Genomic DNA, 72,089 nt, shown 5'->3' on the forward strand with positions numbered 1-72,089 from the left:
TCAGACGGATCCGTCCTGACTTTACATTGAAAGTCAATGGGGGACGGATCCGTTTGAAGTTGAGCCATATTGTGTCAACTTCAAACGGATCCGTCCCCATTGACTTATTATTTATATGTAGATTGAGTGTTGCTAAATATTCGTGTATGCAAATATATATTTTTTTCTCCCCCCCCCCCCTTTAAATCTAATATTTCCTCTTTAACCCCTTCAAGACCAGGCCTATTTTCATTTTTGTTTTTTCTTCCGTCATGTTCCAAAAGCTATAACTTTATTTTTCCGTTCACATAGCTATAGGAGGGCTTTTTTTTTTTTGCAGGACAAGATGCATTTTTTAATGCCACCATTTAATTTACCATGTTTTGTATTTGAAAAAAATGTTTTATATGTGAAATTATGAAAAGGGTGGGGATTCAAACTTTTAATATAGTGGTGTTTATTTAAACTTTATTTAACTTTTCTTTTTACAGCATTTAGCCCCCAGCAATTAGGCTCGTACATGGGATCTTTTGATCCCGTCTCCTATTCACGATTATAGAGATCTATTACGGTGAATAGGATTTTTACACACTCAATTCTGCGCTGTGCCTTGTGCATAGCTCAGTATGGAGAAAGCCATGGCCGGCCTGAATAGCTTCAGCAGCGTCCATGCTGCCATGGCAACTGATCGGAGCCCCGCGATTTCACTGCAGGGGCTCCGATTGGAAGGAAGATGGAGGCGCATCACGTCACAGGTGCCGCAATGAGCCTTGATTGCGGTACCTGAGGGGTTGAATGGCAGGGACGGCACGATCGCTGCTTCCTGTTAGTGCGGCCGGATGTCGGCTGTATCATATAGCGGGCAGATCGTGTGTATGGAGCGGGCTCACTGCAGATGCCCGCTCCATACATCCCGTGTCACGCAATGACATACCTTTACGTGATAATGTGTGAAGGGGTTAAAGATGTAACTACTTTTTGATTACTTTTTTTGTGGATATTTCTTTGAATATTTGTATAATAAAAAAAAAAATTGTGATGATATGCTTTCATCTTTATCCTTCAGCGCTTTCTGGAGCGGGGAAACCCTTGGACCAGCAAGAGGGTAGAAAAACTGGCCATCGTACGGTCTGTCCGGACCGAATTAAAATTAAAAAGTGGCATATGGCACGACCACAAGGCCATTCAAAAAAAGTATTGTGACCTGAAACGCTTACACCCAGATCAGGTCGATGAGTATAGTCGGCGATTATGCCCAGGTACAATGCTTCACTCAGTAATGTATATATTCAGTTATGCTGCTAATCCGTACAGATGTAGTAGGGTTAACACACAACCTCTTAACTCAAATTTCTAAACTCATCACGTAATCTTGAAACACAAGGTATTTTTAAAATATCTTAAAGGGAGTCTGTCACCTCCATATGGCCATATACAGTGCTTACATAGCTCTGTAGCACACCTATACAGGATTGTAACGGTACCTTTGTCTTTAGACTTGCACCAGCAGGAAAAACGAAGTTTAACTCATATGCAAATGAGCACTCGCAAGTGCCCAGGGGCGGCGTTCAGTGTGTAGGTGCCCAGGGGCGGCGTTCAGTGTGTAGGTGCCCAGGCTGCTCTGCCTTCTTTTCACTTTACTCCTCCCCAGTCTCTGCCTTTGCCTGCCCTCCAAGTCCGGACCTATCGATGAGACTCCCTTTAACACATTTAATTGCATTAAGTTTACATAACACGTCTGATAAAGCATGTGTGTTAACGCTACTACATCCGTGTTTCATCCCTTTTCAAATGATTACTTAATACCTGGCGTGACATGTACAAAATCTTCTGGTTTCAGCATATATCCCTGCCTCGCTGAGATTGTATATATATTGTTATACACACAGCGCGGTACTGATGTATGATGTCACCGGATGATTTCATACGTTTCACACGTTTATATCTACATAAACTGCAAACATCATTCAGCATTCCGGTCAACTTCCCCGACCATTACATACATCCCCCACTTAATTTGCATGGGATTCAAGATATAGATAGATAGATATCTATCTATCTTCCGCAAAAACTATGAAACTCAACCATCGATTTAAACGAAACTTGGTATACACATCCCTTGCTACCTGGAAATAAATCTTGCAGGGTCTCTGCTCTCTACGACGTACACGAGATATTCCCAAAAAATGACCTGTATTATCCAATACAAGCATGCCAGCCTTTCACTTAAATCCTAACTGCCAATTGACGGGAGCTGTGGAGTTCACAGTTAAAGGGACGTTCACTGTGAAAGCCATTGTGTATTAGGTCTGGTCATCATCAAAGTCACAAAGTGACAGTTAAAGGGGAGACTTTAAGCCGCCTTCTAATTATAAAGTTACTGTGACAACTAAATCAACAGATCTTCAAAATGCGGCTTAGCAGACAGTATAATGCTGGCAGCCACAAAAAATGATATACCTAACAACACCATCCAATAACCCCTCATCTAATTTCCGAACTGTTGTTTGCTTTACCTAAACATCCAATACCCAGCCACAATACCCTATAGGGCACCTTCCTAACAATTCCCATGTTACCTCATGCTACCTTGTAACTTAGACTAGTTTTTTTTTTAGTTTTTTTTAAAAACAAAAGGTAAATCCACAATTGGTATAATTCATAATCCCATGCAGATTCCACCATATAGGAATGTCTTGATCTTTACCTTGGTTATGGTTTATGAGTGGTTTGTGTAAATTCTTAACATTGTGTCATTATTACAAGTCAACCCGTTCCCTCGGTCCGCCACCACAAAAAAAAAAAAAAAAAAAAAAAAGAACGAGAAGGAGGGAGAAAATGTGGAGGCGCCCATGGAGGAGGAGAGAGAAAATGTGGAGGCCCCCATAGAGGAGGAGGGAGAAAATGTGAAGGCCCCTTCACCCCCAGATGTTGGCGAGACAGAGGCCACTGAGGAGGAGGCCGGACCTTCCCAGCCACCTGATTCCGCCCCCCCAGCTCCAGAAGAGGAGGAAGAGGTGGTCTACACCCCCCACCGGGAGGGTAAATACAGGTCCTTCTAAAAAAGATTAGCATATTGTGATAAAGTTCATTATTTTCTGTAATGTACTGATAAACATTAGACTTTCATATATTTTAGATTCATTACACACAACTGAAGTAGTTCAAGCCTTTTATTGTTTTAATATTGATGATTTTGGCATACAGCTCATGAAAACCCAAAATTCCTATCTAAAAAAATTAGCATATTTCATCCGACCAATAAAAGAAAAGTGTTTTTAATACAAAAAAAGTCAACCTTCAAATAATTATGTTCAGTTATGCACTCAATACTTGGTCGGGAATCCTTTTGCAGAAATGACTGCTTCAATGCGGCGTGGCAGGGAGGCAATCAGCCTGTGGTACTGCTGAGGTGTTATGGAGGCCCAGGATGCTTCGATAGCGGCCTTAAGCTCATCCAGAGTGTTGGGTCTTGCGTCTCTCAACTTTCTCTTCCCAATATCCCACAGATTCTCTATGGGGTTCAGGTCAGGAGAGTTGGCAGGCCAATTGAGCACAGTAATACCATGGTCAGTAAACCATTTACCAGTGGTTTTGGCACTGTGAGTAGGTGCCAGGTCGTGCTGAAAAATGAAATCTCCATCTCCATAAAGCTTTTCAGCAGATGGAAGCATGAAGTGCTCCAAAATCTCCTGATAGCTTGCTGCATTGACCCTGCCCTTGATAAAACACAGTGGACCAACACCAGCAGCTAACATGGCACCCCAGACCATCACTGACTGTGGGTACTTGACACTGGACTTCAGGCATTTTGGCATTTCCCTCTCCCCAGTCTTCCTCCAGACTCTGGCACCTTGATTTCCGAAAGACATGCAAAATCTGCTTTCATCCGAAAAAAGTACTTTGGACCACTGAGCAACAGTCCAGTGCTGCTTCTCTGTAGCCCAGGTCAGGCGCTTCTGCCGCTGTTTCTGGTTCAAAAGTGGCTTGACCTGGGGAATGCGGCACCTGTAGCCCATTTCCTGCACACGCCTGTACACGGTGGCTCTGGATGTTTCTACTCCAGACTCAGTCCACTGCTTCCGCAGGTCCCCCAAGGTCTGGAATCGGTCCTTCTCCACAATCTTCCTCAGGGTCCGGTCACCTCTACTCGTTGTGCAGCGTTTTCTGCCACACTTTTTCCTTCCCACAGACTTCCCACTGAGGTGCCTTGATACAGCACTCTGGGAACAGCCTATTCGTTCAGAAATTTCTTTCTGTGTCTTACCCTCTTGCTTGAGGGTGTCAATGATGGCCTTCTGGACAGCAGTCAGGTCGGCAGTCTTACCCATGATTGCGGTTTTGAGTAATGAACCAGGCTGGGAGTTTTTAAAAGCCTCAGGAATCTTTTGCAGGTGTTTAGAATAATTAGTTGATTCAGATGATTAGGTTAATAGCTCATTTAGAGAACCTTTTCATGATATGCTAATTTTTAGAAATAGGAATTTGGGGTTTTCATGAGCTGTATGTCAAAATCATCAATATTAAAACAATAAAAGGCTTGAACTACTTCAGTTGGTGTGTAATGAATCTAAAATATATGAAAGTCTAATGTTTATCAGTACATTACAGAAAATAATTAACTTTATATACAATATGCTTATTTTTTTTTTTAAAGGGATTCTGTCACCTCCCCTAAGGCAAAAAACGATTTAAAACCAGCCATGCAGCACAGCTTACCTGGATTAGGCTGTGCTGTTCAATCTTGAAATCCGTCCAGCAGTTAGTTCAAAAAACGAGTTTGATCAATGAGGAAATGCGTCCTGAAGGTGCCCAGAGGGGCGTTTTTTTCTTCTGAGAGAGCCCAGTCCCGCCCCTTTTTCAGTGCCCAGCCCGCCTTCCTTTTACTTCCTAACCGCCGCCCCCAGCCTGCCACAGCCTCTCCTGCCTCTCCTCCCCCTCCCTCTTGCCGAACGAAGTCTCGCACAGGCGCAGTACCCACTGAGGGCTGCGCCTGTGCGATCATCAGGAGACTGAGGGCGGCAGCTTCATCTTCGTCACTGGGCATGCGCCGAGCCCAGTGACGTCCGATGCTCGCTCTTCCCTCAGTCAGCAGGGAAGAGCGAGCATCGGACGTCACTGGGCTCGGCGCATGCCCAGTGACGAAGATGAAGCTGCCGCCCTCAGTCTCCTGATGATCGCACAGGCGCAGCCCTCAGTGGGTACTGCGCCTGTGCGAGACTTCGTTCGGCAAGAGGGAGGGGGAGGAGAGGCAGGAGAGGCTGTGGCAGGCTGGGGGCGGCGGTTAGGAAGTAAAAGGAAGGCGGGCTGGGCACTGAAAAAGGGGCGGGACTGGGCTCTCAGAAGAAAAAAACGCCCCTCTGGGCACCTTCAGGACGCATTTCCTCATTGATCAAACTCGTTTTTTGAACTAACTGCTGGACGGATTTCAAGATTGAACAGCACAGCCTAATCCAGGTAAGCTGTGCTGCATGGCTGGTTTTAAATCGTTTTTTGCCTTAGGGGAGGTGACAGAATCCCTTTAAGTACCTGTATGTGCACACATTACTATAATTTGATATACATAACATTCACAAGCATCCCACGATCCCCACAACATCCTGCATCTCTGGAGCTGTAATGCACATGTGTAATGAATCTGACAAATAGCAGCCCTTAGTTAAAGGGGTTGTCCGGGATCAAACTTATTTTTTTAAAACATCTTACTCACCTTTAGTAGCCAAGTCTATGTTCCCAAGGTGGTTTGAGGTATCTTTTACACTGGAGCATGGCTCCTACAGCCCTGAACACATTGTTTACATATCTGTTTATCTGTTTCTTCACTTCCTGCCGCACTGCATTGTGGGTCTCAGTGCAGGGCAGCGTCTGCTGATTTCTCCTGTCTAACATAGTGTCCCTGCACCCACCCCCCTCATACATATTCATGAATCCTGCACAGCCTCCACTCCTCCTTCGATCCGCCCCCCTCATACATATTCATCCTCTTGCCTCATATTCCTCTGGCATATGTACAACCATAAACTTCTCCTTACTCGATCTCTGGCATCTGTCATGTGCTCAGTGTTTGCAGCGCTTAGAGACAATCGGACACCGTCACACTGTAAGGGGCACGCTCCCACGTGCATCCATAAACACAAACATACCAGACACCGTCACTGTAAGGGGCACCCTTCCACATGCATCCATAAACATACCGAACACAGTCACTGTAAGGGGCACACTTCCACATGCATCCATAAATATACCGGAACACAGTCACTGTAAGGGGCACGCTCCCACATGCATCTATAAACATACCAGACACCGTCACACTGTAAGGGGCACGCTCCCATCTTTATCTATCTATCTATATATATCAAGGTAAACCTTATATACTGACCAGTTGAAACCGATGTATAACCACAGGAAAGTGAAATGCACACACACTGCAGCTCCAAAAGGAGAATGTGCAAAAAAGATTCATTCCAAAACACAAGTACGGGGCTAAAAAAATTATTTTAAACTAGACAAAAGCAGCCCCATTACATAAATAGGATTATCCGTTTATTTCAAAACAAAAAAAAAACAAAAAAAAAAAAAAAAAGCAGACTGATTACACTAATATTACCTTTTCCTTCAACTGAGCCATTGTTTTATCTTTTTTTTTTTTTTTTTTTTTTTTACACACTCAACATGCCATTGTCTAAATGCAATATATGCAATTAGCACGGCCATGTCATCCTGTGGTGAAAGGAATTCCTCCTTTCTAAAGCCTTCTGCCCCATTAGCTAGTAATTCTGATGGGAGGAGTTTTCTATGCTAACAAGGGCCGGTGCTGAAGGGCCGGTGATGTCACCGACTGGGGGGCGGGGCTTAGCGCGATGTCGGCCGGACAAGTAAACGCCCCTCCAACCTCTCTGCATCATCATCTAGACTGCCAGTGACGTCACCGGGCTCCGTGAGCAGAGGAAGCTTTGCTCACCTGCCAAGGACCCGGTACGTCACTGAAGATAAGAAAATACTCACTTCCAGCCATGAATTGAAAGCAGGAAAACAGGGCTTCAGCAATATGCTCTAAACATACCACATGCATGTTTGTAATGTTTATGTTATTAGATTACTAATAGACAAATGTCCCCAATCCCAGACAACCCCTTTAACATGGCTGCCTGTTTAGCCGAGTTGCATTTGCACCCCGATTCACAAACGATTATGCCTGGGGGCAGGTTGTTTGTTGGTCCGTAATAGATTGTCCCTCTGCATCAAGTCACGTTCCGCTGAGGCCTACGCTTAATGGCCGGTCGTGAAGTGGTAATGAGGGGACAACAGAAACTAGTGTTATATTAAAATAAAATATGCACTATTTGTCTTATAAGTAACCCTAATTTTAATTATATATTTTTCCCAGTAGTGAACATGGCCATAAGAGAAATGGAGGCCACCAAAAAGGAATTTATTAAAAATGTTGCAGAGCTCCAGAAAATGCAGCATCGTTTTAATAAGATGCGGCAAATGGAGGAAAAAAACCTCCACCGGCTCCGAAAACTCAACAAAATATTATTGGAGCTGAAAAAGTTGCCATAGCTGCTTGCTTTATTATTTTTGTTATAATAAATACATTTTTTACAGTTTGATAAGGCCTCTTTCACACTTGCGTTGTCCGGATCCGGTGTGTACTCCACTTGCCGGAATTACACACCGGATCCGGAAAAACGCAAGTGAACTGAAAGCATTTGAAGACAGATCAGTCTTCAAAATGCGTTCAGTGTTACTATGGCAACCAGGACTTTAAGGCCTCTTTCACACGGGCGTCAGTTTTTTTGCCCGGATAAGAGCCAGGTGCGTTGCGGGAAAATGCGCGATTTTTCCGCGCAAGTGCAAAACATTGTCATGCGTTGCACTCGCGTGAGAAAAATCACGCATGTTTGGTACCCAAACCCGAACTTCTGGGCTTGGGATTGATGTTCTGAAGATTGTATTATTTTCCCTTATAACATGGTTATAAGGGAAAATAATAGCATTCTGAATACAGAATGCACAGTAAAACAGCGCTAGAGGGGTTAAAAAAATAAAATAAAAATTTAACTCACCTTAGTCCACTTGATCGCGAAGCCGGCATCTCCTTGTGTCTCCTCTGCGCTGAACAGGACCTGGGGTGAGCTGCGGCATTAAATACCGGTTAAGGACCTTTGATGACGTCACTCCGGTCGTCACATGATCTTTTACCATGGTGAATCACCATGGTAAAAGACCATGTGATGACCGTAGTGACGTCATCAAAGGTCCTTAACCGGTATTTAATACCGCAGCTCACCCCAGGTCCTGTTCAGCGCAGAGGAGACACAAGGAGATGCCGGCTTCGCGATCAAGTGGACTAAGGTGAGTTAAATTTTTATTTTATTTTTTTAACCCCTCTAGCGCTGTTTTACTATGCATTCTGTATTCAGAATGCTATTATTTTCCCTTATAACCATGTTATAAGGGAAAATAATAATGATCGGGTCTCCATCCCGATAGTCTCCTAGCAACAGTGCGCGAAAATCGCACCGCATCCGTACTTTCTTGCGGATGCTATGCGATTTTCACGCTTCCCATTCACTTCTATGGGACCTGCGTCGCGTGAAAATCGGACAATATAGAGCATGCTGCGATTTTCACTCAACGCACAAGTGATGCGTGAAAATCACCGCTCATGTGCACAGCCCCATAGAAATGAATGGGTCAGGATTCAGTGCGGGTGCAATACGTTCACCGCACGCATCGCACCCGCATGGAAAACTCGCCCGTGTGAAAGGGGCCTAATAGCGTCCTGGCTGCCATAGTAACACTGAACGCATTTTGAAGTACTGGTTGCCATAGTAGTAGTGGGGAGCAGTATACTTACCGTCCGTGCGGCTCCCGGGGCGCTCCAGAATGACGTCAGAGCGCCCCATGCGCATGGATGACGTGCCATGCGTTCACGTCATCCATGCGCGTGGGGCGTCCTGACGTTACTCTGGAGCGCCCCGGGAGCCGCACGGACGGTAAGTATACTGCTCCCCACTACACTTTACCATGGCTGCCAGGACTTTAGCGTCCCGGCAGCCATGGTAACCATTCAGAAAAAGCTAAAACGTCTGATCCGGCAATGCGCCGAAACGATTAGCTTAAGGCCGGATCCGGATCAATGCCTTTCAATGGACATTAATTCCGGATCCGGCCTTGCGGCAAGTGTTCAGGATTTTTGGCCGGAGCAAAAAGCGCAGCATGCTGCGGTATTTTCTCCGGCCAAAAAACATTCCGGTCCTGAACTGAAGACATCCTGATGCATCCTGAACGGATTTCTCTCCATTCAGAATGCATTAGGATAAAACTGATCAGGATTCTTCCGGCATAGAGCCCCGACGACGGAACTCTATGCCGGAAGAAAAGAACGCAGGTGTGAAAGAGCCCTTACGAGTGTTTTTTTATTTTTATGTAATGTTATGGTGTAATTTTAGACATTTGTTGTAAGGCTTCTTTATTCCAGGGTCAGGACAGACAGCATTAGGTACATGGTAACATTGTAGTATACGCCCCACACAACTCAGCAGTGTCAGGACCTACCACAGCAAGTATCGGTAACGGTGGAGTAAAAGGCCCACACATAGGTAAGCAGGATCAGGACAGACTTCAGCATCAGCAGCAGGCATATGCTAAGGGTCCAGTATAAAAGACCTACACATAGCTCGGCCTAACTCAGCAAGACTGTCAGCAGTCTAAATATTCGCAAAATCTCGAAGTGCCGATATTCGCGATTAAAATTCGCAATTTGAATATTCGTGATCAACACTAACGATGAATGCTTTATAGACACTGGTCACAGTCACTGGGCGGTTCTAGTACTGTAAATGACGTCATACACTTTCACGCACGTTTACATTAGGCTACTTTCACACTAGCGTTCGGGGCTCCGCTTGAGAGTTCCATTTGAAGGCTCACAAGCGGCCCCGAACGCATCCGTACTGACCTAATGCATTCTGAGTGGATGCGGATCCGCTCAGAATGCATGAGACTGACACCGGGTGTCCGCGAGCGGAGGACAAACGAACGCTGCTCGCAGCATTCTGGTGTCCTCCTGACCGTGCGGAGGCAAATGTAAGTCAATGGGGTATGGATCCATTTGAAGTTGACACAATATGGCTCAATTTCAAACGGATCCGTCCCCCATTGACTTTCAACGTAAAGTCTGGACGGATCCGTCTGAGCAACTTTCACTTAGAATTTTTTCTAAACTATAATTCAGACGGATCCGTTCTGAACGGATCTCAGTCTGCATTATAGGAGCGGATCCATCTGTGCAGACACCAGACGGATCCGCTCTGAACACAAGTGTGAAAGTAGCCTTAATTAAATTAGGGACAGTGATGGCAAATAAAAAAAATTCACGAATATTCAAAAAAACGAATACATAGCAATATAGTGAATATATTAGTTATTCAACTTCAGCATACACCTCCCCGACAAGCGTCCCGTCACCATGGGAACGCCTGTGGGTTAGAAAATACCATCGGATCTGAGTTTTCCCTGAGAGCGTGAAAACTCAAATCCGATGATATATTCTAACCTACAGGTGTTGCCATGGTTACGGGGACGCTTATCGTGGAGCAGTATGCCAAAGTGGAATAAAAAAAAAAAAAAATTATATAATAAATAAATAAATATATATTCTAAATAACTAATGTATTCTTAATATTGCTCTAACTTAGTATTTTAGAATATTCGGAATATTCTAAAAGACGAAGCTAGAGCAATATTAAGAATATTCGTAAAATACACATATTAGCCTAGCCAGTCAATTAGTCATAGGAACGTTGCTTTATACTGTCAAAAGATCGCAATACGCGATTTATTAAATCGCATATTATTCGCAATAAATGGAATAACGACGAATATTAGTTTGACGAATATTCAATCGAATATTCGCAAAATAGAATATGGCACCTCCCGCTCATCACTAATATAGAGCAAGACGTGAGATCACATGACCAGGTTCCCACAATGAAAAGGTCCAAAATGTATGAATACAACCAAGTCAGGGTGTAGCAAATAATGCTGCTAGAATATTGGTGATAAGTTAGTAATATATGTTCTTATGTAAGAGATCAACATTCCACATAGAAATGCAAGCAGATGGCTCACACATCAGCGATTTCAAGCTAAAACCAGGTGCAACTCTAAACACAGAACAGGTGCAGATCTTCACCTTAGGGATGTCCCGATACTTTTATTTAAGTACTCACCGATACCAATTATAATTAAATAACACATTTATTTTGTGACCACTGACCAACCAAAAGTCCAAAAAACAGCCCCCAGCCTCTCCCTCTTAGCAGCCGCCCCTCCCCAGTATTAGTGGCCACAGGGTCCCCCTCCTCCCCTCCATCATTGGTGGCAGTGGGCAGTGCACCCCCCCCCCCCCAGTATTAATCATTGGTGGCAGTGGGCAGTTCCGATCGGAGTCCCAGCAGTGTAATGCTGGGGCTTCGATCGGTTACCATGGCAGCCAGGACGCTACAGAAGTCCTAGCTGCCATGGTACGTCAGTGAGCAGCATTATACTTACGTGCACGGTGGCCGCCAGGCGCTCCTGTCTGTGCGGCGCATTGCTAATGCTTATAGAATCAGCAATGCACCGCACATACCTATGAGAAGGAGCGTCTGGCGGCCACGGCGCACGCGAGTATAATGCTGCTCACTAACATACAATGATTAATACTGGGGAGGGGGGTGCACTGCCCACTGCAGAGACTGAAGAACATTACCGGCACCCGACCTCTGAGAGGACGCTGTGATCCGCGCAATTAACCCCTCAGGTGTGGCACCTGAGGAGTTAATTGCACGGAACACCGCGTCCTCTCAGAGGTCGGGTGCCGGTAATGCGAGTCACAGAATTCCTTCCCCCACGCCGAACTGCTGAGCGCCGCCGCAAGCGGCCAGCAGGTATCGGCAGTGGTATCGGGGACATTTGCACGAGTACAAGTACTCTACAAATGTCCAGTATCGGTCCCGATACCGGTATCGGGACATCCCTACTTCACCTTAAAACTTCTCTGTGTAGGCTCACAATCAGTGATGGAAATCACGGACCAAACACTGATGTGTGAATGAGGCATTACAGCAATCCCTGCCCTTGGTCCCCACAACCACTTTCTCTCCCACTCCTATTTCATCTGTCTCAGCCTTTTCAACTTGCTCATTCTACACCAGCCAATATCATTTCAACCCATTTACCCACTGAGATAGAGCTGTGCAGTGCAGAGAGGTGATGAAGGACCTGTGTGATGTCATGTGTGTCAAGCTCATGTGCTGTGTGTGAGAAGTAAAGCGTTTCCCCTCTATAAGTTGTTAGTTACCAGGAAACGTTGATCTTTCCTTATACTAACTCTAATGTCCTAACAGCCAACATCATAGAAATGTGCGTTTTAGTTCCTTCCTCTTATACCCCTCTCCATGTACTGTCCACTAATGCCCCATAACAGCCATAGGGTACTTTCACACTAGCAGGTTTTCTTTTCCGGCATTGAGTTCCATCCTAGGGGCTCTATAACAGAAAAGAACTGTTCAGTTTTATCCCCACGCATTCTGAATGGAGAGAAATCCGTTCAGGATTTCTTCAGTTCAGTCTTTTTGACTGTTCAGGACAGAGATAATACCGCAACATGCTGCAGTATTATCTCCAGCCCAAAAAAAAAAAATCGGAACACTTGCCTGAATGCCGAATCAGTTTGCATGCAGATTGCTGGATCTGGCAGGCAGATCCAGCGATGGAACTGCTTGCCGGATCACTCTGCCACAAGTGTGAAAGTAGCCTTACATGCATGAGTAGCAATGACTGGCACTAGAGAGGAAGATCTAATAGATTTCAGGCAGATTGGGAAGGTTTCTAACAAAACAGGCATTTTCTCTCACTGACTATCACAAACTGTTGTCTGGGAAACATCTGTATATATTTGAGTAGGGGAGCGGCGCCCTGGAATAATAGTAAGTCCAGTAAGATCCCAGTGCGCCACTCTACACAGCCCGATAATTATCTTACAATGTTTGGACCGATGAAAGGTCCTCTTTAAGAGGTATTTTCCTCTTAATAAATTTAGGCGCATCTCACGCCAGTGCAGGGAGATCAAGACTGGCATATGGAGGAGCCAGTTTTGATAAACGTCGCCCATTGTGTGATTCGGCAGCAATCCTTTACGTATTGTTCCCTTGATTTTAAGAAGTTAATGAAAACGTTAAACCACAAAATGTATTTTGTAAAGACTTTTATTATAGTATTTGATCATTTGTCATGCTGTTACAAAGTTCTATATTTTGTGACAAATCTCTTTGGATCTACATTGGCAGTTTCTCATAAAAACCATTAGGTTAATGCAAGGCCTTTGAGCGCTAGAAAATATTTGGGCAAATACAGTTTCATTACTGGGGCAGAGGGATCTAACATTGATGGAATAGTAAGACTAACAGCCACTATCTGCTACTTTTTGCAATACAAGACTGCTCAGTGCAAAAAGACAAAATCCATTAAAATGGTAAATGGCAATATAAAAGTTTGACTGTTAAAAACAATTATTATCACATGGGCAAGATGAACCAAATACAGACAGAATGCTTTAAAAATAAAAAATAAAGTGTTTAGCGCAAGTGACTATTTACAGGAGGATATCCCCATGATAAAAAAAAGAAAAAGATAATATTTCAGCAGCAATAGGTCAAAGGAGGCCAGCAGAGATTAATGTGCAAATAAGTCACTGAAAGACTCCCCCTGAAACACTCTACCCAGGGCCTTTCCCACTTTCTTAACCAGGGCACTGGTTTAAGGCTTTTGCAGTATAAAAAAGCTAATTATATATCACATGCAGTCCCACTTGATACAGATTCTCTTTGTCACAGATATTAAATACACAATGACCTGATGAAATTAAAGTTAACCGCTAACTGAACCCAATCTATGACTGCCAAAGTAATTTAACAGTTGAAGTCTAAAGTTTGCTGTTACGTACCCCCCAAAGGCTCCAATAATGAAAGAGAACCCAATGTAACTCAAAACCACTGACTATGGTAATACTATTAAAGGTCTGCAAGATCTTTTTCGATGGTCATCTTTCAGGTCTACACCAGTGGTGTAGGGCATACAAAACTAAAAGTTATGGACGGAAGCATTCAGAAGTAGGATCCTCTATGATGAGTGAGGAGGAAAACAAATGAAGTCTTGTGGTTATATGTAAACTTATAGGATATCTTTCTGATATGGAGGGTTAAAAGACTATCCAACAGACTTCCTTATCTATGTGAAGGTCAGACCAGCCTCATTGTACACCTTGAATACTTTCTCAATGGCATTCACGTAGGCAGCAGTTCTGAGGTCCAAACCCAGGTTGTACTTCATTGCAGTGCGCATGATTTGCTAAAAGAAAGTTGAAGAAATTATGCAAAGAATAAGCAGTCATCGAACTGTTACATGGCAAATCACAACTTAGCATGAAAACTTTTAGCTTCCCCACACACGCTCATGTTTTGGCCAGGTTTTATTCTAATTTTCTGATGCAGCTTTGAAGCTGAACCAAGGTGTGTATTAAAAGAAAGAGAAAGAATCTCCCCTCTCTCTCCCCCCCTTAAAACGGCATCTAAAAACCTGAACCACAGGAGCCTTAAGCAGCTTCAGGTATCCTGATCATTAAAGGGGTTGGCCACCTACTAGCTGCACATGATTTGGGAACAGCACACGCATGCAGCTAATAAGCATTGTTAAACCATCAGCGCCAATGTTTAATAGTTTAATACGACTAATGTAGGTTTCCCTGCTCCCTGTAAATGGCTGCTTAGAGAGTGTCCCATCCATCAGTGGCCTCTATGCACACAGTCAGTCTCTTAAGTGAATTAAGACCACTGATGGACAGGACCACTGATCAGGAAGCTAGTCCTATTAAAATTACTGGACATTCGCACCCAAGTCTTTAAGGAAGACAGCCTCAGAGCCAAATAATCCTACAATCATATGCTCTTCCACCTATCCTAGATTCGTACACACCCTACTATTTGTCCACCACTTACTACTGTACAATTGGCATGTAAGCAAGAAGTATGGGGCAAAAAATAAAAATTATTGACACATGATCTACATACGTGAAGACGCCAGGAATGGTGGCCCACGTAGCCAGGCAAAAAAGCAGGTTTGCTAATGAAATAAATGCTCACTGGATGCGGTTTGTTAATGGCTTTACGGCCTAAAGAAACTAGTCAGTACTTAATGCATTAGAAAACAGACTGCATTCAGTCTTAATGCTGAATTCCCTGCTTCACAAACAAAATTGAGCTGCCCCCCCCCACATTTCTGAATTATCTGGTCAACTTACTCTTGCAGATCTTTCCATGGTATATGCCAAGCCAGAATGCACAATATCCTTTTCAGAAGCACCCTGTAGGGGAAGAAAAGTTGTTAAATTTAAGGTTCACGTTTTAGATTAGTCTTACAGTTATAGTCCAAATAAAAAACCAGTGCCTTTGCTATTTTTATACTACTGGTATGATAGCTTTAAGTCAACTAGAGCATTTCTGTGGCGTTTTTCTTCCAGTTTGGTTTATTTTTGGGTTATTGAGTGGCATTTCTGTTATAGGGGTGGCTTGCTTTTCCAGAGGATTCTTTATAGGACCTCTACTCATGTAAAAGCATATAATTAAAGTCATCCCAGAAAGTTCTATTAACATTGGCTGCAAACTTGATGTCATTTTCTGTTACCAGATAAGTTAGTAAGGTTGTTAGCCATTTTCCTATATGCTCCTGTAAAAATATAAGCTAACCAGTGCAAATAGATTCTTTAGACTGAAAACAGAAAAAATAGTTAACTACCTTATAACCCTACCAAATATATATCACCTTAATCCACTTGATCGTGCAGCCCAGCTTCTCTTCTGTCTTCATTTTTGCTGTGCACAGGAAAAGGACCTTTGATGACGTCACTGCACTCATCACAGGGTCCGTCACATGATCCATTACCATGGTAAACGATCATGTGATAAGCGCAGTGACGTCAAAGGTCCTATTCCTGTGCACAGCAAAGAAGACAGACAGAAGAGATGCTGGCTGCACGAGTGGATTAAAGGAGAGTTATATATTAAAAAAATTTAACCCCTCCAACCCTATTGTACTAAGCATTCTGTATTAAGAATGCTATTTTCCCTTATAACCATGTTATAAGGGAAAATAAAAAACCTACACAACACCTAACCCAAACTTCTGTGAAGTCCAGGTACTAAACATGCAGATTTTTCTCACACGCGTGCACAACGCATTACAATGTTTTGCACCCGCGTAGAAAAAGATGCAAACATGGAACACAAGCGCAGTGAAAACTGACTTGGTTTTAGTGTCAAAATCACACCATTTTCCCTAAATGCACCTGTCCCCAATCTGCAACACCCACGTGAAAGGGGTCTTAAGGTGGAGTTATCAGATATGCTGGAGCTACTGTATGGACATTCTATGTACTGACAATAACGTCCAGTTTTGACACATGAAGATAACAGCTCATAGAAGCACTCACAGATATTCTAGCCTGGAACTCAGCAGTTGGCACCACAGGAATGGATCCACCATGTTTGCCAAACTTTCTTTCCAAGCTTTCCTGGACAGACACTGAAAATTAAAACAGAAAATGTGTTGGTGGTTGTTGGTTTTTGTTTCCCTCTTGTAGTTAGGACATGAGGATTACAAGTAGTGAATACATACTCAGTAAGTGGTAGTTGGAATCTCGTTCATATTTGAAGGTCAGTCTTCCATAGCTTACATGGTTAAGATTCTTCAGCCACTCAAAGTAAGACACTGTAACACCACCAGCATTCAAATATAAGTCCTAAACAAAAACAAATGAAATATGTATTGTAAGAAGATACCTTTAGAAGTCTAATAACAGTTTCTTATTGAGAGAACACAATGGGGGAGATTTATCAAGACTGGCCAGTCTCCCTGCACTGGAGCGAGATGCACCCAATTTATTAAGAGGCAGATGCCTCTTAATTAGGTGCATCTCTGTCCTGCGCCAGAAACTTCATTCTACTCCAGCTAGAACTTTCATCAGCCAATCGCCAAGCCTGGGCCCTTTTCCAAAGTGGCAAGACTAAAAAGTCGCAAATTATGGTGCACACCATAATGTGAAACTTTTACACCAAGGAGTTAAATTAATTTTTTGTTACAGAAGATCTACCCTCTGGACAGATCAGCAGCATCTGATCGGCGGGGGTCTGACACCTGGGATCCCCGCCGATCAGCTGTTTGAGAAGGCAGCGGCACTGGTAGGAGCACCGTGGCAATCTTGCCGTTTACCTCAGGCCCAGTGACATGACTAGCATCACTGGCCTGGGTGCCATTGAAGTGGATGGGGGTTCAACTGCACCTAGGCCAGTGATACTAGTCTTGACGTCACCGAGCCTGCAGGAAACAGGGAAAAGGCCGTGGCACAACTGCCAGTGCTGCCGCCTTCTCAAACAGCTGATTGACCTGGGGTCCGGATGCCGGACCCCAGCCGATCAGATGCTGATTATCCATCCAAAAATAAATAAAGGCAGTTCTATGAACCCTCCAACCAGAAGGAAAATTAAAATGATCTTAAAATTTATCAGCTCATGAATTACTATTCCTGGAATAAGAACTTCAAGTTCAAATATTCAGAACTAATGACCACTAATCAGAGGATCATCCATTAGCATCTGGTCAGTGACATCATAAACATTGATCATGTAGCGTAAGTGCAGCTTAGCCCCATTCAAGCTAGTTAAGTTCACCCATATTTTGGCTTAAACTGTACCAGAACGTAGCACCATTTGGTGCAACTAGCTTTAGAGCACATATCTGACTACCTCAAAATAATGCATGGCTTCGCAGGTAGGTTACAAGGGCGTGGTCCAAGATGCAATGTTTTGTGCACACCAAAGCAAGCCAACCAACAGCTGGTACAGAACTATACAATTGTCCTTCCCTGCACCATCTGTCATCCTGCCTGAGCCACTGCGATAAACCTGGTGCAGGTCTAAACAGCCATTCCATGTTTACGCCATCTACAGGATTTGTAAATCTGCCCCAGTATCTTACTGTATATACTCTATTCGTAATGAAGAACAACATTGAATACTTACTGGAATCACCATGATATTTCTCTCCAGAAATATTTTATCAGCTTCAGGAGTTGTTGGTCCATTAGCCCCCTCTGCAATAATCTAATAAAAAATAAATAAAAAACACACACCTTAGGTAAAGGCAAGATCTCCACTAGCCATTACATGTCAAATGCATTAACTCTACTCTACCTTGGCTTTAATTTTGTACGCATTAGATCTAGTCAGCTGCTTCTCACTGGCTGCTGGGATAAGGATATCACAGTCTGCTTCTAGGATGTTTCCATCATACGGCTGGGCCTTAGGGAACCCAACAATTGTTCCATGTTGCTGTTGGACAAAAATAAATATATATTTTAGAGTGTAAAAAAGCAGTAATTTATTCATCTGGGTCCTGCAGTGGAAGACCGGATTCAGACATCCCCCAATTGGAACATGGTATATAATATGCTACTACATACAATACTACAGTTTTGCACCTATCTCTGATGACCGTGCACTTCAGCAACCTGACTCCCAACTGATCATTTTAACTGCATTCTTAGAGAGGGTTGTCGAGTAAACATTTAGAACACATTACGCTTTTTTCAGCACTAGTCCAAATACTAAATAACACTGCCACCTTGTGGTAACACTTTGTTTAAACTTTTTACAGTAAGGTTTTATGCCTGTAGGAATGACTATGCTTCTTCCCTTGACCTGGTAAATACAAGTCTAAGTGTGTGGTAATGTAGATCAAGCCTCATAACATAATTTATTTAAAACACAACATTAAAGTGGTTATCCAATTTCTCAAACAGCAGGGAGCGGGGTAAGTATATTACCTGTGAGGGTCCGGCACATGGGGCTGTTTGAGAAATTGGATAACCCCATTAATATAACTGTTTGAAAGTAATGTGGCATCGTAATTCTTACTTTACTCTCACACATCTGTTTTAGCATGACTTTGGCAAAATGCGAGTTAGGCCTCATGCACACGACCGTATGTTTTTTTGCGGCCCGCAAAAAAATACAGATGACTTCAATGTGCATCCTGTATTTTGCAGAACATGTCATATTATCCGCATTACAGACAAGGATAGTACTGTTTTTTGCGGAATGGAAATAAACAGAATGCACATGGAGCAACTTCGATTTTTTTTTTTAAACAAACACACACACACACACACACACACACAGGTATTCTGGTTGGTACAAATTATCACTTATCCACATAATAGGGGATAATTAAGATCAGGGGCAAGTTCCTACCACTGACCCCCATCGACCACAAGAATGGGTCCTTTACCCCCTTAAATGATTGGAGCGGCCTGTTGCACATTCATGCTACTACTCCATTTCTATGGGAATTCCGGAGATAAGCGAGCAATGTACTCATCTATCTCCATAGCTTCCATAGAAATGAATGGAGCGCATGCACCAATGCGAGACTGCCCGCTCCGATCTTTTCAGGGGAGGCCCATTCTCTTGATTGGTGTGGGTCACAGCTGATCAGCTGTATGAGGATAGGTCAAATATTAAAAACCCCGGACAACCCCTTTACAGTTATAACTTGTACCAACCAGAATACCCCTTTAAGTGCTCTTAAAAAATTCCTATACAGAGATTTTTAAAGAGGACTTTTCATGGTTTTTATTAATTGATTAATACCTGATGCTGCCACCCTGCCTGATTTTAATATCGCTCCTGTGCCCCGCTGTGTTCCCCCGTAGTTTTCCCACTCGGTATATAAATACTGAGCATTGGTACAGGGAGGAGGAGACGCCAGGGTTTCTCAATGGGCGTATCATTTTCCCTGGCTGTAACGCGATCCAATCACAGCGGAGAGCATCACAGCCAGGGAGAAGATTAGCTTTTTTCTTCTCCCTGGCAGGGTGGCAGCATCAGCTGTGGCGGGGGGAGGAGAGATGAGGATAACTCCACAAGTAAAAAAAGATAGATAGAGATTAATTATATATATATATATATATATATATATATATATATATATATATATATATATATATATCATATATATATATATATCCTCTTTAAATGTGGGCATAACATGGAGACTTGGAGCTAGGGATAAAGAGGACCTGTCACCTAGTAATGGGCAATATATTGGCATGTGGGAAATGGAGTTGCCATTTCTTAATTACCATGGTATTTTAGCAAGTTCATGCACACTTATGGGGATTGGCAGTATATATATAGGAGCATTATTAATATATATCGTAATCACAATACATTTCTTAATATAGTTACCATGGGAATATATTTTATAGTCACCTAACCCTACTGTCACCTATCCTGACTTACAGTATTTGTTTTTGAAACTGTTGCATTCCCCACACTAACAATTCAGAAAAATAATTTCACAGAACTAGGTTTTGCTATTTCTCCATTATTCTTACTAGAAGTTTATGAACAAATTGCCAACATTGGGTGGAAGTCCATGCACAGTCTAACACTATCCAATCAGTGAAGGACAAACTGCCAACTGGTAACTCTCAGTTGAGCTTATTAGTCTTGCCAATCCATTCATAATCTGCTAGTAGGAATAAAAGAGGAATGGCACAACACAGATAAGAAGTTATAATCCCCAATTGCTACTTTATAATAAATGCATCTTCTAGAAATAGGGCCTGTCAGCCCTGGCCTTCACATCCAGGCTTTGAGAGATTCTTTAACTCCAATTCATTTCCTGGTAATAGGTCAGAACACCCTTTTAACTTATTAGTTTAAAGAATTGGCCAATTTCCTAAAGCCCGCACCTAGTATATTTAGGGCATGGGTTTTAGCTGCAGACTACACAAGCGGCAGCTGAATAAGAGGCCCCCCACTGTCACAGAATGCCAGCGTTCCTGAAAAAAGGTGCAATGCATAATTTGTGACTGGGAGCTGATCACCCCATGTTACCTCTGGGCGATTAGGTCTGCCACACTAGAATGTAAAGCTAGACTGTTGACTAGGGGTTCATACACAAAACTACACAAACAGGGTTTACCATTTGACAAGAGGACACTAACCAGTTTGTAGTCTTCAAGCTCTTTGGGGTCAATGCCATCTGGATTCCAGATCGTTCCATCAATTTCCCCAATGCCAACGCATTTGGCACCAAAACGATGAAGATACCGCATAGAATGTAGACCTACATTACCAAACCCCTGCAAAATATTAAAATCGGCATTACATACTGCATTTGGCGATCGGAAAAACCAAATCATTTAGAAAGTCAGTTGATTGTGCATCAAACCTCAAAATACAAATATTAAATCCATGCTTATCACTCCATAAAAGCACAATTCTATTTAATATCATGCATTGACAAGTTACCTACTAGTTCAAATATTCACCTGAATAACAAAGGTTTTATCACCAAAACCTGGGGTCATTCCCAGCTGGCTCATGTATGATGCCTCATTGATGAAGTTCTCAATGCCATGGAAGACACCTCGACCTGTGGCAGACACACGCCCATGAATGCCTCCTTGGCTGATGGGTTTTCCAGTGACACAAGCATGTGCATTGATATCCTGAAAGAATGAAGAGAATAAATGAGTGAATCCGTCACTGTAAGGAAGAGCTACTAACAGATAATCATCAACATATCTGTGTTACACAGGGCCACGTTCTTCATCCACAGCATACAATCAGTTTATCCTAGATTAGTGACAAATGATGTACACAGCGTAGCTCCGATCTCCTCATGCTGAAAGTTACACTTCAGGAGATTGGAGCTGTGCTGCCCTGGTCAGAGTGCCCACAAGCAATTAAAACACCCCACAGTGCCCCAAACACACTGTTCCCCTGACAACCCATCCTCCAACCACCCTTCCTGCCCACAGAACCTAAGTGGTTTTTGTTTTAACAAAAGTAGTGTAGCATACAGATGAAGGTCAATAGGTAGCTTAAAATAGTTGAGGTTAGTGTTAGAGTTAGGAGTTCGTAATAAAAAAAAGGAGGCGACTAAAATATTCTTATCAGAAGAAATGCTAAATTTGATGGTTGAGCAGATCAATTCATCGCTAGTCACCCCACCTCATTACGAACACACCACTATGAGATCTTATTGGTCATCTGATGTGTTGTACGATACCCCCATGTCAAGGGAAGTAATGACTAGACAGCGATTTGAGACAATCCTGCGATTTCTTCATTTCGCTGACACAGTGCCCCCTACATGATGACCCCAACCATATTGGGCTCCATCTGTTCTAAGCTCTGCCATGTGCCCATCTAGCAGTCGACAACCACATATGGGGTGTCACTGTAAACTACAGAATCAGGGTAATAGATAGTTTAGTTTGGCTGTTAATGCTTGCTGTGCTACAGGGAACATTTTTTGAGACTTAACCTGTTCAGGACACAGGGCGTAGCCGTAGGTCCTGAGAATTTCCGATCACCGCCACCCGGTGATTGAGCAGGCACCTCGGCTAAATGTGCGGTCAATTCAGACCTGCGGTTTGCGGCTTTTTATTGTGCGGGCGGCGGCCCCCCATGGGGCTGTAGGGGGAAACTCGATTGCATGGAAGGCAGCGCAATGCCTTCCTGTGACATACCTGTGAGATCCAGCCCCCTGGATCTCACAAGCCGGAAGCTGTAGGAGTAATACAGAGTATTACTCATACTGCCAATGCATTCCAATACAGAAGTATTAGAATGCATTGTAAAGGATTAGGCATACGCCCACCAAAATAGTACCAGACTAACAGTCACCTAATCCCGCAAAAATGAGCCCCTAACCTGACACAATTCGGGGGGGTGGGACGCGACACCCCACACTATGGCTCAGAATACGGAGACCCTAAAACATGTTTTTTGTTTTAAAAAAAAGCTGTTATTGTACATGTTATTTTTATATGTAAATTTTACACAAGAACAGCTTTTTTAACCCCTTAGGGACAGGCCATTTTTTGCAAATCTGACTAGTGTCACTTTAAGTGCTGATCATTTTAAAACGCTTTGACTTATCCAGGCCGTTCTGAGTTGGGTTTTTTGTCACATACGTACTTCGTGACAGTGGGTAAAATGAAGTAAAAAAAAAAAAAAAAAAATTATAATAATGTTACTTAAAAAAAAAAACACCAACTTTACCAAAAATTTGAAAAAAAATTGCTAGTTTCAAGTTCTCTACGTCTATAATACATAGTAATACCTCCAAACATAGTTATTACTCTACATTCCCCATATGTCTACTTCATGTTTGCATCATTTTGGGAATGATATTTTATATTTTGGGGATGTTACAAGGCTTAGAAGTTTGGAAGCAAATCTTGAAATTGAAACTGAACTTTTCAAAAACCCAATTTTTAGGGACCAGTTCAGGTCTGAAGTCACTTTGTGAGGCTTATACAATAGAAACCACCCAAAAATGACCCATTCTAGAAACTACACTCCTCAAGGTATTCAAAACTGATTTTACAAAACTTTGTTAACCCTTTAGGTATTCCACAAGAATTAATGGAAAATAGAGATACAATTTCAAAATTTAACTTTTTGGCAGATTTTCCATTTTAATATTTTTTTTCAGTTACAAAGCAAGGGTTAACAGCCAAACAAAAGTCAATATTTATGGCCCCGATTCTGTAGTTTACCCCCGCTGTACGGGCACACAGGGTGCAGACGGAAAGCAATGCCATACGGTTTCTGGAAGGCAGGTTTTGCTGTTTTTTTTTGTTTTTTGTTTTTTTACACCATGTCCCATTTGAAGCCCCCCTGATGCACCCCTAGAGTAGAAACCCCAAAAAAGTGACCCCATTTTAGAAACTACGGGATAGGGTGGAAGTTTTTTTGGTACTAGTTTAGGGTACAATGATTTTTGGTTGCTCTAAGAAAAAAAATAGCTGTTTTGGCACCGTTTTTTTTTTGTTATTTACAACATTCATCTGACAGGTTAGATTATGTGGTATTTTTATAGACCAGGTTGTCAGGGACGCGGCGATACATAAATAAAAAATAAAAAAAAGTATACATAGTAGGCAAGTTTTACACAAATTTTTTTTTTTAGAAAAAATATATATGTTTTAGTGTCTCCATAGTCTGAGCCATAATTTTTTCAGTTTTTGGGCGATTACCTTGGGTAGGGTATGATTTTTGCGGGATGAGATGACGGTTTTATTGGCACTATTTTGGGGTGCGTGTGACTTTTTGATCGCTTGCTATTACACTTTTTGCGATGTAAGGTGACAAAAAAAAAATATAAAAAATTATTTAGCACAGTTTATATTTTACATTTTTTTTATGGTGTTCATCTGAGGGGTTAGGTCATGTGATATATTTATAGAGCCGGTCGATACGGACGCGGCGATACCCAATATGTATACTCTTTATTTATGCAAGTATTACACAATATCATTTTTGGGAAAAAAATAAATTATGTTTTAGTGTCTACATAATCTGAGCCATAGTTTTTTTTTAATTTTTTCGGCAATTGTCTCCGGTAGGGGCTTATTTTTTGCGGGATGAGGCGACGGTTAGAGTAGCACTATTTTGGTGGGCAAATTGTTTTGATAACTTGCTGTTGTACTTTTTGTGATGTAAGGTGACAAAAAAAAAAAAATATTTCTTTAGCACAGTTTATTTTTTATGGTGTTCATCTGAGGCGTTAGGTCATGTGATATGTTTATAGAGCCGGTTGATACGAACGCGGCTAGACCTAATATGTATACTCCCCCACCCCCCTATTCTTTACCAATATTTTTAACTTTATTGGGGGAAAATGACGTTTTTGTTTATTTTTACTTGAAACAAATTTTTTTTGGGGGGGGGGGGGAACTTTTTTCCATTTTTTTTGTCCCACTTTGGGACTTGGACTTTTGGGCGTCTAATCCTTTGCAATGCATTCCAATACTTCTGTATTGAAATGCATTGGCTGTATGAGTAATACGCCATGTGTCCTTAAGTACCAGGACATACCTGTATGCCCTATGTCCTGAAGAGGTTAAAACAAAAAAAAAAAAAGTGTAATAGCAAGCGATCAAAAAGTCATATGCACCCCAAAATAGTGTCAATCATCTCATCCCGCAAAAAAAATAATCATATCCTACCTAAGATAATCGCCCAAAAACTGAAAAAAAAAAAAAAAAAAAAAAAAAAAACCACACACTATGGCTCTCAGACTATGGAGACACTAAAAACATGTTTTTTTTGTTTCAAAAATAAAATCAGTGTAAAACTTACATAAATAAAAACATTGTATACATATTAGGCATCGCCACATCCGTGACAACCTGCTCTATAAAAATACTACATGATCTAACCTGTCAGATTATTTATTTTTTTTTGTTATTTACAAAAAAGTCCCAAAAAACAGCTATTTCTTGTTACCTTGCCTCACAAAAAGTGTAATATAGAGCAACCAAAAATCATATGTACCCTAAACTAGTACCAACAATACTGCCACCCTAAAAAAATGGCCTGGTCCTTAAGGTGAAATAAGGCTGTGTCCTGAAGGGGTTAATCTCCATTTTCCTTCAATTCTTTGGGAGCACCTAAAGGGTTAACAAAGTTTGTAACATCAGTTTTGATTAACTTGAGGGGTGCAATTTCTAAAATGGCGCCTTTTTTTTGTGGTTTCTACTATGTTAGAGTACTTTCACACTTACGGCAGACAGTTCCGGCGCCGGAACTACCTGCTGGATCCGGCAATCCGGACGCCAATGGATGGCATTTGTAAGACAGATCTGGATGCTTCTGACAAATGCATTGAAGTAGCGGATCCAGTATTTGTTTTTTTTTTTCACAGATTTAAAAGGTCTGCGCATGCGCGGACAGGAAGAAAGGGTCCGTTAATTTTAATGCCGGATCCGACACTAATACATTTCAATGGAAATTAATACTGCATCCGGCATGTGTTCAGGATTTTTGGCCTTGCTGCGGCAAGTGGTGTGTTTTAGAAGTTTTTTGTTTTTTTTTACTAAAAGTGAAACATTGAGTCAAATTTACACTAACATGATGTGTCACAAGAAATCAATCTCAGATATGCTTATATAAGTAAAAGCGTTCCAAACTTATTACCCCATAAAGTGAAACCTGTCAGATTCGCAAAAATCAGTCTGGTAATGAAGGTGCAAAATGGCCCAGTCATTAAGCGGGTGAAACCGTTTACCACAGGAAATTTTAGCCTTTAAGACCTGGCAATCGTTCCACCTTTGGAAACCCATTATTTTATTTTTCTGTTATCTGAGCCATACAAGAGCTTGTTTTGTGGGATAAAGTTACAAAGTTTTCAGTCACTAATGCTGGTCAATGGTTATCACAAGACCAATAAGATTGATTTTTCTAATGGAGCTGTGAAAAAAGTTTTGTTTTTTTTCAGAATGAACAGCATTTTACACTAGTACCTTTTTTGGTGTTCACGACTTTGATAACTTTTTTTTTAAAGCAAGTTAAGCAAAAATACCAACTTTGGCCTAAATACAGTTAAATGTAGTTTCGGTAGGATTGCAGCAAAACTAAGTGAGGTTCTCTTTTATTAAAAAGGAGCAAAATAGATTTTAAGCTTATTCTTATTTTATCTTTTCAATTATGTTTTAACATGTAATTGTTTGATTGCTTGTATAACGCTGTAATAAGCATGCTGCAGAGGTGGACCATAACATCCATCACCACTCAGACCATGTCTTGCAGGGGACAATGGGGTACAGAGGAAGAACCGGTCCTCAATATTCCACATGGATGCCTGTGCTGCAGACTGTCAGCTGAAATATATCGCAGACACCAGCTACTGATGGCACGCACTCAACTAACGAGCCTGTGCCACTGTTGTGCTATATGTACTGTAGTGAGCGGGAACTGCCCACATGCAAGATGCACATAACAAGCAAGGAAGGGCTTACAGTGGAATTAGGGAGGTAAGCACCACATCTAAATGGAAGTCACTTGGCACTGGCATTGTTGTGGCAGCCATTTCAATGCGAAGTGCAAAATCTATGGTTGTAGTATTTGAATTTGCTCCTTAGAAACAGATGTTAAAAATTGCTGTTGGTATATAGGAAACAAACACCATCCCTTCCAACATAGCAGATAAACTGTACTGCAACGGCATTTGAGAGTGCCAGCCAGAATGAAATATGATCACATTATTCATCCACAGAACAGCAGGATTTTTGTTACTTGCTGTAAAATCTCTTTCTCTTCCAGACGACGAACACAGGATAGACCATTGGTGTAGCTGCTACCCGTAGAAGGCAGACGCCAAGCATTAAAAAAAAAAGGTTCAATCCTTGCACCACCTATACCCTTCCAATGGGGTGAGAACAGGAATGGAAGCCTCCAGAGCAGGTCAGAATCAGATAAACCACAAAACAAAAAACTGGCTGGGAGCTGTGTCCTCCAATGAACAGAAGAGAAAGATATTACAGCAAGTCACAGAAAATACAACACATCCATATTATTGGGAGACCCAGGATAGACCATGGGACGTTCCACTGCAGTCTTTATGGTGGAAAGACATCAAGACGTGATCAGCGGACAGCAGCCTCCAAGACCCTACATCCCACTGCTGCATCATTTCGTAAAATGTGCCTAGGGACAACCAGATGGAATGCATGGTAACATGGAAAGATGTTTCCCTGTCTGAACAGAATGACCAGTGTGTTCACCATCGGAGTAACATATTTGACTAAGGCAGGATACAACAAGATCCACGTCCAGCATATCTCCTGAAAGACTTGATGTTTTAGTGCCCAATCTGCAATCCAGAGGTACAAGCCTCCGAATGGGCTGGTATGGGAATTTCTGCCCATTTTAATATCAGAAGGTTCAGTCATGGCTGCCAGTCTTCATGTTCCAATGGCATTCGGATAAATTTGGCCAGTGAAGTCAAACTTTTTCAATTTGGACAGGAACACAAGATGAAGAGTGCAACTGAGCATATTGACTGTTTCCATAGCAGCCACCATGAGCCAGAGGACTTGCATGCAATAGGAGAATTGCTAACATGAGGACTGTTGTGCAGGTGGGAAATCTTTTCCAGTGGAAGGATGACTGATCAGATGGATGGCAAAGCACATCCCGAGGAAGATTCATTGGTAGAAAAAAAACAGGTTGGATTTCTGGATATTCCTTGGGAATGGAAGGAGGAGTGAAGGAGAATTCTATTTTGTATCCATCCTATATGAGCTTAAGCTTTTGTACCCAAGCATCTGAAACATGGGAAAGCCAGACCTCCTGAAACTAATGTACCCCCCCCCCCCCCCCTTAGATGGGGGCCTTTATTAATGCAAAGGAAGAGGTCTTTCACAGGAGATTTTTTTTTGGTCCCGAGGGGCCTTAGAATAAGCCACTCATGCTTGGACAGCACCAAAAGCAACAAAAGTAACATCTGGATCTCTTGAAGCTGTTAGTGTGAGCTGATCTGTTTTCTGGCAGGTGTGTGCTCTCAAGATTATTTTGTCTTGTTTCTTAAAGAGGCAGGCACCAGAGAATGGGAGGGCTGTGACGACTCTTAGAAACATTGCCTGCCACCAACACAAAAAGCCACAGGGTTCTACAGATAGGCAAGAGCAGTGCTGAGGAATGTGCATGGAGGCTTCACAGGTATAGGAGATGGCATAGAACAGGGATGCTCAACCTGCAGCGGTTGTAAAACTACAACTCCCATCATGCCCTGCTGTAGAATGATAGCTGTAGGCTGTCTGGGCATGCTCGGGAGTTGTAGTTTTGCAACAGCTGGAGGGCCATAGGTTGGGCATCTCTGGCATAGAAAATTCCCAGGGAGATAGCTGCTAGCTCCTCCAGAGATTTTTCTGTCGGCTACCCTGAGGATTTGGAGACAGACTACCCAATCTTTTGGTTGGAGGAGGGTGGTACAGCCAGGTCCATAAATATTGGGACAGTGACACAATTCTAACATTTTTGGCTCTATACACCACCACAATGGATTTGAAATGAAACAATCAAGATGTACTTTAACTGCAGACTGTCAGCTTTAGTTTGGGGGTATTTACATCCAAATCAAGTGAACGGTGTAGGAATTACAACAGTTTGCATATGTGCCTCCCACTTGTTAAGGGACCAAAAGTAATGGGACAGAATACTGCAACGGTCTTCAGTTCCTGATTGTTCTTGGGGTATTTTCCCTTCAGTTTTGTCTTCAACAAGTGAAATGCATGCTCAAATCGGATTCAGGTCAGGTGATTGACTTGGCCATTGCATGACATTCCACTTCTTTCCCTTAAACCTTGGTTGCTTTTGCAGTATGCTTTGGGTCATTGTCCATCTGCACTGTGAAGCGCCGTCCAATGAGTTCTGAAGCATTTGGCTGAATATGAGCAGATAATATGGCCCCAAACACTTCAGAATTCATCCTGCTGCTTTTGTCAGCAGTCACATCATCAATAAATACAAGAGAACCAGTTCCATTGGCAGTCATACATGCTCATGCCATGACACTATCACCATGCTTCACTGATGAGGTGGTATGCTTAGGATCATGAGCAGTTCCTTTCCTTATCCATACTCTTCTCTTCCAATTACTCTGGTACAAGTTGATCTTGGTCTCATCTGTCCATAGGATGTTGTTCGAGAACTGAAGTTTTTTTCAGATGTCGTTTGGCAAACTCTAATCTGGCCTTCCTGTTTTTTGAGGCTCACCAATGGTTTACATCTTGTGGTGAACCCTCTGTATTCACTCTGGTGAAGTCTTCACTTGATTGTTGACTTCGATACACATACACCTACCTCCTGTGTGTTGATCTGGCTAACTGTTGTGAAGGGTATTTTCTTCACCAGGGAAAGAATTATTCGGTCATCCACCACAGTTGTTTTCCGTGGTCTTCCGGTGTTGCTGAGCTCACTGATGCGTTCCTTTTTAAGACTGGTTTCAAACAGTAGTTTTGGCCACGCCTAATGTTTTTGCCATCTCTGATAGGTTTGTTTTCTTTTATTTATTTTTTTCAGCCTAATGATGGCTTGCTTCACTGATAGTAACAGCTCTTTGGGTGTCAACTTGAGCATTGACAGCAACAGATTCCAAATGCAAATATCAGACTTGAAATGAACTCTGGACCTTTTATTTGCTCATTGTAATTGGGATAACACCTGGCCATGGAACAGCTGAGAAGCCAATTGTCCCATTACTTTTGGTCCCTTAACAAGTGGGAGACACACATGCAAACTGTTGTAATTCCTCAAATTAAAGTTGACAGTCTGCAGTTAAAGCACATCTTGTTTGTTTCAAATCCATTGTGGTGGTGTATAGAGCCAAAAATGTTAGAATAGTGTTGGTGTCCCAATATTTTTGGACCCGACCATGTCTGGCCAGGTGGATCCACAATGGGGTGGAAGGAATAAAAAAGAGGGTTCAAGTGTTTAGGCTTAGCAGAACTCTGGTCTGGGAAGATACACTTCTTGGAAAGAACCTTTCTTGGGTGGAAGTGGTTTTGGTAACCTGTAAAGTCAACTACAGTTGAAATGTGATGGTCCATCATAGATGAAATTTTGGATTACTGCTACTCATCTTTAGTTTCACCCTATCTGAGCAATCTCTTTCTGGAGAGGATGCCTCAGACTAATGCCCTCTAGGTGGTGAAGAGGGCCATAAGGGAGAATCTGTTACTTCTTAGGGTGTACCTACTGGGACACAGACAAAGGGTAGTGAGGTAGAAGTCTTGCATCATTTCGGAAACAAGTGCGTTCAGTCCAAGTCAACGGAAATCTGGGTCAGTGGCTGGTGAATGCAGGTAGAGGGAGATATGTTCTGACTGATTGCACTTTAGTTTGGCAAGAAGAGCATGCAAAATAAGCGACCAAGGTCAATGCCTTTTTGAGGTGCTGCGTTTTGGGGTGTGACGGGGCGAAGCCAGGAAGAGAAGATCTTACCCAGTCTGTGTTGGTGTCCACAAAGACTATGACCAATTCCAGAAGAGCATGTCCACTGACCGGAAAAAAAAAAAAAAAAAAAAAAAAGCTCCGTAGGAGCGTTATTGCCCGTTATGGACACTGCGCCTGTGACATGAGCACATCATTATGACATCTAAAGCTGTGCGACTCTGCCCAACCACCACTGTAATTATTTGTACTCCCATAATGCAGTAGTTACAAGTTACAACGAGGTTGGGCAGAAACACATAGCATAAAATTATAATGTGAGCCGCTCATGTCACAGGAGCAGTGTTCATAACAGGAAGTCATGGAGCACATTTCCCCACAGTGGACACACTCGTCTGAAATTAGTCTAAGAGATAGGGCTCTATCAGAAGCACTGAATGGGGTCAGCTGATGGAGGAGGAAGGGTAACCTCCTGGTAGCCAAAGAGTATTGTAAACCACGAGGAGTCAGAGGCTATAAGCACAGAAGGTGGGTGATCCAGAGTCTGCTCTGAATTAAAACGCCCTAGCCCAGAAAGTGCAACCTAGTTACAGCTCAAGCCAGGGCCTAAATTAGCTGTATGAAATGTCTGGGGGGACATAATGGATGCCACTGTGAGGCCAAGTTGACCGCAAGGACCATCAAAGGGTGCCAACAAAGAACTCTCCCCCCTTTGGGCCAGGAAAGGAGGGGGTCAGGACACAGCACATGGTTGCACTAGTTAAAGAGCCAGTTTGGGACACAGTGACCAATGAACACAAATAGAGAAGAGGCTCAGCGAGATGGGACCTGGTGGCACGATACCTAACTATCTGTCACTGGGAGGGTCCTCCTAGAGGTCCAGATCCAGCAGGGTATAATTATCTCAGGGAAGGGCAGTAGCATTTGAAAGATTGGAATGTCTGCACCCCAAGGTAACTTTCAGGTTGATTAGGGTTGCTGCCGTACCTCTTATGCCAGAGGCAGGAAAAGCAGTGGGCTTGGTAACTCGCTGATCTACACCGTCTCAAACAGAGAGGAAAGGAGTTGAAGACCTGCAAAACAATAAGCTAAAACTGATTTAGCTTAGTCCCTGTGGGAAGGGTGTATGGCAGGAGGATCAAGCACTTATGCTTAATCGCCAACTCCCAGTGGCAGCAGCTATACCCATTATCCATCATGTGTCCCCAATGACAAGGATGAGAAAATATAATTAGGAGCAAAATAAACTCACTGTGTGCCCAATTGTGTTGGCATAGGTGTCTGCAATCCATGACATTTCCCTCTCCCCAGTACTCATATCAGGGGCAGGAACATCAATACCAGGCCCTATAGAGAGAAAAAACAAAAACACACACGTTACAGAACAGTCAATGTACACAAAGTACAACCAATGTCCAAAAAAGAAAAAGTTCAGAGGGCTGGTAATTATACCAAATTTTTACAATTTCCAAATACCTTGGCACAGTAAAACACTTAAAAAATTAAAATGCTGCTACGTTACTAGAGTACAGAGTAGGGACAGTTGCATGAGGACAAATTGTAGCTTTCATTGGCACCATTATGGGTTGCACACTGCACCTTATATTTGATGGATTCCACAATCCCTTCTCCCTCTGCAGTGCTGGTCGGGCATTTGTTATAGCAGCCACAATAAACGTTTGGGCTGTTGCTGCATCACTTGCTGTAGATTGCATGAGAAGCAAACGAACACTGACAATGACCCATAGGATTTCTTCGCTGAGCAGAGACATTTTCAGTGGTAGCCTCTTGTATAGGAAAGGGTCATCTGCCGCAATTATCTTTACAGTTGAGAAAAAGGTACCTCACCGCCACTTCTGTTGGCCTTACAGCTTCAAATAAACCAAATATGGCTATTTTTTTTTCTTTCTTGGTGGAGGTGTGAGAAGCATGCCACTGTAAGCAGCTCAGGCAGACGGGTTTAGCAGTATTCAATCTCACCGGGTCAAATGATTTCAATCTTCTTAATAGTGCCACGCAGAACTGATTACCGCTGAAGGGCACTGCACCTGCCTCAATTCCACACAGATCCCCACTAATTTATTAGGCCTCTTTCACACGACCGTTCCCCCCCCCCCCCTCCCAGTTTACGGGCCGCGTTTTTGCGTTCCGTATTAGGTCCACATACAGAACCATTCATTTCAATGGTTCAGGGAAAAACAAAACCTGAACACATAAGGAAATGCATCCATATGTCTTCCGTATCCGTTCCGTTTTTGCGGAACCATCTATTGAAAATGTTATGCCCATCCCAATTTTTTCTATGTAATTACTGTATATAGTATACGGAAAAACTAAACAACGGATCAGTGAAAAACAGACCGCAAAACACTGAAAAAGCCAGACTGTCATGTGCAAGAGTCCTTAACAGGGGGTTACCATACAATAAATGTCTGTATTGGAAAACATTAGGGTCCAGATTATCTGATGATCTATCCTGAGGATAGTTGAGTAGTATTTTGTTAATATAACATTTAAATCAAGTCTTTTGTGTGATTATAATATTTTTTACCATCTAACCTCATCTGTATTGGTTTTGCTGTTAAATTATGTATATCGGTTAATGTTACCTTATTGGGAAAAGTAGTTTTGGTGCTTATATCCTCAGGATAGGTCATCAATTTAAGATACAGGGGTCTGACACCCGGGACCCCCACTGATCAGCTGTTAGGATAGGCCAGGAGCTCTGAGCACCGCAGCCTCTTCCTAGGATATGTGATGTCACCATATGTCACACTGGTCACATGGCCTAGTTGCAGCTCAGTCCCATTGAAGTGAATGCCAAGCACAGCTGCTGTACCATGTAGGGCGCTGGAACAGCTTATTGGCAGGTTTGCCAGGACTAAGGATAGGCAATTAGGATTTCCTGGATACCCCCTTTAAGGCAGTCTTTTAGCCCATATAAAGTTCACATTCAGTAGTCTTATGTGAATCGTTAGATTTAACCCCTGGAGTACCAACTTACCAATGAAGCCTTTCTTGGCAAGTTCTATAGTAAATCTTCTTGTTATTTTTTCAAGTTCCGCATCCTATTTTACAAAAATAGCAACAAAGATTTTAAAAAAAAACAAACAAAAAAAAAAAAAAAACACACACACAATAAAAATAAATATATCAAAACCACTTACTGAATAATTTTTTGTGTTTATTTTCACTCCAGCTTTGGCTCCTCCAAAAGGCACATCTATAAAATTATAAAGAAACTTAGTTTACATACAACTTTAACTAAACTTAAAGCACATCTTGGTGACACTGAACACCCCCATATGGTTACAGGCTGAGAATTTAGGGTGAAAATTAAGCTGAAATGGGCAGTGTGTAGAATTGTAGCAGCCAGCTAACAGTTGTTTGTTTGGAGATCAGGGGTTAACAGTAAGCAGACACCTGGCAATGAGCCAATGTCTCAGTTACTTCATTTTGATAAAAGGCTAATTGGTGGTCCAACGCACGGCCAATTACAGCATCCTGACTTTACCGGGCTATGCATCTGTTCTATTGCCACCTACCCCTAGAAAGGCACCTAGAAGGAGAGACCACATGGGACCTAGCAGGCAGCAGAGGATTGGTGGGGCAATTATTATTATTATTTTTTTTTAATAAAGCTTCAAAAACAAAGGCCAGACATTCCACTTAAAATTGGATCTGCGCCTGCATCTATCCAATTAATTGCAGTTAGAATGTTATTATGCATTATACTGGGAAGCACAATGCTGGCACACATGGCATCAGGCCTTTTACCCGTACTGTATGTGTCCATGTGAAAACTAATGCATACAATCCAAAGTCTTAGAGGACCTGTCACCAATCCAGAAAGGGAGATCTTTCTATATTCTAGCTGGCTATGCTTCCCTGGGCATGGCACACCTTCATTTGTGACTATGCCCCCCCACTCTGCAGTAACATCCTGAGACTTTTGGCTAGTTACTTCTCTTTTCTTTTTGCTAGGGGAGGCCTCCTGATGCAGCGTGATCTAACACTTCTGACGGGAAAGCATCTCACTCGGACCAGATTAAGATGTCCCCCCATCGGAAGCTATGGTACAGCATGGTCTCTAGAGAAGTCACAAAATCACACTGCATCAGATCGTCACAGTGGGGAGAAGCCTAGACGCACCTCTCCAGAAATCTGGAGGGATACCACTGCAGAGTAGGGGGTGGCATAGTCAGAAGTGAAAGTAATACAGTATCTCACTTTTTTGGATTGGTATCAAGTCATCTTTAGTTGATTAACTTAAAAGGGGTTGTTAATACATTTACTACGTAGTGGAAGTTAATCCAAGGCACTTACCAATGTATTGTTATTGTCCATATTGCCTGTTTTGCTGGCTAGATTCATTCCCCCCCCCCCCCCATCACATTATACATTGCTCGTTTCCATGGCTACAACGGCCTGCAATCCATCAGTGGTGGTCGTGCTTGCACACTGTAGGAAAAAGCACCAGCCTTTGTTCAACCGCCCCCACAGTCCTGGCCACCAAAAAGTCCAGCGCTCTTTCCTATAGTGTGTAAGCACCATTTGCTGAAGTGGGAACCCCTTTAAGTAAAGGAATACGTCTTACCTACAACAGCACACTTATAGGTCATTAAAGATGCCAAAGCTTTCACTTCATCAACACTGACATCCGTGCTATAACGAATACCTGCAAGAGAAACAAGTGACAATTATGTAACTTCATGTCCCAAAACTACTGGGAACTGGTGCAGGAACAGAGGGAGACAATACGCCTGGGCAGGTGAGTCAGTGGAAGACTGGTGATGCCAGACAAGACAAAGCCTGGGCATCTCTCAGAACAGCCAGGGATTGTAGGTCTCTGCTCTCATGCTGTGTGCCAGTCTGCATAAAAACATGGGAAGTATGACAGACCGAGGCTATGGACTGTACACCCTATATACACACCATACAAATCAACCCACATTAATTAAGTGTTAAAGGGGTTTCCCTACTGGCAACATTTAACCACATCCATAGAATACTGGATAAGTGATCACTGGTGTCCCGCTGCTGCCACCCTCAGCAATCACGAGAACAGAGATGCCAGAGTGTCCCATGAGGGGGAGAGTTGCACATATGCGATCACAGCTCCATTTACTTTAAATCTCCAGGGGTGCCATAGGAGTAAAGGGAATGGTAGTCACTCATGTGAACCACTACTGCATTCTTATGGGGCACTAACCTTGAGATCAAAAAAGGTCCCATCAGGACCCCAGTGAACAGACACTTATCCAGTAGTCTGAGGAGTGAGGTTAACTATTGCTAGTGGGGGACACCCTTTAATACCGTGCATACATGTAGTAAATAAACTTGTACCGCTCAATGTGAAGCCCACAGTGTTACCAAGACTAACCTTCCACTTCAGAAGACGGAGAGCCTATGAGTCACTGGATGACTCACTACAAACTCACTCACATTTTCCACTGAATAAACACCAAAAAAGTCGTTGGATGAAAACTCACCACTCCCTGACGTAGGGAATGCAAACCGAGCTTTCCTGCCATTAAACAGCACTTAACGCAGTAATAGATTGCACACGGCAACTAGCAACGCAACCCATAAAGCCCTGTATGCCCAAGTTCAGCCCATAAACATAAGCACAATATATGGAGCCGGGGCAGGAACTGGCAGCATTCACAGAGGTGGGCAGAGGACACAGATAAGGACACTGCTATCCGATTACTGCAGAAAGCCCCATGTAGCATCCAGTAATAGGGGAGGGCTGTGCATCTACAGGTAGAAGGGAAGATGTTATACTGCAGGTGACTGACATTTTTATACAGAATTGGCAAGGGTGTTAGGAAACCGACCCTCACCATCTGATACTAAAGGCCTGTCCTGAAGACATCACCGTTATGTCACTGCACAACCACTTTAAAAAGGACTTGGAAGTTCTTAAGCAGGAGAATGCCCGTTTTAAGTTTGGGCAAGATAGTCTGCTCTCCTGAATATAGATGCCCAACGGCATAGATAAGTTTAGAGTAGGTCGTGCCTGACTAAGACTACCATGGCGCAGGTAGGCGGGCACAGATGTATTTTCATCAAAATATATTGGCTGAGAGTCAGATTTTATCATCTCAGAGTGAGGGCTTAGGGTACTTTCACACTAGCGTTATTCTTTTCCGGCATAGCGTTCCATAATAAGGGCTCCATGCCGGAAAATAACTGATCAGGCATATCCCAATGCATTCTGAATGGATAGAAATCAGTTCAGTTTGCCTTCCGTTCAGTCACCGTCAGGAGTTTTAGCCGGATATAATACCGCAGCATTCTGTCCGTCCAAAATGCCTGGTCAGTTACCGGAATTAATTCCCATTGACTTGTATTAGTGCCGGATCCGGCATCGCAAAACTGGAGGACAGATTCTCCCTTCTGGTCTGCACATGTGCAGCCCAGAAAAACTGTGAAAGACGGCAAGACGGATCCATCCACCCACATGACAAGCGGCGAGACGGATCAGTTCTTGCAATGCATTTGTAGATTGATCAGCACCCGGATCAGTCTACAAATGCTGTCAGTTGTCACGCTGATCGGCGGATCCAGCAGGCAACTCCGACGACGGAACTGCCTGCCGGATCACACAACGCCAGTGTGAAAATAGCCTTAGTCAGTATATTACGTTTGCATCTATTGTGTTAGTGCATTATTTTCCGTGATTTTTTAAAGCTACACCTAAATAAACACCTGTAGATTTCCAGACAGGTCACATGCACCTCTGAACTCACTGGCCATTGCGCTGCTCCAGAACCCACAGGATAAGTGTGATGGCTGGGGGTCCTTCCAGTTGTCACAAGAACAGGGCTCATATGGCAACCAGTGGAGGTGTGGACACCCAAGGCTGACCATTGCTAGACCCCAAAAGTCTTGGGCTGAAACTACACCAAGGCAAAATGGCTACAAAAAGGCTTACACCCTCATACATGGGCATGTTGGCTTATTTTCTTGGAATCTGCTGAGATGTGAACAGGACACAGGGGTACCATCTGGAGTTTTACTGTTAGAAAAGTTTAGGGCCTCATTAACCAGTCACCTTTGTTCCGATCCATACCCCCACCATTATTCCATCCTCTAATGGGTCCCCATTACTCCTGCGCTGGACAGGAGGGGTCTTTAGTTAACACACTGCTGCCTGTAATTAGTATTTTTATATTACATCGGACAACCTTTTAAGAAAGAGGTTATACTGGTTTAATAAGCAAGTTGACTTACACTTTAGTGATATATCATCTCCCTAAAGCAAGGCCTCTTGCACACGAATGCACGGGCACCAACCGTGTGGCAGCCGCATGCGGACCACGACCCCATTTACTTGAATAGGGTCCGCAATCCGCCCATTCCACAAAAAGATAGGACAAGTTCTATCTTTTTACGGAATGGAACCCTACAAAAGCACTCCGTAGTGCTTCCATAGGGTTCCGTTCTTCCCTTCCGCATCTCCAGATTTGCAGACCTATTCAAGTGAATGGCTCCGCATCCGTGATGCGGAATGCACGCGGCCGGTGCCCTGTGTATTGCGGACTTGCCGTATGCGGGCTGCAATATGGCCCCGGGGGGCACACGGTCATGTATAGGAGGCCTAAGGGAAATCCATCACATTACAGGAGGTGCACAACTAACCGCAGCGCACAGTTTCACATAAGCAGACTTTTAGGGAGAGCCTCCTGGATCATGTACTAGTTCCCCCATTGTGGATCAGTATCCTGCAGTTCTGCCCGGTTATTACTAAGACTCACTGGTGAACACAGTCCAACTGGCTCAGTGTGCAAGACTGGCTCCTTTAGTGGCTGTCCTCAAGAAATCACCAGCCAGTCATGACAGGGGCACGAGGGAGCCAGACGTTTTTTTCCACCAACTGGTCTGTACAGACCATTTTACTGCATTTACCTGCTAAACTATACACCGAGGTGTTATCATTACAGGCAGGATTAGAATGACAGATAAGACAGGATCCACCACATCTTATCTATTCCTTCCCTGTACAATGACATCTGCACAGGGCATGCCTAGAAGACTCTCCCATAGAAGTCAATAGGGTCCCCTCCTGACCACTGTGGGGCTGCTGTAAATTCTGCTAACAGCTCAGGCAAGATGGCCGCCCCCATAATCATGTTCAGCACGAAACAGAATAAGGGTACTTTCATACTAGCGTCGCTGGATTCTGGAAGGCAGTTCCATCAATCTGGATGCAGATCAGTCTCACAAGAGTATTGCAATACTGGATCCGTCTCTCTGGTTGTCATCCAGAAAAACGGATCCAGTATTTATCTTTCACATTTTTAAAAGGTCTACGCATGGATGCGTTTTTCCAGAACACTTTCCATAACAGTGTCATCCACAGATTCTCCCCCCCCCCCCCATAACAGTGTCATCCACAGATTCTCCCCCCCCCCATAACAGTGTCATCCACAGATTCTCCCCCCCCCCCCATAACAGTGTCATCCACAGATTCTCCCCCCCCCCATAACAGTGTCATCCACAGATTCTCCCCCCCCCCCATAACAGTGTCATCCACAGATTCCCCCCCCCCCATAACAGTGTCATCCACAGATTCCCCCCCCCCCATAACAGTGTCATCCACAGATTCCCCCCCCCCCATAACAGTGTCATCCACAGATTCCCCCCCCCCATAACAGTGTCATCCACAGATTCCCCCCCCCCCATAACAGTGTCATCCACAGATTCCCCCCCCCCCATAACAGTGTCATCCACAGATTCCCCCCCCCCCATAACAGTGTCATCCACAGATTCTCCCCCCCCATAACAGTGTCATCCACAGATTCTCCCCCCCATAACAGTGTCATCCACAGATTCTCCCCCCCATAACAGTGTCATCCACAGATTCTCCCCCCCATAACAGTGTCATCCACAGATTCTCCCCCCCATAACAGTGTCATCCACAGATTCTCCCCCCCATAACAGTGTCATCCACAGATTCTCCCCCCCATAACAGTGTCATCCACAGATTCTCCCCCCCCATAAACAGTGTCATCCACAGATTCTCCCCCCCATAACAGTGTCATCCACAGATTCTCCCCCCCCATAACAGTGTCATCCACAGATTCTCCCCCCCCCCATAACAGTGTCATCCACAGATTCTCCCCCCCCCCATAACAGTGTCATCCACAGATTCTCCCCCCCCCCATAACAGTGTCATCCACAGATTCTCCCCCCCCCATAACAGTGTCATCCACAGATTCTCCCCCCCCCATAACAGTGTCATCCACAGATTCTCCCCCCCCCATAACAGTGTCATCCACAGATTCCCCATAATAGTGTCATCCACAGACCACCATTAGTTCAAAACCCACCAAAAGCACACATTTGGGTCAAGATTATTTTTTTCTTATCTTCCCCCTCCTCAAAACTCTAGGTGCGTCTTGTGGGTCGGTGGGTCTTATAGGGCGAAAAATGCAGTAGATAAGATGGGATACATTTAGTGATGAGCGATCTAGCGTCTAAAGTTCGGTTATTGAATAATCACGTCATGGATTCTAAATTCCGAACTTTAGACGCCAAACTTAACACAAGTTCTCTCAACAGTAGTGACATTTAGAGCCACATTGACATCTGCCATTTATACCAATGACCGTAGCGCTTCCCAACCTATAGGCTATGCCCCCGACACAATATACACCAGCTGCCTATCATTGACCCTGCAGGTCAGTCATGTGACCTGCCCAAAATAATCCCATTGGTAGCCAAACCTCAGCAAAAGAGAAACACCCCCACCCCAGGAGAGCAGACAGCAATGAATAGCCCAGGGGGGCAAAGATGAGACCCTTCAAACAAAGGCAACACCAAGGTGACTGCCATGTGAGAGCATCTCCGGAAGTGTTATCATAGGGACCGCAGAGGAATTGTGGGTAAGGCTGCAGAGCACTTATGGCCGGTGACAGGATTGACAGGGGGACGAATAAGAGGGCTGTAGCGTCTACCAGGGCACCGCGTGAAGTTCTGCAGCAGCTGCGCCGCCACACTCACCTCCCTTGCAGGGTGTGCGGTGCTGGCTGTGCTGGGCCCTGTAGCCCTCCACCACCTCCCAGTCCCCGTTATCCCTCTTGATGGGGAAGCTGACGCTCAGGACGTGGTTGCAGGGCTTGATGATCCGCAGGATGCCCTTCACCCGCTTCCGCTTCTGCTCCTCCGTCTCCCGGGTGCGCAAGTCCTCCACCAGCTTGTCCTCCACAATGCCAGCGCCCCGGTCGAAGAACCCCTCCACCATCTTGAAAAAGTTGGGGTCGTCCTCCTGGTCCACGGCCTGGCTGTAGCGGCGGAGGAGAGGGGTAGCGGCGGCCGGCAGAGCGGTGTCGGCTGCAGAAGCCAGGGCCCCGCTGCTTCGGGACACGAGTTCCCCTAGATAGCGATACATGGCTGCGGAGCTGGAGCTGGCACAGGACAGGAGCTGGGGTGGGAACTGCAGCGCCGAGCAGCCGCCTATATAAGGGACACCCCAAGCGCGGCGCCGAGGGGCGTGTGGAGAACGGTCACTACAGACATGCGCGGTCACGGCCGCAGACGAAGGCGGGAAAAGCGCGCTCACGAGCTGCTTGTTTTCCAGCGCCGCTAGATACAAGCCGGAAGCGAAGGGCGACCCGTGACAGCGACTGTGTGTGCACATGTATGTGCTGCTGAGCAACTGCCTCATGTCTCCTCACAGCAAAAGTAGTTCTCTGTAGCTTTCTACCGCCACCATTTTAGTACCTGAACAGAGGACAGTCCCTTCTGCCAGCTTCTTCCTTTCTTGAGTTCACACATTTGTGTGCTAAACAAAGAACATGCGGAATCTGCTCCAGGATTCCCCTGTTTTTTATGTGGTTTGTAGTCTCACAAGGCTGTGTAAATTAACAAGCCTTTCTCCCTTTTAAATCAATAGAGATGATTTGCAAATGTTTTGGGATGTGGAATCTGCACCAAAATCCATGTTGGAAAAACTCAGTGAACAAACCTTTTAAAGGGGATTTTCATCACCATTATTTTTGGACGTACGGGGTCGTGCTGGGTGGCCATCGGGTCCCTGCGCTGCTGTGATGGGGAACCGATGACAAGGAAGGCAGCCCGATTCCTTAGGCAACATGGCTGCCTTCCATGACAGCCTGTGAGAACAACCCCCTGGATCTCACAGGAAGCAGGCCCCTTTGTGTGGATGCACTGCGTGACATGAATGCAGTGCACCTGCACAGAATCCTGACCCATTTATTTCAATGTGTCTGTGTACATGAGCGGTTTTTTATGCATCAGTTTTGAGTCACGTGAAAAACGCAGCATGTTAAATATATTCTGCGGTTTTTACGCAGCCCTGGCCCAATAGAGGCGAATGGGGCTTAAGTGAAAAACTGATGGTTGCTTTAGGCCTCATCACACGGCCGTTGGATGGGCGTATTGCGGCCCGCAAACGGCGGGTCGGCAATCCAAGGCCGCGTGCACCCCGCATCATGGATGCGGACCCATTCACTTGAATGGGTCCACAACTCCGGAGATGTGGAACGGAACACCAAAAGCACTACGCCGTGCTTCCGTGGTGTTTCTTTCCGTTGTTCCACACCGCAAATAAACATGACATGTCATTTTTTTTGCGAGGACACCACAGTTGAATGTGTCCGGCCCACTGCATGGATGTTGCCTGTGCATTGGGGACTGCAATTGCGGTCCCCAATGCATGGAACGGCCGCACAACGGGCGTGTGCATGAGGCCTTAGAGATGTTGTAGGCAAACCCTCATTTTTTTTTATCACGCTTGTGAAAAATAAATCAAAACGCATTGCACCCGCATGGAAAAAACTGAATTCAATCGCAGACAAAACTGACTGAACTTGCTTGAAAAATGGTGCGAGTTCCACTGAACGCAACTGGACCTGATCTGCTCACGCTAATCTGCAAGGAGCCTTACAGGTAATCCATCACAATACAGAAGTATTGTGATGCATTGTAAAGGGGATCATACCCCCAAAAGTTTAAATCCCAGAGTGGGAAAAATAATAAAGTTAAAAAAAATAAGTAAAAAAAATAATTTAAGTTTCAAGTAAAAAAATAAAAAGTGTCCTTTTCCCAAAATAAAGTAAAAAAAAAGTAGGGAAAAAAAGAAAAGTAGACATATTAGGTATCGCGTCCGTATTGACTGGCTCTATAAAAATATCACATGACCTAACTCCTCAGGGGAACACCTTAACCACTTCAGCTCCCCTAGCTTAAACCCCCTTAATGACCAGACCACTTTTTACACTTCTGCACTACACTACTTTCACGGTTTATTGCTCGGTCATACAACTTACCACCCAAATGAATTTTACCTCTTTTTCTTCTCACTAATAGAGCTTTCATTTGGTGGTATTTCATATTAATCTAAATTGACCAACATTTTTGCAAAAAACCCGACATTTTTCACTTTCTGTTGTAAAATTTTTCAATTAAAACTACATTTCTATATAAATTTTTCTCTAAATTTATTGTTCTACATGTCTTTGATAAAAAAAAATGCAATAAGTGTATATTTATTGGTTTGGGTAAAAGTTATAGCGTTTACAAACTATGGTGCAAAAATTAGAATTTACGCACTTTGACTTTCTGAGCACCTGCAATGCCCAGACAGTAGAAACACCCCACAAATTGTAAAAGTCGTCTTTTAGAGAGATATTTCTCTCACCCAGCATCAGTATATGTAAAAAGACACCCCAAAACACATTGCGCTACTTCTCCTGAGTACGGCGATACCAGATGTGTGACACTTTTTTGCAGCCTTGGTGCGCAAAGGGGCCCAAATTCCAATGAGTACCTTTTAGGAGGGCATTTTTAGGCATTTGGATTCCAGACTTCTTCTCACACTTTAGGGCCCATAAAATGCCAGGGCAGTATAAATACCCCACAAGTGACCCCAAGGTATTCCGTGAGGGGCATATCGAGTTCCTAGAATATTTATTTTTGGCACAAGTTAGCGGAAAATGATTTTGTAAGAGAACAAAAAAAATATTTCCGCTAACTTGTGCCCAAAAAAATATATATTCTAGGAACTCGCCATGCCCCTCACGGAATACCTTGGGGTGTCTTCTTTCCAAAATGGGGTCACTTATGGGGTATTTATACTGCCCTGGTATTTTAGGGGCCCTAAAGCATGAGAAAAAGTCTGGAATATAAATGTCTAAACATTTTAATGCATTTGGATTCCGTGATGGGCATAATGAGTTCATGTGAGATTTTATTTTTTGTCACAAGTTAGTGGAATATGAGACTTTGTAAGAAAAAAAAAAAAGCGATTTTTCTGATATGCTAATTAAGCCTCAAGGTGCCCAGAGGGGCATTATTCCTCTCCTCAAGTGCCCAGTAACGCCCCCCTGCAGTGTAATTTATTCACCCCACCATCCTTGCGTCCTCCTTTCTTGACCTCCGAAATCTCGCGCAGCCGCAGTATCGCTGACTGCCCTGCGCCTGTACGATACTCCGGCTCCTGAGGCAACAGCGCTCTGATTATGTCACTGGGCTCGGCGCATGCCCAGTGATACTATTGAGGCTGTTGCCCTCTGGAGCAGGAGTATCGTACAGGCGCAGGCATTTAGCGATACTGCGGGTGCACGAGATTTCGGAGCCCAAGAAAGGAAGACGCAAGGATGGTGGGGTGAATAAATTATATGACGTAGTGGAGGGGGCGGTGCCGTTCGGCAAGGATGTGGGAGTAAATTCATTTCTTAGGGGCGTGTTGGGCTTGGAAGAAAAGCGGGCTGGGCACTGCAGGGGGGAGTTAATGGGCACTTGAGGAGAGGAATAACGCCCCTCTGGGCACCTTGAGGCTTAATTAGCATATCAGAAAAATCGCTTTTTGATCTAAATGAAAAGTTGAATAAAAGCAAGAAAAAAAACTGCTAAAAAAAACATTTTTGGGTCACCTTACATCACTAAAAGTGCAACACCAAGCAATTAAAAAGGCAGTATGCTCCCCAAAAATCATACCAATCTAATCATCACCTTATCCCGCAAAAAATGAGCCCCTACTTAAGACAATCGCCCAAAAAATAAACAAAACTATGGCTCTCAGACTATGGAGACCGTAAAACCTGATTTTTTTTTTTTGTTTCAAAAATGCTTTTATTTTGGTAATTTGTAAAAAAAAAAAAAAAGTACCGGTATACATATTAGGTATTGCCGTGTCTGTAACAACCTGCTCTAAAAAAATAAATAAAAAATAAATAAAAAATCACATGACCTAACCCCTCAGGTGAACAAAAAAGCTATTTTTTCATCAAGAAAAGTATAATACCAAGCGATCAAAAAATCATATGCACCCCAAAATCATACTAATCAAACCGTCATCTCATCCTGCAAAAAATTTGATTCTACCTAAGACAATCGCCCAAAAAAAATAAATAAATATGTCTCTCAATATGGAGACACTAAAACATGATTTTTGTTATGTTTCAAAAAATGATATTATTGTGTAAAACTTAAAAAAATAGAAAAGTATACATATTAGGTATTGCCATGTCCGTAAGGACCTTCTCTATAAAAATATCACATGACCTAACCCCTCAGGTGAACACCGTAAAAAAAAAAAAAAAAAAAAATCACAGGAAGTGTAATAGCAAGTGATTTTCACGCATCAGTTCTGCGTTACGTGAAAAACGCAGCATGTTCTATATTCAGCGTTTTTTACGCAGCCCTGGCCCAATAGAGGGGAATGCACCCCAAAATAGTACCAATCAAACCATCATCTCATCCCACAAAAAAAATTAACCACTACCTAAGACAATCCATAAAAAATAAAATAGGGCTCTCGGAAAATGGCAACACAAAAACAAGATTTTATTCTGTTCAAAAATTAAATCACTGTGTGAAACTTTTCCAGCATCTAATTGCACATGAACGTGCCAGGATGTATAGTCACACTTCCAAAAATAATTCAATTTCCAATGTTGACTGGGTATATTAGTGCATTAAAACATAACTTTTACTAAATATGCCATAAAATAGAGTGGTTAAAAACACCAACTAACAATGAGCACTTAAACTGAACCCCTACCTGCACATCCAATAACTGCCCAAGATAGAAAAAAGGTAATATACAGTCCTACCGCCTCAGATGTGTAGATTGCAGATGGCTGTACTGGTGTGTATGATATCCTTCAGTGCAGTGGCCAAGAATAATGAGGACGGGTGCTAGGTTGCACATGGGCAGCAAGAGCCAGTAACCCTAATTTAGGTTCCCTCACAGTTATACTAAGGAGGGGACTATTACATTTAGCTGCCTAGCAGACACAGAGCACCCACACAGATAGGGGCGACCCCGTACGTAACCTGTCCCTAGTTAAGGGCCTATTCCCTATGCTTGCCCTCACTAATCCCTACATGCCACGTTTCGTCCTCATCATAGGACACATCAGGGGAGTGTAATAGTGAAGTTATACTGAAAAACACAAAAGACAAACAACCACAATTACTATCCATACTTAGAAGGGCTCAGTCAGTGAACACCAGAGATATAGTGTCCATTAAGCAGCCCTTTACTTACTAGTAAGGTATCGTATCTACTCCTAACTCAGGAGGTACAGTCAGACGGTGGTCACACTGTATTCAGATGATGAGAAGTGTCCCATACATCCTGCTGTCTCACCGTTGGTGTAAACGAGTGGGGAGAGCGCTCTTCTGCCCCTCCCCTACTTCCTGTAATGCGCCTGTGGAAGGCACGCTGTGCGTTCCACAGACCGGAAGTCGGGGATCACATGGTACTAGGGCTGCGGGTCACATGGCATCTCATGACTATGACCTCCCCAATTACTGGATACACACAGGGCCATCGCAGCCTGCGAGCCTGCTGTCATAGATAATGGACAGTAAGTTCACTGATTTTAAAGCCTTCAATCAGACTGATAAACAGACTTATTTGACAACTTTCCAGCACAGTTATTAAATTCCTACTACCGCCTCATAGCCCCTCCCTGAATTCCTTTACACACTAGTTTTATTATAAAAAAGGACTGTGCATTAAAGAGGATACGCATAAGCTAATAGTTATTACCAGGGGTAACAGAGTGATATCTTTGAAGGTGTTTGGAACCGCGCTGCTTGAGACTATGTTCTCCGGTTCACCGGTGAATAAAGCAGGGCACCAGCCTCTCTCCTCTTGCCCTGCTTTATTCACCGGTGAACCGGAGAACATAGTCTCAAGCAGCGCGGTTCCAAACACGTTCATTACCTGACTATTCGGTGTGAACGACCTACCACGCCAAACCGGGACCAGCAGCGCAAGTACTTGTCTGTGTTGGGACACAGGATTGACTTTTATATTTTATTTTAGAGTGATATCTTTGGACCCTCAAATGGTTGTATGGTAAAAATTGGGCCTACCCTATTAACCCTCCCCTACATAGCAAACATTGCGCATCAAATTGGTCAGCTACAGAAGCCATACATTGGGCATCCGGGAGGTCATGTGGAGTGGGAAGGGGAAGTTGCTGTTATTTAGTAATTACTTAAATAGTGGACTCTTTTAGACGCACATTAATCAATCTACCATACCTTTAAATGAAACAGCTACAATTCTTTAAGGGGTGTAGTTTCCAAAATGGGGTCACTTTTTGAGGGTTTCCACTGTATGGGTACGTCAGGGTCTCTTCAAATACAAAATGGTGCCTAAAAACCATTCTAGCAAAATCTGCCTCCAAAATCCATATGGGGCTCCTTTTCTTCTGACCACTGCCACATGCCCATAGAGCAGTTTACCACATATGGAGTATTTCTGTGAACTGCAGAATCAGAGTACTATATATTGAGGTTTATTTTGCTGTTAACCCTCGTTGTGTTGCCTAGAAAAAATGTATTAACATAAAAAAAATATACCAAAAAAGTGAAATTTAGAAATTTCACCTCCATTTTCCTTTAATTCTTGTGGAACATCTCAAGGGTTTTGAATAATTTGAGGGGTATAGTTTTTAAAATGGGGTCATTTATGGTTGGTTTCCATTATGTAAGCCCCTCAAAATCACTTCATAACTGAATTGGTGCTCAAAAAAATTGTTTTGAAAATTTTGTTGAAAATGTGAAAAATTGCTTCTAAACTTCTAAGTCTTCTAATGTCCTAAAAAAATAAAATGACATACAAAATGATGACAACATAAAAGTAGACATATGGGAAATGTTAAGTAATCAATATTTTATGAGGTATCACTTTCTGTTTTAAAAGCAGAGAAACTGAAATTTTTAAAATTGCACATTTTTCATAATTTTTGGTAAATTCAGGATTTTTTTTTAATAAAAAAAGGTGAAATATATTGACTCAAATTGATGACTGTCATGAAGTACAATGTGTCATGAGAAAACAGTCTCAGAATGGCTTGGATAAGTAAAAGTGTTCCAAAGCAATTACCACATATAGTGTCAGAATTGCAAAAATCGGCCTGGGATTTAAGGTGAAACGTGCCTCTGTACTGAAGGGGTAAATGGTGCTTTAAAATAAATAATAATACTCGCCTGAAAAAGCTCTTAGCCATACAGACTATGTAATAAAATGGCTTTTGCAAGGTATATAAAAACAATGATTCTTCTACAGCCTCATGCAGACGTCCGTGGAACACGGTCTGTGAGATACCAGACTGGCATTGCAGGAGCGCACATCATCATAGCAACCAATGACACCATGCAGTCCTGCAATGCCAGTCTGGTATCTCACAGACCGTGTTCCACAGACATCTGCTTAACCCTGGGTTCACACCTGAGCGTTCCGAAAGGAGCGCTCTGTATGCGTGATTGTACGGGCGTTTACAATCACGCATACAGAGACAGGCGAACACACATTGTCACGCATTCCCTAAAGTCTATGTACGGGAACGCGCGACAAAACGCCCCAAAAAAGCTCAAGAACTTGTTTGAGCGTCGGGCGTTTTACAGCGCGATCGTACGCGCTGTAAAACGCCCAGGTGAGAACCATTCCCGTAGGGAAGCATTGGTTTCTCCTTCTTGAGCGTTTTACGCGCTGTAAAACGCTCAGGTGTGAACTTAGGGTAAGGCCTCATGCACACGGACGTTGCCCAGCCGTGCCCTTATTGCTGCCTGCAAACAGCAGGTCCCCAGTATACGGGCACCGGCCGTATGTGGACCCATTCTAGGGTTTCCAACCAGAATTGTTCTGGACAACTTATGCCAAAATCACGGACAGCAAACATTTTTTACTGACGTACTGGAAAACCATAATGAATGATAAATATAAGTAACGCATGTCTATAGCTCAATATCATGGTAAGAACTCATTATCAGCATTTACTGTGAGCTGTAAAATTATGATAATTACTGCCAAAATATTTCAGTAAAAACCTCTGGCATAAAAATAAAATAAAATCATGGACGTATCTATTTTTTTCACGGACACAAGAAAAAGGACTATGGAGTGCTTCCATGGGGTTTCTCTCTGTGGCTCCTCACCGCAAAAAAATAGAACATGTTGTATTTTTTTGCAGTGCAGACGGATCACGGACCCATTCAGGTTGAATGGGTCTGGATCCGTCTGCGGCAGCCGCACGGATGGTGCCCATGCATTTGTGCCCATGCACAGTAAGGCTGGGCAATGGCCATGTGCATAAGGCCTAATACATGTGAGGTCCAGATAAAGGTCTTTGATCTCAAGCCTTCAAACCCTTTGGCACTGCTGAGATATTTCTGTTACTGAGCATTCTAAGCAAATAATCCTACAAATTTTCTGCACAGGTTCCCAAATTCTCTTTTCAGGACTAAAGCCTTTCCACTTGACAAAGTAAACAATTTACCTCTGCTTCTTATCTCATATTCATGAACTTGGAAGGCGAGAACAGATTCCAAATGCTTGGTGTTGTGGGTATAGCGATTCAGCCCCACAGGGTTCCACAGAGACGGTATGATTCTTCTAGCAGTACACAGGGAGGCAGGAATATACAACCTGCTGGCCAAAACTGAGACCAGGGAAATAAATATGAAGGTAGATAGCACAGGGTTAATAGTGGCTCACCCTTATGAAAACCAGGTCAGGTGCTCTCACTAAGGTGTGGTTCGCCCAAACCACAATGGCAAGTAAGAAATTGTATAAAATATATAGTGGGCACTCAATAACTGGCGCTACACATCAGGTCCATCTAGTTATAATCACAGTACATTTATTCAACAATAATTAGAACAGTAAATATGGTAAATATTACGGTCTATCAATAGATTCCAGATATGCGAATGTGTATGATAAAAATCCTGTAAGACTGTTCATTAAAATTCACATGTATAAATATAGGCGCTGAACTTAGCGCTTCAGAGAGTCTCAATCGTTTAGCTCACTGCTAGGGAGTGTAGTCCTCAGTCTCACCGAGTGTCGATGATAAGTTATTACTCACTCTTTGATGTCCGGCTGGCTGGCGGCGTCCCACCACAGGTCAGTGCACTCACCCGACTTCCTTGCTGTATTATGGAGTATCCTCCAATATTAAGTTTCCACGATACCGCTGCGGTAGTTGGCCACCTCCTCGTAGCTTACAGCTGTATGTCCCCACGTGTTGCTGGCGTCCTGCGTATTACCAGCGTTCCACGTGATCAGGACGTCAAGGTATCCTTGTTCATTAATTGGTCTAGGTTCCTGTAGAGAATCGGGGGTGGTGTCAAACTGCCATCTATGCGGTTTTGTCTGTAGCTGATCAGCTGATGTTTCCAATATAGTGAGGTGTCTTTTCAATATAAGGATCTCATCCGCTATACGCGTTTCAAGGTCTCAGATCTCTTCCTCAGTAGCTAGTTATGAGATCCTCCATTGCTTCCTTATATACCCAAACGGGTTACACCTCTTTTACTTGATCAAAGTTCATTATAAGATCTGGTTTGGATTAAAGTGGTTTTCGGATCTTTCATTATATCACTCAGCTGATATTGTCGCTCCTTAGTCAGCTTATAGATTGATAATCGGAATATACTTCCAACAGACCTTATTAACTGCGATAGATATCTTCATAACAATAGATTTTAATAAAATTTACAATAAACATTTCATGCGAACAAAGGCAAGCGAAAATCTTGCGAAAACTTTTCTTGAAAATTCATAAAATTATAACATTATTCCAATTTTTATCCAATTTTCATATAAGACTCTCTTCTATGTATAGTACTAAAATATCATTAAAATAATAATTTAACTAAAAGTAATCTGGATTCCTATGTAGTTCATATTGATAATGATGTATGGAGGTGGGGGCTCCTAGCGAAGGAGAGATCGGAGTGCTGATAATACAGCTACAACGCCGATGTCTCATCCGCAGGGGGCACCCACCCCAAAGTTTCCTCCCATTTACAGGAAACCGAATATTTCAAAATCTGCATTAAGACCTTCAGGTAACAGGGTATTAAAATCGTATATACGTCGTATTGTACGAAAGAAGAGGACTACATTAAAGAAGCTATGTCCATGAAGGAACAGTTTTTGACAAAAAATATCCTTTAAAACAGGTCGAGAAATCCTTAGAAGAAGTGAAAAATATGGATAGGAAAATGTTTTTTGAGGAAAAAAGAGAGCCTAGAATAGGAATTGACCCCAAAATAGGAGATCTAATGAGGATTATTTTACCCTTTAGTGCACAATATAGGAAGATTGAAGCCATTATTCACAATCATTGGCATCATATTACAAATGACAAAGTGATAGGACCATATCTAACTAACGGCCCACAAGTAGTGTACACAAGAGCACCTAATCTGGCCCTTAAAATAGCACCGACTGTTAAAAATAAAAAGAACAATACCCCAAAAAATTATTTCAATCTAAAGGGATTTTATAGGTGCAATACTTGCAGTAATTGCAAAAATACTAAATTTCCGAAAAAAACAAACATAGTCTCCTCTACATCTCTACATTGACGTATGAAATCGATACATTCCTATCATGTAATACATCAAATGTCCTGTACCTAATTGAGTGCCCCTGTAAAAAACAATATATAGGGAGAACAAAAAGGTTATTAAAGGTCAGGATTGCAGAACATATGACTAAGATCAGAACAGGATATGAGAAGCACTCATTGTCTAAACACTTTAAATATTACCATAACCAAGACCCCTCCCAACTAAGATTTATGGCATTTGAAAAAATAGATATACATTGGAGGGGAGGGGATCATATCTCCAATATGTCAAGACAGGAAGCGAGATGTATATACGATTTTAATACCCTGTTACCTGAAGGTCTTAATGCAGATTTTGAAATATTCGGTTTCCTGTAAATGGGAGAAAACTTTGGGGTGGGTGCCCCCTGCGGATGAGACATCAGCGTTGTAGCTGTATTATCAGCACTCCGATCTCTCCTTCGCTAGGAGCCCCCACCTCCATACATCATTATCAATAGGAACTACATAGGAATCCAGATTACTTTTAGTTAAATTATTATTTTAATGAGATCTTAGTACTATACATAGAAGAGAGTCTTATATGAAAATTGGATAAAAATTTGAATAATTTTATGAATTTGAGAAAAATTTTCGCAAGATTTTGCTTGCCTTTTTTCGCATGAAATTTTTTCGCATGGAATGTTTATTGTAAATTTTATTAAAATCTATTGTTATGAAGATATATATCGCAGTTAATAAGGTCTGTTGGAAGTATATTCCGATTATTCAATCTATAAGCTGACTAAGGAGCGACAATATCAGCTGAGTGATATAATGAAAGATCCGAAAACCACTTTAATCCAAACCAGATCTTATAATGAACTTTGATCAAGTAAAAGAGGTGTAACCCGTTTGGGTATATAAGGAAGCAATGGAGGATCTCATAACTAGCTACTGAGGAAGAGATCTGAGACCTTGAAACGTGTATAGCGGATGAGATCCTTATATTGAAAAGACACCTCACTATATTGGAAACATCAGCTACAGACAAAACTGCATAGATGGCAGTTTGACACCACCCCCGATTCTCTACAGGAACCTAAACCAATTAATGAACAAGGATACCTTGACGTCCTGATCACGTGGAACGCTGGTAATACGCAGGACGCCAGCAACACGTGGGGACATACAGCTGTAAGCTATGAGGAGGTGACCAACTACCGCAGCGGTATCGTGGAAACTCAATATTGGAGGATACTCCATAATACAGCAAGGAAGTCGGGTGAGTGCACTGACCTGTGGTGGGACGCCGCCAGCCAGCCGGACATCAAAGAGTGAGTAATAACTTATCATCGACACTCGGTGAGACTGAGGACTACACTCCCTAGCAGTGAGCTAAACGATTGAGACTCTCTGAAGCGCTAAGTTCAACGCCTATATTTATACATGTGAATTTTAATGAACAGTCTTACAGGATTTTTATCATACACATTCGCATATCTGGAATCTATTGATAGACCGTAATATTTACCATATTTACTGTTCTAATTATTGTTGAATAGATGTACTGTGATTATAACTAGATGGACCTGATGTGTAGCGCCAGTTATTGAGTGCCCACTATATATTTTATATAAATATGAAGGTGCCTTCAGACAAATATGTATGGATGGCTGCCGCACTTTATCTTCAGGTTGACACTAAGGCAAAATGCCAACATTTCCTATTAGCAAATTTGTTGTTAACAGCTTTTAAAAACAGCTGTTGTCAGCCGTTTTCTGGATGCATAGATATACTGTAAAAGAAGAAACCCTTTGGAAGTTCACTCATGGCTGTTGCTTGGATTCGCATTAGAGAAGTGGATGTTTGAACCCCAGTTTGTTTGGTACTGACTAGACTGAAGTGCCAGGTTCTAAACCCTCAAACCATGTAAGACTTTGCGGGTTAGATTCCCAGGTTGTGGGCCGCAGAACAGACAGCAGTTGGTGGTGGGTATGCTGCATCAGACATCTTGAACAGTTCTGTTTGCACATATGTTCTAAGTAACCCATTTTTAAAGAGAGTTGATTCATAGGCAGTGCACACCAAACTCTGTTTATTCATTCAAGAATGAAGCCTGGTGTCTTCACTGTTAGGCCTCTTTCTCACGGGCGTCATATTTTTGGCCCGGATAAGAGGCAGGATTTTTCTGCGTGAGTGCAAAACATTGTAATGCGTTTTGCACGCGCGTGAGAAAAATCGCGCATGTTTGGTACCCAAACCCGGCTTGGGATCGGTGTTCTGTAGATTGCATTATTTTCCCTTATAACATAACATGGTCCGTTACATGATCTTTTACCATGGTGATGGATCATGTGATGAGCAAGTGGATTAAGGCGAGTTAAATGATTTTTTATTTTTTTTAACCCCTCCAGCGCTATCACGCAGCCCCATAGAAATGAATGGATCGGGATTCAGTGCAGGTGCAATGCGTTCAACTCACGCATCGCAGCCGCGTTTTTACTACGTTGACTATGTGCAAACGTGGCCACCCTCCATTCTCCAATATGGGAGTTTTGAACATATCCAAGACTGGCTCAGCTATTTTGGGCGGTCCCATAATTAAATGGAGAGATCTTCTCTTGCCTGACTTGCTCTACATTTGTGCGCTTGCTCAGCTATTTTCAGAAGGCCCATAGCAGTAAATGAAGAGCAAGCCAATCATGCGCGATGTGCTCTCCTTTATTTTTTTTAAGGATCCCGTTCTAGAGATGGAAGTAGGCATAGGGCAACTGCGCCTATCTGACATTGATGGCATATCCTAGCGATTATGCCACGAGCCGTGTTATACTTAATAGGTTTTCATGTCGTCTATATTCAAAACATGATATATCTTTAAGTAATGTCAAGGGTTTCATTTTTATAATTTAGTTTAAAAAAAGAAAGACCTGCACAGTAAAATGTGCAGCGAGAAATTTAGCATAATCATCAAACCCTTAGGCCCCTTTCACATGGGTGAGTATTCCGCGCTGGTGCGATGCGCGAGTTGAATGCATTGCACCTGCACTGAATCCAGACCCATTCATTTCGATGGGGCTGTTCACATGAGCTGTGATTTTCACGCATTACTTATGCGTTGCGTGAAAATTGCAGCATGTTCTATATTCTGCATTTTTCACGTAACGCAGGCCCCATAGAAATGAATGGGGTTGCGTGAAAATCGCGATTTTTCACGCATGGTTGCTAGGTGACAGTCTATTCACTGTATTATTTTCCCTTATAACATGGTTATAAGGGAAAATAATGACATTTTAACCCTCAATTGAGGGTTAAAAAAAATAAAAAAATTAACTCACCTTCTCCTCTTGATCGCGTAGTTGCCGGTCTCTTCTTTACTTCTTTAATGATGAGCTGTGGGCTAAAGGACCTGTGTTGATGTCAGATCACATGCTCTAATCACATGGTCCATCACCACGGTGATGGACCATGTGATTGGAGCATGTTATCTGACGTCACCACAGGTCCTAGCCGGTAGTTTATCATTAAAGAAGTAAAGAAGAGACCGGGAACTACGCGATCAAGAGGAGAAGGTGAGTTAATTTTTTTCATTTTTTTAACCCTCAATTGATCACCTACTAAGCAATCTGTATTCAGAATGCTATTATTTTCCCTTATAACCATTTTCCCGTAACGGACCCGCCTCTTATCCGGGCCAAAAATATGACGCTCGTGTGAAAGAGGCCTTAGAAAGAATTTCTCCGGATTATCTGGTCCTGCTCCCTGGCTTCATTCTATAATCTTCCTATCCCAAACTTCTGGCAAGGATACGGACAGGGTCACATGCACCTTGTGCATCCAATGGCTGGCCTCAGCAGTGACATTTCCCCAAGTGACATGTCATTGCTGGATCGCATGCCACTTGGGGACAAGTCAGTTATGCTGAAGCCAGTCATTGGGTGCAAGGGCACACATGACCCTGTATATACCATGGCCAGAGGTAAACAAGTCTGGGACAGGAAAATCTTGGAACAGAGCCAGGACACAGGACTGGAGCAGCAGGGAGTAGGCGAGTATAAATCATTCATTAGGTCAACATGGTAAGCAAATCCTGAAAAAACCCTTTAGCTGCTTCCCGATATCCCCCGTATAAGTAAGGTGCTGCCATACATACACATCTGGGTGGGTTTGACAGCACACAAACTGCATTCATAAGATCAGTGCAGGGGCCTGGCTGTGACTACTGGGATCGGATATAGCTCCAGTCCTGGCCGATGCAGCAGTCAATGCTGAGCACAGCGTCTTATGCTAGTTTCACACTGGCCTTTATCTTTTCCCATGCTGTTGCCCTGTCAGATCCGTACTACAGTTTACCCGCATGCTGCCGGAATTCTGCCCGACCCCATTCACTATAATGGAGATGAGCCTGAGATCCAGCCGCAGCACGGCAAATATGCAGAGAGGCGGCCGGACAAAAAACGCTGCGTGTTTTTGTCCAGCCATCTCTCGGTATATTTGCTGTGCTGCGTCCATATCTCAGCCGTTCCCCATTATAGTGAATGGGTCCGGGCAGACTGTAAAAATCATTGTGTAAAACTTACATCAATAAAAAAAAAGTATACATATTAGGTATCGCCGCATCCGTGACAACCTGGTCTATATAAAAATATCACATGATATAATGTCAGATGATTGTTGTAAATAATAAAAACGGTGCCAAAACAGCTATTTCTTGTTATCTTGTCTCACAAAAAGTGTAACGTAGAGCAACCAAAAATTATATGTACCCTAAACTAGTACCAACAATACTGACACCCTATCCGGTAGTTTCTAATATGGGGCCACTTTTTTGGAGTTTCTACTCTAGGGGTGCATCAGGGGGGCTTCAAATGGGACATGGTGTGAAAAAACCAGTCCAGCAAAACCTGCCTTCCAAAAACCGTATGGCACTCCTTTCCTTCTGCGCCCTGCCGTGTGCCCGTACAGTGGTTTACGACCACATGTGGGGTGTTTCTGTAAACTGCAGAATCTGGGCCAAAAAAGTGAAATTTTTAAATTGTATCTCTATTGTCCATTAATTCTTGTGGAACACCTAAAGGGTTAACATAGTTTGTAAAATCAGTTTTGAATACATTGAGGGGTGTAGTTTCTAAAATGGGGTCATTTTTGGGTGGTTTCTATTGTATAAGCCTCGCAAAGTGACATCAGACCCGAACTGGTCCCTAAAATGTGGGTTTTTGAAAATGTCAGAAAAATTTCAAGATTTGCTTCTAAACTTCTAAGTCTTGTAACATCCCCAAAAAATAAAATATTCTCAAAATTATCCAAACATGAAGTAGACATTATAGTACAGTGGGGAATGTAGAGTAATAACTATTTTGGAGATATTACTATGTATTATAGAAGTAGAGAAATTGAAACTTGAAAATTTGCTATTTTTTACACATTTATGGTAAATTTTGTATTGTTTTTATAAATAAAAATTAATTTTTTGACTTCATTTTACCAGTGTCATGAAGTACCATATGTGTCGAAAAAACTCAGAATGGCCTGGATAAGTCAAAGCGTTTTAAAGTTATCACCACTTAAAGTGACACTGGTCAGATTTGCAAAAAATGGCTGGGTCTTTAAGGCAAAATAGGGCTGAGTCCTTAAGGGGTTAATAAATGTCCCCCTCGGTCTTTTCCATGTTCAAGCAGAGTTTCGTGTATTAAGCTGGCTATATACATTAGATGCAACAATAGCCTCACCATCAGATAGCAATGCAGGAAAAAAGGAGAAGCCTGGAACGCCCATATACAGTAATAATATCCTAAAACACCTCCTGCACCTCAAGCCCTTACTTACAAAAAAAAAGTCAAATAGAAAATGCAACATATAAGAAAAATCTTCATACCCCTTAGTGTTGAAGAAATGTGATGTAGAGGTTTGTCACCCTAAGGCCTCATGCAGACGACCGTTTTTCGGGTCCGCATGAGAGCCGCAGTTTTTGCGGCTCAGGTGCAGACCCATTCACTTCAATAGGGCCGCACAAGATGCGGACCGCACCCCGTATGCTGTCCGCATTCTTTGCTCTGTTCCGTGGCCCCGCAAAAAAAATATAGCATGTCCTATTTTTGTCCGTTTTGCGCAAATTGCGGAAGGCACACGGACGGCTTCCGTTTTTGCAGATCCGTGGTTTGCAGACCGGTCGTGTGCATGAGGCCTTAAAGGGGTTTTCTGGTTGTTACAAGTTATCCACAGGATAGGTGTTAACTATTAGATCTGTGGGGGTCTGATGGCTGGGCCCCACACTATTACGAGAATGGAGACCCTATACCTCTCAGAAACCCCCGTGATGAGAACAGAGTGGCATGTGCACTGCCGCTCAATTCATCTTTATAGGATTTCTGGAAAAGGCGAGTACAGCACAAAGATGAATGGAGCAGGTCAGATTGTATGCCTCACCTGCGACTCCATTCATTTCAAGGGATTCTGAGGGGTATAGGGTCAATTTTCTCATTATAGGTGGAGGTAGGATGATTTTGGTGGAAACAGCTGACCATCTAATGTGTATGGGAGCCTCCCAAATCTCTCATGACGGCAGATGTCAGGGCAGATAAGGAGTGTCTGATCCTTTTGTTCTCTGGTAGATCCTACTAACAACACATACTTGCTCAGCTGAGCCAACATGTGTATGAGGGGATTGCGAGTGTCGTTCAGGCCATGGGCATACATAGAAATCATTAGGCCCCATGCCCCATCCTTAGCCCCCCCCCCCCCCCCTACTACCTATTCCTGGACCCTCCTCCTGGCTGCCTGCTACTATTTTTTATATAATTTGTCACCTCACCCCCCCCCCCATAAACTGTGCTTGTTGCTGCGAATAATATACAGTGTGCCATACCCCCATAAATGATGCCTTTTGCTGAGTAAAATATATAGTGTGCCATACCCTCCACCAACATGAACTACTTACTGTATGCCTATATAGTGTGCCATACCAGCTAAGAACTATGCCTATTGCTGTATATAATCTGCATATAATATATAGTGTGCCATACCCTCCACCAACATGAACTACTGTATGCCTATATAGTGTGCCATACCAGCTAAGAACTATGCCTATTGCTGCATATAATATATAGTGTGTCATATACTGCCTGCTGCAGCATATTATGTAGTGCGCCATGCATCCCACCCCCCCCCCCCTTAAAAGTGTGCCTGCTACATATAATGGATAGTGTGCTTTAGCCTCCAATGATCTGTGGTTGTTGCTCCCTATTATATAGTGTGCTATACCCCCCTTCCCTGTGAATGGTGATGCCCCACCTCCCCCCTTATTCACTGCCTTGGCCCCAGCCTCCATGAACTTTTATTTTGAACCTGTAGTAAATGGTGCTGACTTTACTTACACAGTAAGCTGCTCGGCTGTCACTTACACTGGAGTGCCTAGCCTCAGACTCCCACACGGCACTGCTCACTAAAGTTTCTCTGCTGGTGCAGGCTCTGCTAGCACTGCAAATGCTGATTGGCCAGCCCAGCAAGGAGACAAAACACACACACAGAGCTAGAGTCTGGACTTGAGAGACGGCAGCTAGACACTGATGTGTTGGGTAAGGCCTCTTGCACACGACCGTATGCCCTCCGAGATATACGGTCCTTGAGCGGGCCATATGTCCCGAGGCGGCATTGATCATGCGCACGGGAGCACACAGTATTATAGACTACAATGATGCTGTGCTCGTTGGGCCGCCCACTGGACTATTGTCCCGCACTCATATGATCTTATGAGTGCTGGACAATAGTCCCGCTGGCAGCCCGACATGCACAGCATCATTGTAATCTATGATGCAGTGTGCTCCCATGCGTATGATCAATCCTGCTCTGGGACATATGGCCCGCTCACAGACCGTATATCTCGGAGGGTATACGGTTGTGTGCAAGAGCCCTAAGGAGGAGGGGGAGAGCAGGGAGCTGAAAGGCAATGACTGAGTCCAAGGCAGGACTTGGGAAGTGACAGGAGCTTGTATGTGTAATTAGTGGACATCCATGGCCGGGACCCTTTCCCCCAGGGGCTTTATAGCAGCTGCGTGGTCGGCCTCTATTGGAGGTAAACCACTGGTTCAGGCAACAGGCCAGCCTTAGAGAGGATGTTTAGTGAAAGAAAGATGTGGTCAGAAAAGTAAGATTACTGAGTCCTAATCTATATAGCGATATAAATACTTTGCATTCTTCACTTCTCCTTACGTTATATAGGGCGGTCTACTAAACCATTTCCTTTATGTGGTTTTCACTGGATAACGGATAACAGAAGAATGACATACTACCCATTATAGGAGATACTGGAAGTAGTTTCCCATACTTACCAACATATTTTTCATCTAAGCCCTGAGAATGTGCTGAGCCTATCTGGGAACACCCACTTATGGGTGGGACTTACATAAACGCCACAGGCTAATTCGGGACAGTTGGCAACAATGGTTTACACCAGCGGCTATGCAAAGCTGTGTCCGATTTGTTATGTTCAGGAACACCTTCTGCAACACACATGTCCGATATTCCAAACATGAATTTCAATTTGCTGTCTCAGTTTGGGCACAGTCTGAGGATTGCTTTCATTAAACCTAGCGTTCAGGTAACCACATAGATAAAAGTTGCACATCGTTAGGTCTGATGACCATGGAGGCCACAACCCTTTGCTCACCATTCATTCTTTTGTGAATGCCACAGGAACTCTGGTCTGTATTCCACATTCACTGCTAGGCTGACAATTAATTTCAATAGCATATCCTACCAATGGTCCCTGAAAACCACTGACCGAACACGGATGCCATTCTTGTTGTGTCAGTGGTGTTCATGGACCTGTAGGCTTCAATAGGCGTGTTTGGTCCACAAGACCAAAGTAGTGCATTTCTCCATGGGTTTTCCACTGTCCCATGGCCAGTGTAGAATTACTGATGTGTGTTAAAATCAATAGATACGTGAGCTGTCTGTGGAGAATACAGACAGCACACATCCGGGATTCACTGACACCTGAAATGGGTTTAACTCTTGCATCACTGACGCTCAGTAAGGCTTCAGGTGAAGCAGTATCACATCATTAACATGTGGTTCTGTTGATGTGCTCCTGCAGGGCTGATTTTCACAAGAATTTCCTTGGGCATCTCATAATCCACCTGGTGTCTTATGCCACTTCCACACCAGTCCATGTATGCTGCTTTTCTCTGGAACAGAAAGGTCTGGAAACTTGCTAGTAAAAGTACTGTATATATTTAAAGGAGCGTCTGTACCTCTGCTATAGCAATTCTTTGTTGAATTGAATACAGCATGTTGGTCTCATACACGTACAACAGAGTACCAATCGACTGGCAGGGAAGGATACGATGAGCCTCATTCATGTATCTGGTAAAATGAAAGCTGAGCTCTGATTGGTTGTCATGGACAACAGTTTTAGAGTGCATTTACATGACCGTAAGTGTTTTGTGGTCCACAAATTACGGATCTGCAAAACACCGGTACCAGCCGTATGCGTTCCCTATGATAGAAATGACATGCTCTCTCTATTTTGCAGGGCCGTGGTGTACTGTCCACATGTTTTGCAGGCCTGATAAGCTTTAGGCTGCATCCACACAACCATCGCGGATATGCAAAATATGGACACTGGCCATGTGCATCCTGCATTTTCCCCTTCCCCAGGTCCCGAACTATGTAACAAATGCCTATTCATGTCTGCAAAATGAACAAGAATAAGACATATTCTATTTTTTTGCGGGGCCATGAAATGGACTTAAAGACGTAGACAGCACATGGTGTGCTGTTCGTATCTTTTGCGGCCCTGTTGAAATTAATGGGTCCACATCCAATCTGCATTTTTTGCGGATCAAAAATACAGTTGTGTGAATTGGGCCTTATCCTGTACAAACCACAGAGGAGAAACCATGTTCTGTTTGTCATGGCCCATCCTATATATTGTTTGGAGGATTAAGGGCCCATTCACATGACCAAAACCATTTTGCATAATTGCATGCACATTGCTCCTTATGTTTCCAATGCCTATCCTTGTCCACAAAATGAACAAGAATAGGACATGTTCCATCTTTTTTGTGGGGGCCCAGAAAAGATATACAGATGCGGACAGCACTCTTTTGTCACCCCATTGAAATGAATGGGTCCACATACGACCGGCAAAATATGCGGATCGGGACGGACCGAAAATACAGTCATGTGAATAGGCCCTAAACAGTGATCTTCAGAAGCTGAATTCAAGAAAGGCAATAAAACAAGAATGGAGCGAACCACTAGTGTATAACTTGTGGGGAGCCATGATGTCATGGCAACCTACAAGTTATGGCATTAATTATATTAAACTTACCTGTGTTTAAGAGTTTGGTTTAATCTCTGGGTCTGTTGGATCTCAGGGCCTTCTGGTCAGCTGATTGGAGAGTTTTTCTAACGGTCTTTCAGTACCTATAAAAGAAGAAATCATCGTCACTGGCGCATTCACGTAAGTATTGGGTAGTGGGTAAAACTTTATACAAACACACTGATGGCTAATTTACTGTTTAAAAGTTTTTCTGAAGGTTTTTACGTACCTCATTTTGAAGGTCCGGGTTGTGTTATTGTAGAAAATGCATATTCTGTTAAGAAAAATTTAGATATTGTTAAGGATAAAATATTGTCTGAATTGTCTGCAGGCAGAATAGCTGGTCCGTTTGATTCCCCTCCCTTTATTAATTTTCGTATTTCTCCTTTAGCTATTGTCCCTAAGAAAGAATGTAATTCATATCGACTCATTCATAATTTATCTTTTCCAAAATTTTCTTCCCTCAACGATGAAATTGATAAGAATAAAGCTAGTGTTAAATATTCTTCCTTTGATCAAGCTTTGGAGTTTCTTCAGAAAGCTGGTAGACACTCTCTCTTAGCTAAAGCAGATATAAAATCTGCATTCAGATTATTACCAATTAATCCTGCTGGTTATAACTCTCTTGGGTTTAAATTTTTGGACAAGTTCTTTTATGATAGGGCCCTACCCATGGGTTTTACTCTATCTTGCTTCTATTTTGAAGCGTTTTCCACATTTTTACATTGGATAGTAGAAGTTCATTCTTATTCCGGATTTATTTTACACTACTTAGATGATTTTTTATTTATAGGTCATAAGGATACTCCAGAATGTTTGAATCTTCTTAACAGATTCATAGCAGTATCTGATTATTTTAATGTACCTTTGGCTGTGGAAAAAACAGTTCTTCCCACTACTACTTTAAAATTTTTAGGTATTTGCATTAACACGGATACTATGGAATTTAGTATTCCTATGGTAAAAATTTCCAAAACTATTTATATTTTATCTTCAATGGTAAGCAAGGGAAAAACTACTTTGAAACGATTGCAGTCATTACTTGGATCCCTAAATTTTATCACTAGAGTAATTCCCATGGGAAGGTTATTTTAAAAGACTTTACGCAGCAACTGCAGGTAAGTCTTCTCATCATTCGTATATTAGATTAACAAGGGAATTAAAAAGTGATATTAACATATGGCTACAATTTCTGAAAGACTTCAATGGACATACAATTTGGCAGGAAGAATTTATAGACTCTGACTCACTTTCCTTTTTTACTGATGCTTCGGGTGCCATTGGTTACGGAGCATTCTTCAACAACAATTGGTCTGCTGAAAAATGGCCTCAATCTTGGTTAGACAACAAATATTATTCTAAAAATTTAGTTTTTCTTGAACTTTTCCCTGTTTTGGTTTCTTTATTAATTTGGCATGAGGAATTTCAAAACAGACGCATTTTATTATGTTCAGACAACATGGGTGTTGTATTTGCCATAAATTGTTTGTCGTCCAAGTCTCCTCTAGTATCTTCTCTATTACGAAAATTGGTTTTGCACTGTCTCAAATTTAATATTTGGTTAAAAGCAAAATTTATTCCAGGTAGAAATAACATCATTGCTGATGCTTTGTCTCGTCAGCAGCTCTCGAAATTTTTCGCAATGGCAACTCAGGCATCTTTGAAAGGAATACCTTGTCCAGATCAGTTATGGAGTATTACAGAAGAATAAATAACGAATTATTAATTAATTCGTTAGCCAAGAATACATGGGCAGCCTATTCTGCTGCATGGTTCGATTGGACGGAGTTCTGCAGTAAGGGTCGATTAACAGCCACAGAATTTAATTTGGAGAATTTCAACACTTTTATAATTTACCTTTGGAAGAGGGGAATGGCAGCTGAATCTATCTCAAAAAGATTATCTGCTATTTCTTTCTTTTTTAAATTGAATGGTCACAATTGATAAAACCAATCCATTATCTATTCAACAATTAGCCGGAATTATAAAACAATTACCTAAAATTTGTTCTTCATCTTATGAAGAATGTTTGTTTTCTGCAGCTTTTTCTTTGACTTTTTTTGCCGCTCTACGAATTGGAGAGATTGCAGCGGAAAACAAACATTCTGGTCCTCCTTTAATTATTTCAGACTTATTAATTGTTAATGAACAAGTCAAATTATTCATAAAAAAGTCCAAAACAGATCAAATGGGAAAAGGTATTTGGCTTACTCTTAATAAATTCTCTTATAAATGTATCTGCCCATTTGAACATATGTCAAAGTGGTTAAGTATGAGAGAGAAAGCATTTCCTGCATTATTCTCTCATGTTGATGGATCATATTTAACAAAATACCAATTTAACTTTGTTTTACGTAAGAGTTTGCAAAGTTTAGGTCATATAAATCTAAACATTTCTGCACATTCGTTTCGCATTTGTGCAGCAACATTTGCGGCAAAAATAGGTTTAAATTCTTCCATTATAAAACGCATTGGAAGATGGAATTCCAATTGCTACAAGCGTTATATCAGACCTAATCTACTTATTCATTAATTGCAGGAACCAAACGGAATATTTGGATATTTGGTGACGACCTAATTAGATGTGTCATGGAACTATCCAATATCAGAAAATCCACAAAAAATTTAGGTTTTTCTGAGGAAGTTTGTATCAAGTGGAGTACATTTCCTAACCTCCGGATTTCAAACATTATTTTTGAAGTTGACTATTTGTTCTCAAAATGTTACATTCCTGATTTAGTAATTTTGCATGTTGGGTCTTTTGATATAGGTAAAATAAAAACTCATTTGTTGATTTATGAACTACAGGAATTGATGTGCAAGATAAGACAAATTTTACAGAATTCTGTTCTCTTATTTTCGGATATTATTCCTAAATTTACTTGGTCAAGTCCTGAATTGTCCTTTTTGGATAAAATAAGGAAAAGAGTCAATAAAAAAATGGAGAATTTGATGTTAAGTATGGGGCAATTTTCTTACAGACATGTAGAACTTGAAGGTTTTTTAAAAGGACTTTATTGTCCTGGGCTGGATCAGCTTTCAGAAATAGGTTGTGATATCTTTATTTCTGACCTTCAAAATATGATTGAGAAATATGCTACTTAATTGATTGCGATGCTTTGGTGGCCACTTCGTTTCCGATTTGGCGCTTTGGGGGTTAAGTCACTCTCTGAGTGGACTGACGGTTATTATTTGGATTAATTTAGTTGGTTGATGGTTAATTGGTATTCTGTTTGTTATACTTCAATAATTATTGGAAAACGTAATAAGCATCGCGGCCATTTAAGTACCATAAATTTAAATAAAGTTCAATTTGGTTTACTTTAATTACATGTAATTGTCTTTATTCTGGTGTAATGGTTGCTTATGACATCATGGAGCGAACCACTAGTGTATAACTTGTGGGGAGCCATGATGTCATGGCAACCTACAAGTTATGGCATTAATTATATTAAAGTTACCTGGGTTTAAGAGTTTGGTTTAATCCCTGGGTCTGTTGATCTCGGCGCCTTCTGGTCAGCTGATTGGAGAGTTTTTCTAACGGTCTTTCAGTACCTATAAAAGAAGAAATCATCGTCACTGGCGCATTCACGTAAGTATTTTCTCCAGATCCCTCCCTCTTTCTTTTTGATTAGTCGCTTGCTTATTGACGGGGGTTAAGTCTCTCTCTATTTGGATTAATTTGGTTGGTTGATGGTTAATTGGTATTCTGTTTGTTATACTTCAATAATTATTGGAAAACGTAATAAGCATCGCGGCCATTTAAGTACCATAAATTTAAATAAAGTTCAATTTGGTTTACTTTAATTACGTGTAATTGTCTTTATTCTGGTGTAATGGTTGCTTATGACATCATGGAAGTGGGCATGTACGTGTATGTGACATTGAGCATAGGACGGTATTTATTTTCTATATGGTGTGTCCCCCCCCCCCCTCCCTTGTTGCTTTCTCCCTGTCTTTTCCCTCCTTTTTTCCTTGTAACACAGGTAATTTATGCTTCACCAGAGGTAAAGCGAAATAAAACTGCTGATTGGTCCCTGGTTACTTACCCGTTGCTGGGTACCTGAATTCTGCCCAGTACTGATTGGACAACCAAGGCCAGGAGGCGGGAATTTGGACTATTTGAACAGGTGTCCACTGGTCCGGCGCTTGTCTGCCCTTTTAACAGCTGAAGCTGAAGTGAAAGCCCCGGAGTATCGCCAGCATAGCTGCAAAAGAGCTTATTTGCTGAGCCGGCATCTCTGGGCAGCAGCTAAGCAGCGGCGGTAGCGCTGAAACGGCACTGAAGGTTATCGGCATCGGTGAAAGAGAAGAGGGATCAGCGGAGGAAGGAAAGAGTAAAAGAGCCGAAGCTAAAGCCGGCGTCCTTACCTGAGGATCCGAAGTGGGAAGAAGAAGTGTCCTAGGCTGAAGCTGCGGCATGGAGGAGCTTCTGAAGCAGCTCATTCTGCGCTCCGAGTCAAGCGGTGGAGAGGAGTGGGACTTTGGCTTAGTTTGATGTTGCTGCAGAGAGCTGGTTTCCAAGCTAGGACAAATATTTAACTGGCGTCTAGTGCTACTTTTAAAAAAGGCGTATGCTATGCATACAATGAATCGGCATGCAAATGGTTAGCTAATTGCAGGTGCCGTCACAAATGTTCATTTTGTGCTGGTGTTCCTCCCAGTTTTCGCTGCTTTAACCACCTCCCGACCGCCTAACGCGCCGATGCGTCCGGGAGGTGGTTCATTTGTTCCTCCTGGACGCATCGGCGCGTCATCTCGCGATACCCGAGATTTCCTGTGAACGCGCGCACGCAGGCGCGCGCGCTCACAGGAACAGAAGGTAAGCGAGTGGATCTCCAGCCTGCCAGCGGCGATCGCTCGCTGGCAGGCTGGAGATGTGATTTTTTTTAACCCCTAAAGGTATATTAGACGCTGTTTTGATAACAGCGTCTAATATACCTACTACCTGGTCCTCTGGTGGTCCCTTTTGTTAGGATCGACCACCAGAGGACACAGGTAGGTCAGTGAAGTCGCACCAAACACTACACTCCACCCCCCACCCCCCCTGTCACTTATTAACCCCTTATAAACCCCTGATCACCCCATATAAACTCCCTGATCACCCCCCCTGTCATTGATCACCCCCCTGTCATTGATCACCCCCCTGTCAGGCTCCGTTCAGACGTCCGTATGATTTTTACGGATCCACAGATACATGGATCGGATCCGCAAAACACATACGGACGTCTGAATGGAGCCTTACAGGGGGGTGATCAATGACAGGCGGGTGATCACCCATATAGATTCCCTGATCACCCCCTGTCATTGATCACCCCCCTACAAGGCTCCATTCAGACGTCCGTATGATTTTTACGGATCCATGGATACATGGATCGGATCCGCAAAACACATGCGGACGTCTGAATGGAGCCTTACAGGGGGGTGATCAATGACAGGCGGGTGATCACCCATATAGATTCCCTGATCACCCCCTGTCATTGATCACCCCCCTGCAAGGCTCCATTCAGACGTCCGTATGATTTTTACGGATCCATGGATACATGAATCGGATCCGCAAAACACATGCGGCCGTCTGAATGGAGCCTTACAGGGGGGTGATCATCCCATATACACTCCCTGATCACCCCCTGTCATTGATCACCCCCCTGTAAGGCTCCATTCAGATATCCGCATGTGTTTTGCGGATCCGATCCATGTATCCATGGATCCGTAAAAATCATGCGGACGTCTGAATGGAGCCTTACAGGGGGTGATCAATGACAGGGGGTGATCACCCATATACACTCCCTGATCACCCCCTGTCATTGATCACCCCCCTGTAAGGCTCCATTCAGACGTCCGCATGTGTTTTGCGGATCCGATCCATGTATCCATGGATCCGTAAAAATCATGCGGACGTCTGAATGGAGCCTTACCAGGGGGGTGATCAATGACAGGGGGTGATCACCCATATACACTCCCTGATCACCCCCTGTCATTGATCACCCCCCTGTAAGGCTCCATTCAGATGTCCGCATGTGTTTTGCGGATCCGATCCATGGATCCGTAAAAATCATGCGGACGTCTGAATGGAGCCTTACAGGGGGTGATCAATGACAGGGGGTGATCACCCATATACACTCCCTGATCACCCCCTGTCATTGATCACCCCCCTGTAAGGCTCCATTCAGACGTCCGCATGTGTTTTGCGGATCCGATCCATGTATCCATGGATCCGTAAAAATCATGCGGACGTCTGAATGGAGCCTTACCAGGGGGGTGATCAATGACAGGGGGTGATCACCCATATACACTCCCTGATCACCCCCTGTCATTGATCACCCCCCTGTAAGGCTCCATTCAGATGTCCGCATGTGTTTTGCGGATCCGATCCATGTATCCATTGATCCGTAAAAATCATGCGGACGTCTGAATGGAGCCTTACCAGGGGGGTGATCAATGACAGGGGGTGATCACCCATATACACTCCCTGATCACCCCCTGTCATTGATCACCCCCTGTCATTGATCACCCCCCTGTAAGGCTCCATTCAGACGTCCGCATGTGTTTTTGCGGATACGATCCATGTATCCATGGATCCGTAAAAATCATACGGACGTCTGAATGGAGCGTGACAGGGGGGTGATCAGGGAATCTATATGGGTGATCACCCCCCTGTCATTGATCACCCCCCCTGTAAGGCTCCATTCAGACATTTTTTTTGGCACAAGTTAGCGGAAATATATATTTTTTTTGTTTGTTTTTTCTTACTAAGTCTCATATTCCACTAACTTGTGTCAAAAAATAAAATCTCACATGGACGCACCATACCCCTCACGGAATCCAAATGCGTAAACATTTTTAGACATTTATATTCCAGACTTCTTCTCACGCTTTAGGGCCCCTAAAAAGCCAGGGCAGTATAAATACCCCACATGTGACCCCATTTCGGAAAGAAGACACCCCAAGGTATTCGCTGAGGGGCATATTGAGTCCATGAAAGATTGAAATTTTTGTCCTAAGTTAGCGGAAAGTGAGACTTTGTGAGAAAAAAAAAAAAAAAAAAATCAATTTCCGCTAACTTATGCAAAAAAAATAAAAATTCTATGAACTCGCCAGGCCCCTCATTGAATACCTTGGGGTGTCTTCTTTCCAAAGTGGGGTCACATGTGGGGTATTTATACTGCCCTGGCTTTTTAGGGGCCCTAAAGCGTGAGAAGAAGTCTGGGATCCAAATGTCTAAAAATGCCCTCCTAAAAGGAATTTGGGCACCTTTGCGCATCTAGGCTGCAAAAAAGTGTGACACATCTGGTATCGCCGTACTCAGGAGAAGTTGGGGAATGTGTTTTGGTGTGTCATTTTACATATACCCATGCTGGGTGAGAAAAATATCTTGGTCAAATGCCAACTTTGTATAAAAAAATGGGAAAAGTTGTCTTTTGCCAAGATATTTCTCTCACCCAGCATGGGTATATGTAAAATGACACCCCAAAACACATTCACCAACTTCTCCTGAGTACGGCGATACCAGATGTGTGACACTTTTTTGATGCCAAGGTGGGCAAAGGGGCACATATTCCAAAGTGCACCTTTCGGATTTCACCAGTCATTTTTTACAGATTTTGATTGCAAACTACTTCTCACACATATGGGCCCCTAAATTGCTAGGGCAGTATAACTACCCCACAAGTGACCCCATTTTGGAAAGAAGACACCCCAAGGTATTCTGTGAGGGGCATGGTGAGTTCCTAGAATTTTTTATTTTTTGTCGCAAGTTAGTGGAATATGAGACTTTGTAAGAAAAAAAAAAAAAAATCATCATCATTTTCCGCTAACTTGTGACAAAAAATAAAAAGTTCTATGAACTCACTATGCCCATCAGCGAATACCTTAGGGTGTCTACTTTCCGAAATGGGGTCATTTGTGGGGTTTTTCTACTGTTTGGGCATTGTAGAACCTCAGAAATCATGACAGGTGCTCAGAAAATCAGAGCTGTTTCAAAAAGCGGAAATTCACATTTTTGTACCATAGTTTGTAAACGCTATAACTTTTACCCAAACCATTTTTTTTTTTTGCCCAAACATTTTTTTTTCATCAAAGACATGTAGAACAATAAATTTGGCGAAAAATTTATATATGGATGTCGTTTTTTTTGCAAAATTTTACAGCTGAAAGTGAAAAATGTCATTTTTTTGCAAAAAAATCGTTACATTTTGATTAATAACAAAAAAAGTAAAAATGTCAGCAGCAATAAAATACCACCAAATGAAAGCTCCATTAGTGAGAAGAAAAGGAGGTAAAATTCATTTGGGTGGTAAGTTGCATGACCGAGCGATAAACGGTGAAAGGAGTGTAGTGCCGAAGTGTAAAAAGTGCTCTGGTCATGAAGGGGGTTTCAGCTAGCGGGGCTGAAGTGGTTAAGAAGTCGAATCAATCATCCTTGCAAGGACATAATAGTAGAGAATTTCCAAAAAGCTAAACTGCCGGTGAAATTGGAAAAAATGCGACCTTGGCTAGAATTGTTTCCAGACTGGCTGAAGTGGTTTTTCGTATGGTTTTTATGTCCCAAAATCTTTTAGGTAAAAGTTGTGTTTGGTTTGATAATTTGCCATCAGTTAAGCGGAACTTGTATATAGTTAAACAGAAAATTGATAAAGAAACTAAAGAAGGTAGAGTTGAAGGCCCTTTTGTTTCTCCCCCTTTTTCGGATTTTAGGCTGTCCCCGTTAGGCTTAGTACCAAAGAAAGATCCCAGTGACTATAGATCAGGGGTGGCCAACCTTACAGACCCAAAGAGCCCAAAAAAAAAGTGTATGACTACCAGGAGCCACAAGCTATACATTTACACACGAGTCACTGTATTTTTCGCCCTACAAGATGCACCTAGGTTTTAACAAAGAAAAATAAGTTAAAAAAAAAATTAATCTGATCTGAGCTCTTATAAAAATATTTTTTCTTATTTTTCATTAGCAGAGAAAAAAAAAATATATATTTTTTTTTCATAAGACCTCATATCAGATTTCTAAATCAGATCCCCAATCCTCATCTGACCTACAATAAGATCACCAAACTTCATTAGGCCTCCAAATCAGACCCCCAATGCTCGGATCCGACAAACACAAATCAGACTCCCAGTGTCAGACCCTCAGTGCTCAGATCTCCCCCTTCTCAGATTTGACCCCCCATGCTCAAACAAGCCCCCCATCCTCAGATCTGCCCCCCATGCTCAGATCAGACCCCCATTGCCCAGATCAGGACCCCCCCATGCTCAGATCAGACCCCCATTGCCCAGATCAGGACCCCACCCCATGCTCAGATCAGAACCTCCCATGCTAAGATCAGACCCCCATGCTCAGCTCTATCATTTAAAAAAATCTCTTCCCTCTCCTGATCAGGCACTGGGCTCCTTCTCGGGCACCTAATACTCTGCAGGTCTGACACGCTCTCCACTGTGACCTGATGAGCACAACATCAGGTCATAGTGCGTGTCTCAACGTACTAGGTTCTCGCACTGTGTGCATCAGGACGTAGTGTAGAGTGAGCTGGAGCTGCAAAGTAGTAACAGTGCCTGATCAGGAAAAGAGATCTGAAAATGGAGTGGAGAGTGAGCCGTCCTTACTGCTTCCTGGCTCCACAGCTAGAGCCTCACTTGAAGAAGCAAAGAGCCGCATGTGGCTCAAGAGCCACGGGTTGGCCACCCCTGCTATAGATTGATTTATCATATCCATTGAAGTCATCTCTTAATGATTGTTTGGATAAAGAGACAGCGTCAGTCTCTTATTCATCGTTTGATGACGCAGTTTATCTATTAAATTCTGTTGGCGAAGGTTGTTTTTTAGCTAAGGCTTGTTTTTATTATAAGACGTTTTCTTCTTTTTGTACATTGGGTAGTTACAGAGGTTTGTCAAGTATGTTACATTATTTAGATGATTTTCTGTTTGTAGGTTCATTTAGTGAGTGTTCAAGTTGTTTGGTTTTATGCAGATTTGTAAGCAGTTTGGTGTCCCGTTAGCTCAAGAGAACTCAAGAGAAGACGGTTTGGCCTTCTAAGGAAATTTAGTTTTTAGGTATCAGTATTGATTCTGTTAATAAAGAATTCAGGCTGCCTATGGAT

At 42.8% G+C, this 72,089-nt stretch overlaps 1 protein-coding gene across 1 annotated transcript; it reads right to left on the reverse strand.

Annotated features, from left to right (window-relative positions):
- Window positions 1-13,220: 13,220 nt before the first annotated feature.
- On the reverse strand, window positions 13,221-41,374 carry GLUD1 (glutamate dehydrogenase 1). The gene is made up of 13 exons (XM_044296878.1): window positions 40,851-41,374; window positions 35,437-35,517; window positions 34,007-34,062; window positions 33,844-33,907; window positions 32,092-32,186; window positions 21,422-21,601; window positions 21,095-21,232; window positions 18,276-18,413; window positions 18,105-18,185; window positions 16,702-16,825; window positions 16,517-16,608; window positions 15,329-15,391; window positions 13,221-14,379 (listed from the first exon to the last, which is right to left on the reverse strand). The coding sequence occupies exons 1-13, from the start codon at window positions 41,236-41,238 to the stop codon at window positions 14,260-14,262; spliced, it is 1,620 nt and encodes a 539-aa protein (XP_044152813.1). The 5' UTR covers window positions 41,239-41,374; the 3' UTR covers window positions 13,221-14,259.
- Window positions 41,375-72,089: the final 30,715 nt, after the last annotated feature.

The sequence above is a fragment of the Bufo gargarizans genome, chromosome 6 (genome assembly GCF_014858855.1).
Source record: "Bufo gargarizans isolate SCDJY-AF-19 chromosome 6, ASM1485885v1, whole genome shotgun sequence".
Lineage (NCBI taxonomy): Eukaryota > Metazoa > Chordata > Amphibia > Anura > Bufonidae > Bufo > Bufo gargarizans.

Excerpts from the sequence above, each read along its gene's own strand:
- GLUD1 (XM_044296878.1), bottom strand. The coding sequence starts at position 41,238 with ATGTATCGCTATCTAGGGGAACTCGTGTCCCGAAGCAGCGGGGCCCTG. Across the intron at positions 16,826-18,104 it reads GAAATATCATGGTGATTCCA|GACTTATATTTGAATGCTGG; the intron begins GTAAGTATTCAA and ends GTTTTTGTTTAG. Across the intron at positions 15,392-16,516 it reads AGTTCCAGGCTAGAATATCT|GGTGCTTCTGAAAAGGATAT; the intron begins GTGAGTGCTTCT and ends CTTCCCCTACAG.